The 72,089-nt window shown below is 38.1% G+C and overlaps 2 long non-coding RNA genes across 2 annotated transcripts in view; both read right to left on the bottom strand.

Annotated features, from left to right (window-relative positions):
- LOC113950904 overlaps window positions 1–669 on the bottom strand; it is a 7,442-nt gene extending 6,773 nt beyond the window's left edge. The window contains exon 1 of the long non-coding RNA XR_003528926.1: window positions 325–669. This is a non-coding gene — a long non-coding RNA (uncharacterized LOC113950904). The remainder of the gene's footprint in view (window positions 1–324) is intronic.
- Window positions 670–47,218: 46,549 nt separating this feature from the next.
- LOC113950913 lies at window positions 47,219–53,552 on the bottom strand. Its single transcript, XR_003528932.1, has 4 exons — window positions 53,494–53,552; window positions 52,419–52,502; window positions 50,421–50,504; window positions 47,219–47,349 (listed from the first exon to the last, which is right to left on the bottom strand). It is a non-coding gene; the product is annotated as an uncharacterized LOC113950913 (long non-coding RNA).
- Window positions 53,553–72,089: the final 18,537 nt, after the last annotated feature.

The raw sequence follows: 72,089 nt of genomic DNA on the forward strand, positions 1-72,089 counted from the left end.
CACCATTGCCATTATTGCTAATAGGAAGGTGTCCATACAAAGGAGACCACACACCCCAAGGACTTCAGCGTTTAAAAGCTTTCACCAAGGCCCTGAACTCTGAATTCTTTATGTGCACATACAGTGTTCCCTTGATTAAATGGTCAGTACAGCACAAATGAAAAGAACATGAATTTAAGATCAGGAAAACTATCAAAGCACATGGGACAAAGTTAGAATAAAGATGCCCTGAATATGCTCACAAAAACAAAACTGAGATTTGAAATAGGATGGCTACAATCAAACTAACCAGCTCCCACAAAGCCTGATGACTTTTTCTGTTACCTGCATCTGGAATACATGTGTTTCATATCAACACAACTGATTTTGTGCCATTTCTCCAAAGATTCTTTGCAGAATGAACAATCTTGTCAATCATGCATGTAGCTCATGGATGAAAAAAGGATAGGAAGAGTCTTCCACCAAAGGATACAAACTATCCATGTTGATACCTTAAATTACATTCCCATATATTCTAGGATGAAAGACACACAAAATAAAACTTTGTATCACATGAGTAAAGGTTTTACTCACCTTCCCACCCAGCAGATAGGAACATATTTAATTTACTTATATCTTCTGTATTCTGATATGCATTTATATTTTACACTGTTTTTTACTGTTACCTATAAATATCTACTGACTTAGCTATAAAACGCTCTTATAAGCTTTGAAATCTATTTAAAAATATGGATGAAATAATAGAGGAGATGGCTGTACCAAAGAATAAAATTGAAAAGGCTAACAAAGTTTTGATGTTTAGGGGACTTATGGACAGCATTCATGGGAAGAAACAGGATTTATCAGCTCAGTAATTTACTGTGCATAATTTTTCCATTGGAGGTACTACAGCAAAACAAAAGGGCCCCAAGGAAGCCCAAGAAAATGTTGTTTGAGATTCTGGAGTCATTGTTTAGGAAGATACTTAACAGTGTTGTTGGCTCCCGGCATGATTAATCTTATTACTTTCAATGGAAATATTCACATCCTTCAATTAGGCTTCCTGGAGTATGTTTACCCAAAATAAAAGGGGAAAGAAAAAATCACTGCCTTCCAAAGCATAAATTGTTCACAAAAGTCTTTAAACTAGTATTTTGTTGTTACAGTTTCCACAACTGGCTGCCTCAAAGAGCACTACAATGCAGCAATCTGACTCCCCTCAGCTTAAAGCAACCTATCATCACTCCTTTTATTTTTTGCAAAAGTTTTTTTGTCCATTCTGACTGGATTCCCTCCATACATCCTGTTTCTCACTTTGGTTTTTTTCCCTTGGGGGGTGGATCTCCACTGAGCATTAGCCTTCTCATGATTCACATGCAACAGGAGACATTTTACAGTGACATAGGACAGAAAAGACAATATTTATTAACTGCTCAGCATACAGCACCTTAAGGTCCCTAGGTCAGAAGAGACAAGCAAAGACTTACGTTAACTTTTCTTCTCCCAAAGAACAGTTTGTGATTTAGTCTCTCCATGTGCTTGTCCATCAACTCAGCACTGCACTTCAGGCTGCTCTTGGAGAGATTTCTTATGTTCCTCACTGCGTACCAGCAAATATCCCATCATGGTGTGGCTGTTGTACCTTCATGGGGACATTGCTCATTTTAAAATGGTTCTTGGAAGTTCACTTAGATTTTTCCTTTCTGACCAACAGCTCAAGAGAGACATTACTCCTTGTGGTCCTGTTGAGATACAACGCAAAAGTAAATGAGTAAGAGCATCAGGCACATTTTTAACAAAACAAAACACAAGCATTGGCTGTTTCGTCACAGCTGCCACTTCCCCTTGCAGTAATTCCCATCTCTTTGAAAATATTATGGTGAAATTCTGTCCTTCTGAAATTCTGGGCACTTTGAAGGAGTCAAGACTTTACACAGGTTTGTTCCCTTCACCCCCACGTATCGATGTCTGGTCATGAGCATGTTACTAAGTGAAAAGCCTGGTGCATACTTGGTTTTTGCCCTGGTTTGCTGGATCCACCAGCGGAACTGTGATACCACCTCTGAAAACATTTCCATGCTTCTACCCTCTGCTTCAAAATTAGGAAAGTAGGTTTTGTTCTTTTGTGGGTTAGAACACGTGCTCGTCCACAGGCGACAAAAATGCTGTTTCCAAATTGCTCATCTCAGAAAGGAATATTAGAAATCCACCGGGCCAAATTCTTCCTTGAGTTCAGATTAAACTCTGCAAGATAGAAACGTTGTCATTCTGCTCCAGGTGTAAAGACAGCCTTCCAAGAAACTAGAGGCCTCACCTAGAGCATAATAAAGTGGAAAAAACACTATGAAAGTGTCCTGGAAATTTGTAGCCACTGCTTTACACAGAAGTTGTGATGTTAATAATCCAGTCTCGCACATACAGCCGAGCGACGTTCCACAGCGCTTTGCAACATTTCTGCTTCAACAACCTTGTCTGCGTCAGCTAATGTTGACACAGGAGCTAACAAAAAAACCTCTTTTAAAAGCAGAGGTCTGTGATTAGTTTTTTGCATCCAGTTGCACACACAAACACAATAACAGATGGGAGATTACTAAAGAGCAGCAGAGAATGAATTTTCCATGTCATTATCTTTCAGAGATGAGAAGTACAAAACAACACCTATTCTATTACACGTCTGGCACAATGGGCTTCTGTCTTTGGGCCAGATGTGATCTGTTTTTAAAGGAAAGTGGAAATCTAATCAGAACGGACTGTGGAGAGGTTGACCTTACACTCATCTGAGTTTTCATTAAAGCAGCTACCTAAAGCACTTGATATGTTGTAGGCTGCAGCTGTCAGCTTCCAGAGCTACTTCTGAGATCCCTAAAGAAGAATTAATTGCAAGGTAATGATTGCAGCAGTGCAGATACCACAGCTTGCTGTTCCATTACAAGAATAACCTTTTAATTATCAACAGTTAAAAGAGGCCATTCCTATGGACGCTTGGTCAAATTCTAGGAATTGTTAAGTTCCCACAATTCCCATTAATTTCAAAGGACCTTTCCAGGATTTATCACCACTCAGGATTTCACCCAGTCATGGTAATTGGATTTTTTAAACCGATACTTTCTTCTGAAGTTTCAGACATCCAGCCAGACCTGCTGCCAGACACCTGATAAGGTCATTTGCTTTTTTTTTTTTTTTTTAAGTTGAATTTGCTCTTTAAAATTGTTTACTTTAAACAGTTTGCAGGCCTCTATTTACAAATACCTTATATTTAAGGACATCAACATATTTCATCTTCTAGTTTTGCCCTTCAGTATGCAAAATTACTTGAGAGGGTGTCACAAAAAGAACTGAGTACAGAGTATTCGCCAGCTCATCTCCTCTCCCAGTTAAATTCATAGCTTTGAGAATCCAGACCTTTCCCTTGATCTGACAGGTAGCAGAACAAAGCACTTGTATTTTAAGTGTTGTCTGTCATGTTTTATCTCAGAAAGACATTTACATACTTCAACAATGCCAAGAACACAGGCTTCCAAATTCATATACAAAATGGAAGCATTCATTAATCACCGATTAACTAGGCAGCAATCCAGAAGAGCAGCTTGCTCTAAGAGCTTGATACCAACTGAACATCCATCAATAGATTTCTAATATATCTGAGAACATTTTGTAGTCCTAAAAATTCCAGCAGCAGAAATGTCAAGAAGACATTGCAATAATGAAGAATTATTTGTTATTACCGCCAAGGAGTTAATATACTAATGGATATCTACTTTATTCTTCACTTGTAAGATAACTGATTGTTAATGCATGTTTTTATGTGGGAACATTACTCAAACTCCTAAACATGACATTACCCTTAACAAGGATATTCTGACACTTTGCTGAGTAGAAACACTGTAGTGTAGAATAAATGCTACCCGTTGTTTTATTGCAGCATTGCAGTTCTGCAGGGAGTTGTGTTAAAAGTCAATGTCTCTTCAATACTGAGTTTCTAAATTAAGATGTATACTGTAACTGATGCAGAAACATAAGAACATGCAACAAGAATTTAGTTTTTCTATGACACAAAAAGGCTCAAAGTAGATGGAATGATCACCACTGTCACTGTAGATCCTTTAGCATCAAGTACATTAGTCCACAGTGGAGGCAGCTGGGCCTAACCAAGAAACACAAGATTGTCCATATAGGTACAACTGGCATAACACTTTTGCCAGATGCATCGTGATATCTACCTCTTGAACAGGTCTGTGGCTTCATTTTTCACCAAACCCTCTCTCTCGGACAAACCAAGCCACTGACATTAAAAAAGGTTTCTCATGCTGTCTCTAACACCAGCACTTCACTGCTGCCTAGTGGTAGCTAGGAGCATAAAGTGTTCACCAGAAATTTGCCCTCAGTCTTCCCATCACAGAGACTGGTACAGAAATGTCCTAAGTTACTGATGCTACAAGGCCAGGAATGAATGGGTCATACCTGGAATAGTTCTTAAGAAAACACACTTTTTCTGGCAGACCCACCATGTAGCCCAGTTTGTGCATCACAAACCACCTGCATCACACACCAGCCTCACAGGACAATCCAGTCCATCCAATAGTGAGGAAAAACAACTTTTTTCTCCAGTGAGAAACAACAATAACTGCCAGCAAAACAAACCAGTAGGTTTTTCAGCCCTGCTGAAATGACAGACAGCTCTGCAGGGGCATCTTTGTTAATCTTCAAAGCTTTTCAGAAACACTGAATAATCTTCATATTCCTCCTGTGGGCAGGAAAGTATTAGTACCTGCCAATTAAAACCATGACAGAAATAGAGGCACAGAGAAGCTGTAAGAGCACAGCTCACATGTTCTGAGCGACTAAGACTGCCCACTCATTCTTCAGCTAGAGAACATTTTGCTTCATTTGAAGTTCTGTGGTTTTTTCCTTTGCTTTGCTAAGAGCCAGCATAATTGGTATCAAGATGGGGTTCTTGCTCTTCCTGGCTCCCCAGTACAGTTGATGATAATAAAAAGGTAAGGAGATGAAACAAAAGGCCCTGAGCAGCTTTTGGAGCATCAGCTCTGTTTTGCCAGTATTTTAAAAACTCACAGATAAAGGTTGTCTGGCTGAACGTCAAAGAGGAACTCAGCTGGGCCTTCTCTAGAAACGTGGTGAATCCATCGCAGTTCAAGAACAAAGAATAAAAGAAGAAATGGAGCATCCTCACTTCTGAAAATTATATCCATAAAGATGCTCCAGCAAACTGCCTTCTGCAGTAAAGGGCTTTATCTGCCTCCTTCTCACCTTCCACAGAGATGACTCAAGATGCGTTGTGACAATTCAAATTGCATCAGTACTGAGGAAGTACATGAGAATCCTTAAAGTTTCCTCCTGGCTGTGATATTTTGAAAGATAAAAAAAGATGATAACTGTGTGCAATCCACAGTTCAGATAATCTCTGGTCTCTCGTGCCAACCTGCGGTTCGGAAAGAGACAGTGGTTAATAGACACATGTGAAATCTTGCCTGCCATTTATAAGGGAAGGAGGGGAACAGGGAGAAGGGAATAATTTTTCACTGTTCTATCCAGAATCACAGTCTTTGCACATATGGAAAAAAAAAAATTTGAAAGTGGAAGTCAATTTTGGCTGCATGAACTGTAAATTCTGCCTCACAGCAGGAAAAAAAGAGTAAGAACTGAGACTCACCTTCATCTGGTTTACAGATGTTCTGTCAGATCTCCCATCACAGGCATAAACCCCTCCAAAGGAGGTTGTGAAAAGGCACCTGAGAGTGTTGGAGGGCATATCAGACCAACTGTGCTTTATCATATTGTCCCAAACAGACAGCAGGATGATCATTTTTTCATTGCATTCACTTCTCTTCAACTAGAAATAGTTGTTCTAGTTGTCTAAACTAGAATTACCATTTTTCCACTCATGAAGGTGAGATCCTTCATGATCATGAAGCTTAGGTCCAGGCTTGCTTTCACCTAGTACATCAAAGATAATAGTCTTATCATTTCATGCCAAAATAAACTTTTAACTTGCTTGCTTTGTCACTACAATTTTCTCTGCTGTATTTTAACATCCAAATGAATTCAGAATGCATAGCAGATCCAGGTATCACAAGCAATTTCATAGATCACTGAAAAATTAAAAGTATGGTACTATAATGGAATCAGAAAACAGATGGAAGCTCCAACACTTACTTGAACATATAGCTGAGTTGTATCCTGGAAAGGATCCAGAAAGTTTCCTAAGTTGAAAATGGTGGGAGGTTGTACCTTCCTAAAGAGCTTCATATCACACACCAACCAGCACTGACTGCACAGGACCATGTAGTATCAATAGTTAAAACTCAGGCACTGAGTAGATCTCTGGTACCTAACATTTGCTTTGTTATTAAATGTCCTTATTTCCAGCCTCCACCATTCTATAAAGGGAAAAAAATTGGTACATTCTATCCAGTTTTACTGCCAGTGTGCTCTCTATGCCTTCCATAGTTTGGGATATGTGTACCTTGAACTCCACGTCAGTGATATAAATCTCTTCATGGAGCTAGTCCTCGATGGATTCACTTCTACCAATCAGCTCTCCTGGCAAGCTGCTGTGCATGTTCCAAGGACACCCCTAGATCCTAAGGTATCCTTGTAGAGTCTACCTAATACAGAAATCACACACTGATAAATACATTAGAACTCTGACCTAAGTCCGTAAGAAAGTATTTCTCACTTCCTTTTGCACAGTTTGATACCCAGTCACCGGCCAGGTAGGACACAGCCCTAAGTTTGCTTTCTGCTAAGCTTGGCTCAGCTCTTTGTGGTCTGGTCTTACAATCAGCTAGAAAATAAATGTATTTGAACTGCACAGGCAGAACTGGAACAATTCCATCAAGAATTCTTGAAGCAGGAAGTTTCATAGGGTTTTGTGTGTCTATCAGATTCTGACAAATGGAAAACAATAAAGTGCAAAACCAGAAGGATTTAGCATAAACTGTAATCTATATTTTAAAATGGAGTTCACAGTAGCTCATCTTCAGCCTTAATGGAATTGCTTGCATTCACTGTGCAAAGAATGCTACCTCAGATGAAATTTGTGGTATTGCCTAGTTCTTCCAGACAGTGAAGTTTACTACACAGTGGCAACACTGCATTTATTTTTATCATTACTGTAATAATGATGATATTTTTACAGAGGTGCAGCATGAAAAGACACAATATAAGACTATTTTCTCAACATTTTTACTCAATTACTACACTAGGTAGGGTCTGTGAGCTTTCTGTCTCAAGTCACAAATTGTAAAATGATGTTCTCCTGTCTGATTTCCCCATTTTCCTTCCCTGCATGTTTTTTTTTAAGGTGGAGATACATTCAAATATTTACCTTATATATGTCATAGGTCACTAGAATGATAAACTTTTAAACAACAGAAGCCAGGGTGGTCCAAGAATCTGCAAGTCAAAATTACAACTTAGACTTCAGTCTTATAAGCCTTACCTTAAGCATCTAACTAATCAGAACAATGGTCTGCCAAGTTTTACAGTACGATAATGACTAGAAAAAACAGCATTAGCTGGTGATCCTCTACTTTACTGAACTAGTAAATTAACTGTTTAATTGAGTAGTGGGGTTTTTTACTGCACTAAGGTCACAACCAAGATGAGTAGTACATAAACACCTCACAGAAGACAGCCTCACTCTCCTTAATTAGCAAAACCAGGCACAGTGCAGAAAACAGAAGAGACTTACTGAGGCCAAACAGCAGATGCATGATTAAAAAGATACCAAGACTCCTAGATTCTCATTCATCACTGTGGCCTCTGGACTATGAGGTGCCTAAGGTATTTTTCTGTGACAATAAACTACTAATTCCAATTCCAGTAATAACAAATGAAATAACAAAACAACAAAAGTCTACCTTTTAGATATAAACTCTGAAAATGCATTGGGAAAAACTAGCAACATTTATCCACAAGCAGCCAAAGTAAATGATTTATTTGGTTCAGTCTGCAGCAAGATTCTGTTGTCTTTTTCTGCATAATAGTTTGCACAGCTATAATAACACAAAGTGCAATGTGAATAGCCTATGTACGTTTAGGCTAATTTATTGTTGAGAAATGTGTGCTCTGTTTACTATGAATTCCATGTTTTCCTTTGGATTGCCAAATGCATTTCTTCTCAGAGAACTGTTTTGTTTGATAGTGTTCTTTTGTTTGGTTAACAGGTATGCTCTCATCCTGTTCCTTTTGGTAAGAGTGACAGATTGCAACATAATTAACAGATAAATACACAGTGAGGTTCGCAGACCTGTCCCAGGATGCCACAATGCAGAGATGCCAAAAGTTTTGCCACATAATTACTTTGAATGCTACTGAAATCCTAAGAACACATTTCATGGAAAATAAAAAGCCAAAAACAGAAAAAAGAAAGAAGGGGGTTATAATAGATCGCTGGAGAAGGACGCAGAGGTTTAAGTGCTGCTGTGAATATCGAGTGGTACAGGAAAGTGTTTCTGCAGCCATACACAGACAGTTATTATCAACAGGTATGGAGTGGCAAACTCCCTAATGTTTGCCTAGATCCACTGACTTTTATTTTCTTCTTTTTTTCTTTTTTTTTTTTTTAAAGGGCTTGTTCTCTTCCCTGAGTGGAAGTAACACCACTGGGAAAAAGAGCCTTTATAGCAACTGCGGTGAGCGTGATGGGAGTAAAGCTTTTGAGGGTGTACAAGACTCTGCATGTCATTTATCTCAAACTATTAGAGCTAAGGAATCTTACTTCCCTCAGAGGGATAGTGAAAAGGAATCAGTAGAAGCATTTTGCAATAAATGTGAGCTTTTATTGTGCATTTTCAGTTACCGTCATCAGAATTTCTTCTTTTAAACAAGTAAATGGTACTAAAAATAACCCTGATACAGTTTTCTAGGAACAAGAAGACTAATTACTAGCATATTTTAGCAGAGCATACAGTCACAACAGCCATGTTGTACAGTTACCAGGTTTTTATGTGTTTCCTAGTGGTATTGGTACAGATTGGTTCTCCTGTTCCTTTCCTCTTTGCCTCGTCCTGTAATTACCATTTCATCTTTGACAAATCCATTATGCAAAGCATCACTCAAAATAACAGAGGAGAGACCTCTTCTATCTCCTGCTAAATACCTAAACAACTGGGTCTGACCATACTTGAAACTTTGAAAAGAATTGAAACTTTCTTCAGCATTTCATTTTAGGTATGTTGAATGCAGTCACTTTCCTAAAAAATATATTAACTCTACAGTAGGTTATTGTGTTTACTGAAGGCTTTTCATTGATTCAATTTGATTTTTAATATTGCTTAATTCTGAAGTGCTGCAAGCTACTGTCTTCATTAGCAGGCTTCTTGGACTAAATTCAAAAGCTTATTGGGATAATATTTAGAAAACAACTACTTGTTTATGCTGCTTATCCTCCCCTAATCTTGGACTCTGCTGCATTAATGCCTCTTTTATCAGCCATGGAGTGTTTTAGAGTAACCAGTAATGGCCATCAAGTGACTCAAATATCACACAAGGTGCATCCACGTGAGTGAGGCATCCAAGAAGGATCAGAGTTCATTCTGCTGCAATCTATCACAACTTCAGGACAAAGTCCACATGCTGCATCTTAACTATCAAAGATGTAGGCTGGCTGCTGCACCCCTGAGTGCACACCATGTCTGAGCACTGGTTGCTGGACAGGTGTACACTTCGTGTAAACTCTGCTTCCAAAAAAAACTGTGGAATACATAAAGTCATTACAGTATCTGTTAGCTCCACATTGAAAACAGAGGTACTAAGTGGGATCACTCACAAATGCTCTCAAAAATTCTGCAGGATGTCTGGTTTCTTCAAAAGTGAACACAAAAATGCCTCAGTTATGTGAATAACATATAAATAAATTAATTACCACAGGTTCACTGAGGAGGGGAGGTGGGACACTGTTTGTCCTTCCTTCTAACTAGTTTCTGGGCCAACACATATAAATTTGGGATTCTGTAAGGAATTCTGTAAGAGTTTAGTGCATTAGGAACATCATCTTATCTACAGGGTACATATTGCCAAGATATATTAATCATATTCTTTCAGTCCGTGCTGACTCAGTTGACATTCTAAATCACTTGCAAAAATAGAGAGGGTGTATTTTGCATATATATACGTATATATTTGTATGAACACACAAGTACCTATCAGATATTCTTTACTTTCTACTAGAAAATTTAAAAAAAGAAAAAAATTAGGGTTTGTGTTATTAACATTTTTGCTACAAATGTTAGTCTACCACTAGTTATTTCTTTAAGTAACCTTTATCTTTACATTTGGATACACATATTAATTCACTATTGTCTCCAGTTATTTCCTCTGCCTGTTCACTTTAAGTTTTTTAAACCCCAGAATAATAAGAGATATTCTTGGTATTAAACTTAGAGCTTAAATGAGGACCTTTGGAAAGATGTTTATATTCAGGACCTGGAATTTCAGTAAAGCTAAGGTCCTCTTGAACTAATGAAGTGAAAGCAGGCAGATCACCACAGCAATTCACTGTCAAGGCTCTGAGCACATTGTAAGAACAACAGGTTGTGAAAGATGGACTGGCTAACACAGCCTTCAAAAATCTGACACTGGTTGCTGTAGAGGAGAGCTTTCCAAAGTGTTCCATAGATAACACTAACTGCACATGAGCCACACCAAAAGTTATACCCTGCCTCAGTATCCAAAGCCTGCCTCAACAACCTGCTGCTTTCCCCTGAAACTGCCCAGGAGCTCTGGCAAAGCTGAAAATCAAGATCTCAAAAGAGAGTGGTTCAAAAGCTCATGTACCTCTTCTTCCTCATCACTCTCCCCAGCCACAACAGTGAGGAGCTTATATTAGAGCACATCACGTGCAGAAATCCTGATGAAATAGTCTTACAAGGTTCACTAGTCAACAACTGAGAACACACTGGATTTTAAATTGTACCATGCCCAACAGAACTCTCACATACACTAGTCTTCTGCCTAATGCAAATGAAAAATTTCAGACTTATCACAGTCAACCCATGTATCATCACCCTCAGCCACAGGACACATCAGTGCAACAACTGCTTTGGTGTTCATCAAAACACTAACTCACTTTTTCCTCACCGTAGCTCTAAATCAGTTTTTAAAAATAGCATGCATTTTAAAACACATCAATTTACCTGTGACACAAAATTATTCAGTAATTTTCTGGGTGTCCAGCCCATGGTACCTTAAAATACCAGATTTGGAATCCAGTGATGGGAAGCATATATTACTTGAGGCCATCCCACATCTGTAGCAAAGATGGAATAGTCAGGGACATTATTACTTCTTTTCATTGTACAGAACACCAGATCAGAACTTCTTGAAAAACACCTGTATTCCTATTAAGAAGTAGCAGCAAATATACATTTCTGCCATTGCAGGGAGGACAAGGCAGTGGAATATGAATAAATGGTCTGGAACTGATGTCAAGAAGACATCTAGACCATCTCTCTGCCTGAAGGCAAGGGCAGCCATGCAGAAGCCATTTCTGGCATACTGTAATACCAATATCGAATGCTACTGGTTTAAACACTTGAGCTGACAACAGATCACACTTATAATTTTAACCATCAACAGTTGTCAAGGATATAGCCCTTAAATTTTACATATGTACCAAAACTGCCTCTTGGGTTCAAAATAAACAATTACTGAAAGTGAAATCAAATACCCCCACTCAACTGTCATGCCAGGTTTATGGGCCAAATAGTGATTTTAGTCAAAATTAACTCCAGTAGACTTGTTCTGGATACGTCTTGGTTACTGAATATCAGATATATATAACCCCAGATTGGGTTATATATCCACTTAAAAAGGCAATAGCAATGGCATACGGTACACTACACTAGTACATGTAGTGTACAGTATGGGTTTCCCAACATGTTCTCGCTCTGCACACCAGCCTGTGAAACAAAAAACATGGAAAACCATTTGCAACAACTCTGTTCTATTTTGCAAGCTATTACAGCTGCATAAGAAAAGTATAAAAGTATTACAGCAGATAACTGTTCTAATAAGATACATGACATTGTTTAAGTTTGTTGTAACTGGAGTTTAATTTTGTCTGAGGCTTATTTTTTATGGGTCAGGGAAAAAAAACATCATTTGATCTCTGCGAAAATCAGAATAACTCAAAGCACATGGATTTGTTTGGTTCTCAGCTTATAAACTTCTGCTATAATTTTGTCATTGTCACTGAACCCTAAATGTAACAGCAAATGTGAGATTGGATAATTATAACATTAATTCTGTGAGCACGTTTCAAAGTAATATCCACCTTTTTTTTAAGGGATCATTCGGTGACCGCAAGTTATGAGTGTGACCGTTCTGAATACTCAAGGTTTTAGCTTAAACACAGTGCAAGAAATAACATTTCTGTTTTTTCTATTTAATATGCCTGAATGACAGGTTCTCAAGCAAAGGGCCAGATGCTGCCTGCCAGCCTTGGTAGCAGTCTCTGCTCTGCACAGCTGTCTTTCACCGCTAGACTGACAACGTGAATTTACATGAGCAGCCAGTGATTACCAAACCCCTTCCGTGGAACAGCTTTCTGTGCCAGAAGCAAATCTGTTACACTTACAGACTAGTGGCCTTTCAATGCTGTTTCAAGACACTGCCATATAGAGATACACGTGTGATACAAGACAAATCTTAGCACAAAAAACAACTTTTCTATATTTAAAGGGACACAAGTAAAAACATACCTCACATGTTACGCTGCTCTGCTGTATTTTTATTACTTCCATATATGCATATAGATTTTTAGTAAGACCATTTTTCTTGTAGGAGTAATAAATACATTTGCCTCACTAGAGAAGTCTTTTATTCCTAGGAACAATGCTAATTGACAAACAAGAATAATAGAAAGTGGTGCACAATTAGTTACAGATTATGTGAGGATCCTATGTGCTCACAGGTGGGAATGAACAGTAAAGCTCACAAAGCAAGAAACAGCAAATCTTTCAACAGACATTCTCCATGTTTGTGATAATGGAGATAAGTAGAGGTGCAGATTGCATATCCAGAGAATGGAATAACTAACACATATGCAAAATGAAGGAATGAAAAGTACTTGACCAAATTTAGATTAAATTCTTGCTGTCTGTATCAAGGGGAACAGTAAGTTCTCTGTTGGAATATTCTTTTTCAACAACAGTGATGATTCAGAAGTGACTCGGGGTGTCCAGCTCCTCAGAATTGACAGTAACAAGCACACAGTGCCAGTGTCATCGACTGTGTTTCAAAGCATATGGCATATTGTTATGCTGCCATTCTGAAAGTTTTATACTTTTGGGCAGGTTTATCTGTTGAGGAACAGCTGGTGCCTTTTAAAAGTCCATATCCTTTCAAATTAAACATTCTGGGTAAAGCAACGAGATATAAAATCAAAATCTGGCTTCAAAATTGTAACACCATGAAATACGATCACCTGAATAGGAACTATATCACAAAAAAGTGTCATCTATGTCACAAAAAAGCTCCTACATTGTTAAAGTGATGCTTCAGATTCGGTTCAAGAAATGTACCTGAGAATACTTTTTCTGTCATTATCCAAGTGGCTAAACACCAACCTTATGAGACTTTGACCTACAGAGGAATACAATGAAAGAAGCTGAAAAGCCAGGACCTTTCCACAGACCTCCATGCACAATATGAGACGTGGAAACAGCAGTGCTGAATCAGCCAGCATGTTGAATGAGATGTGCTGGCACATCCATGCATCCAGGCAGGATGCTTTGCCATTCTGCCACTGCTCTCTGCTGGCACAAGTATGGCAGAGCAGCTCCTCGATACATCTTCCTCATGCTGTTGGAGTGTTTTCCACTTACCGAGCCTCTTTGCTTTAATTTACCATATCTCTTTGCTTTAAGAGATGCTCTGGTGGTTCTTCTTCATTTGCAATTGAGACCTTTATATTAAAACAGTCTGATTGAGATCCCCGATAATTACTTTGTGACCTCATGAGGCTTGTTTGCTTTGTAAAAATGTGTTCCCGGGTGTACTGGGTGCCCCTCCATGTGAAATCAAACTCTGGCCTGCACTCTGCCACCACAGGGATTGCTGATCATGCCCAGGGCACAGGACTCCCACATTCTGTGCTCTGGAGAAGTCCTGTGTTCAGGGGAATGAGGTGCTGGGGGGGCACTCTACCACCTTGACCCACCACTTCTGTGGTATCCCTGCAGCGACATTCCGTGCCTGTTTAGGCACAGGCAGCAGCAAGCTGTGCTTTTCACCCCACCTTTCATGCTCAGTACCCCAAGCAGCAGCGTTGTCCTCATCTCCTAAACCTACATCCTCTCTGCCACCCTGAGGATCAGCTCTGCTCTTGGCTGGCTGAAAGCCTTCAGCACATGCACCTCCCACGTGACTGTGGTCACCTTGCTCTTCAGGACACTCTCTATTTATGTGCATCCCAGCTCCCATTTCCCAGTGGGCAAAGACAAGTCTGCTGATCTTCATGCTGACCCCTCTGATCCAAGGCTGAGAAAGAAGGTGAAGGTTGCACTCAGGAGGCTGAAATGCAGAAAGGTAACACCAGGGTAGAGCAAAACCTCAACACAAGACAGAGTTTGACTGAAGGCCATCTCCTCACAGCTATATATGCTGTAATTTTACTCTGCCTTTATGTTCTGTTTGCAGAAGTGGTAATGTCTTAATATCCAGCCTCTCTAATGGAATACCAGAAGATAGAGCACTATCTGTATTCCTTCTCTGAGGATTGCAAGCTCATTTCTCTGGCTTTGAGACTCCCAGGGAGGATCACCCCATTTCACTATTCATTTCTCAGCTAGTACTCTGCTTCAGGATAAGGTGGGTTCTGGGGACGCTAAATTTCAACATGCAGGTGAGAAAAATCCCTCTTGTTTTGCTCAAGAGCAGAGTTATGGCTGGATTATTTTTTCCCCAATAGTAGTTGCACTCAGTCTGGGTCATTTTATATGACAGTACACTGGGGTGTAATTAACTTTCCTCTGAAATTAAAAAAAAAAGGAAAACAAAGGAAGCAAAACAAAATAGCAGAGTAGAAACAGCAGAGTAGTTGGCAATTGTTTCTTCTCGGTATATCTCTGGAGACACATGGAACACCAGGGACAGATTTCAAAAGTAGAAATTGTCCAATTGCTTCTGTCAAGTTGATAGAAGCTACTGGGCAAACTGGAGTGTCCCTTGCTTTCATAAGACCTGAAAAATCCTAGTGCTTTCTTATGTCTGCAGGATGGCTGTTGTGTTGGAATAATACCTCATACTAACGAACTGTGAACTAAATTTCCAGAGTCTGGGTTTAGCCAACATTCACATCTATAAACCCAGTATAACATGCCTCCTGCATGCTTTCTCCACAACAGGTTTGTACCAACCTCTCAAGTCCTCATGAACCCAACATCCCAACCCACCAAAACTCACACCAGAATTTGAATCATTGCAACTTGGGCCCCTTTCTAATACTTATTTCTCTTATTAACTTAATTGGATGTACCAGAGGGACTGAGCACACTGGAAGAGGTTAATCAACCTTTCCAAGCTCAGCTGGAGATTGCACATAAGGGCAGCCAAACACATAAGAGCACATGCTGGAAGAGCCAACCATATGAAATTTAACAAGAGCAAGTGCTGGATTCTGCACCTGGGAGGTTGTAATCCTGGTTATACATAAAAACCAGGAGGTGAGAGGCTGGAGAGCAGCCCTGCAAAAAGAGACCTGGGGAGCTGAGTTGACAGCAAGTTGAAAATGAGTCAGCAGTGCCTTGGTAGCCAGAGGGCCAATCATGTCCTGGGGGGCATCAGGCAAAGCATCGGCAGCCGGTCAAGGGAGGGGATTGTCCTGCTCTGCACTGGGGCAGCCTCATCTCAAGTCTTGTGTGCAGTTTTGGGTGCCTCAATGTAAGCTATTAGAGAATGTCCAAAGGAGGGTGACCAAGATGGTGAAAGATCGCAAGGGCAAAACTTAAAAAATTACAAGGAACAGCTGAGGTCAGTTGGTTTGTTCAGCTCAGAGAAGAGAAGGCTGAGGGGGACCTCATGCAGTCTGCCCCTTCCTCAAGGTGGACAGTGGAGGATGTGCTGATCTCCTCTCCCTGGTGACCTGTGACAGGAGGAAATGGAATGAAGCTGCAAAGGGGGAGAGGTTTGAAGTTCATATAACCCAGCAACCAGGCATTATTTTGTGACCACCTGTGCAAGTGAAGGGCATTCATCTTACCTGACCCTCAAGGAAGAATGTGGGCCCTTCTCCGAGAGCAAAGGCTGCAGCTCTGGCTGGGGGCCTGCACCATCTACCCCAGCGGTGGCTGATGCCTCCACCCAGGCAGAGCTGCTGAGGGAAGAGGCTGCAGTGCAGATGTCAGAGTGTAGGAAGTTCCTGGACCTTTCTCCTGGAGCAGGGACAGGCAGCAGATCTGCCTACAAAAGGTATGTCCAGATGAAGGACCTCCAGCAGCTGGTGGCTGAGTAGCAGGGACTGTGACAAGGCTGCCTTCAGGGAGGACAAGAAGGGTTTAGAGAGCTGGTTCCAACTGCAGCCTGTGATGGACCCACAGCCTGCAGCCAAACAGTCAACACCCCCCCCCCCCCCCCCCCCCCCCCCCCCCCCCCGCCAGAACACACAGAAGGGAATCTGCAATAAGGAACAAAAGCTTGCAATGACAGGAGGAAGACGCTTCCCCCAAAGCCTGAGATGCCCTTGCAGAACCAATTCACCGCTCTTCAGATTGAGAGGAAAGACCCATTACATCAGGAGTGATGCTGGAGTTGAGTAAGGCAGCCTAATCTGCTCCCAGGAAAACAACCAGGGCAAATAAGAGAAGGCAGTGGGTGACAGCAGTAACCAGCTCTCTCCTGAGAAAGGAGCACTGCTTACTCGGGGCTCATATCAGATGTCACTGAGAGGCTGCCCAGCCTCGTCCAGTTCACTGCTATTTGCTGCTGTTTTCATGTGGCAACCAGTGATCCATCCAGGAGTAGCCTGACCAGCATCCAGAAGGATTACAGAGCCCTGGAAGCTGTGTCAAGGGACTCTGGAGCCCAGGCAGTTTTTTCATCAATACTCCACTCAAAGGGAAGGGGTTTGAAAGGGCCAGTCAAACCTGGAGAACTGACAGATGGTGCCACAGGACTGGTGCCACAGTCAGGGACTGGGCTACTTAGACCATCAGACTCACTTTGAGAAGCCTGGGAAGAGCATTTTTGGCCATAGACTTGCCAAGTTGGTGAACTAGGCTTTAAACTAAAGCTTCTGGGGAGAAGGGAACTTCAATTCATCCCACTCCTACCAGCTGGATAAGCTGTCCATGAACCAGAACTGTGCCCTGAGGTCTTTCCAACCTGAGCCTGTGAGTAGCCTCATTTTATGATCAATTCTGATAATGCTGAAGAGCCAGGTTTTTCTTTCCCATCACTGAAGAGAAACAAGGTCATAGGTGTTTTTTATTTCTGATCCACCTTGTGACCTCATAATGTGCTCCAATAACTGATGAGTCTATTGTTACAATACTGCCAATGCATCAGCATGAAATCACCACCATGGAAAGAGATAATACGCTGACTTATCATTCTTTTTTCAACATGATTCATGTTTCTGGCATTGCAAACTATCCTTGGGCAAGCAATATTTCTTTTTTTATAACAAGTTCACCAATAAAGGTGGTGTTCAATTTTTTTGCTGTTTAGGATACTTATGTAGTTAGGCAAGAGACAGTAGGAGAGGCAGCATCTTTTCTTATATTAATTGATAACTGCTGGCAATAAGAAATCAGATTTTCAGACACATCCTTTCTCAGATTTGCCTTTTCACCATCTGTCCTTTCATCAGGCCACTTAGAAAAGCGTTGTTGACTCCTGGTTATCATCAGAAACAGTTTAACCTCAAACATCTTGAGTCCTAATCTTGTACTTTACTCACCATACCATTCTTCTGCTCGGGATCCAGTGCCAAAGTGCATCAGACTGGTATTTATTTTTGGCATATTTTGACTCTTGCCTTTTTTGCAGTAGAATTCTGAGGGCTTGGTAACACAGTTGATATTCTTTGTTTAGAATATATATATGACTCCTGAGGTTAAATTCTTTCATTGCTACACAAACAGTATTGTAACTGCATTTACCACAACATAAAAGCAAGTGTTCAGTGCCCTCATGGTAAATAGTTCATTCACTTTAAGCAACCCACTCCCCTTATCTAGTGTACATACTTTTTAAAGTGTCCATCTATTATATTTTTCTTACCATTTTGCATGCCAAGCATTTCAATAATCTACATATTTTTTTATTTTCTTGTCTAGAAAAATAACTGAAATGTTGATGAAAAATATGACCACTTATTACTTGCATCTTCGAAAAAAAAAAAAAAGCTACCAAAAGGAAATCTTGAGACATGTCCCTACATCCTTGTAGAAGACATTTAATGTGTTTCTAGGTCAATTCAGTCAAATGGTTCTTACACTTCACTGATTAAAATAATCACTGTCTCTAACAACTGCAGAAAATTGAAATTATTCACAACTTCATGATTTTATTATTTAGCATAATCATCTTTGAGCTGTTCAAGAAAATCAGAAGCCTACTGCATAGTTATGTATAATTTGACTCAAACCAAGTGTCCTGCTGTAGAAATCCATATGAGAAGTTGCCATAGAAAATATATTACAACAAAGTAACAACAACAATAAAAAGAGACAACATTTTGGGGGAAACACATGCAGGGAGTGGGCCCATCAGTCTCAATACTCCTGCAGCAAGAAAGCCTACAGATAAACAAGACAGGTTTTTTATGTAGCAAATTGGGACTAAAGCAAATCATAGAACCACCAAATGGTTTGGGTTGGAAGGGACCTTAGAGATCATCTCGTTCCAACCCCCTTTCCACAGGCAAAGGTAAAAAAGGTGAGCGTCAAATAATTTACTGATGGTAAAAAGTCACCGGTAAGGTTTAAGAGGAACAATGTATCTCAGATATACATATATATATTTGTCTTACCTAGAAAAGAGCAACCTAGGGCTGTGCATGTTTAGCTGTTAAATCAGTCTTATCTTCCTGTGGTACAGCACTTTTGTGTCCCATTTGAGGCATGCAGACTGTGCCATTGAAGTCAACAATCATCACTCAGCAGCACGTGTGTGTAACCAGTTCTAACCAGTCAGAAAGTGGCACTTCCAGTCAGTCACTGTGTTTTCTACATACAAGTAATGTTACAAGCCTGCACCTCTCAAAGATGCCCGAGCTGGATGTTATTCTCTGGCTTAGCACCAATGACTTGAATAAAGCTTAGAACCTCCTGGTGAGGTTTACCTCCCTTTCAGAAGAGCAAAGAGTTTGGAAATCATAGTTGTTCACTCACATACATCTCAGTTACAAATACATTTGAGGAAATTATTCCCATTAAATTTAACAGAAATATTATTTGACATTGATGCATTTTAATTAACGTTACCATTTGCCATCTCGCATAAAACAGAACTAATACAGCATGATTTCTGGAAAATTAGGTTATCTCTATTCATTTTGAAACCACATAACTACTCCTGGGTATTAAGTAGACACATCTTAGTATTAAGTATAACAAAAAGTTGTGTTACACTATAGTCTCATAGATAAAGCTAATTATATGGAAAATTCATCCAACTGAGTTTGCATTGCTTGATTTGAATCTGAATTAGCAAGAATTGGCTTTGTGTTTAGTTTTCTAACAAATGAACATGAAATGCACACATACATAATTTTACTGTGAACATCTGAATCAAAGAAGTCTCTAGAGCTTGAGACTGTTGCTGTTCAATACACATTGAATCTCAATGATTTCCATGAGTCTCAGCACAGGCACAAGGATCTCTGCATGAAGAAACAACTGCAGAAACTGAGGCTTTACAACCCCATCCTGAATTTAACTTCTCTGGCAATAGTTCTACTTGAATCACCACATTTTTGTCTGGGTCCTAATTAAAAATATATGAGCTTCCAGAAGCCCTAAAATTACATATCATCTCAATTCTTCAGTATAATCCTGATATTGTAAGCATGAAAACTGGCATACACTCAGTGTTTTACAAAAGAACTCTCAAGAAACTGCATGAACTTGACAGATGGGACATGCTGAGTTTTTTCTCTCCTACCTCAAAAGAGGTATATATATTTTCCTCTTTCACAGACAAAACAACACAGGAAAGAGTACAGAGAAATCTACTCTCTCCACCACTCTAGGAATTGAGACTGGTTATGATTAGAGGGCTGGAGCAACTGTCTTATGAGGAAAGGCTGTGAGAATTGGGATTGTTCAGCCTGGAGAAGAGAAGGCTTTGGGATGACCTAATTGTGGCCTTCCAGTAGTTGAAGGGAACCTACAAGAAAGATGGAAGAGGGACTTTTTGCAAGGACATGTAGTGACAGGACAAGGGGAAATGGCTTCAAACTGAAAGAGAGTAAGTTTAGACCAGACATTAGGAAAAAATTACTGTGAGGGTGGTGAGGCACTGGAACAGGTTGCCCAGAGAAGTTGTGGATGTCCCAGTCCTGGGCAACCCTGAGGAACCTGCTCTAGTGGAAGGTGTCCCTGCCCATGGCAATGGGGTTAGAACTAGATGGTGTTTAAGGTCCCCTCCAACCCAGACCATTCTGCGATTCTACGTTATGAAAAGCAAACCTTAGAAAATGTTCCAGCAGGCCTCAGAAAAGAGAAGATGTGGCAATTGGGATATTTGTATCAGGGAGGAATGACTAGAGAGATAAGCTCTATAGCGAAGAACATCATGCTATTGTGTAGGATGACATCAGTATGTTTACAGGGAAGAAACAAGAGATGACATATTCTCCATACAGTATAACCTGTTCTAGAAAACTTGAATCAATGTAGTGAACGTGCCCAGGGTACATCATTAGAATTACTCCAAGTGACTACACTGAAAATAATAAATGTTCATCTGTGGAAATGAGCTTTAGGTTATAAGGTCCTTCATGATGTACTTAAAGAAAACACAGTCTATTAGTTTTACTATAGTTTAAGTCACGCTTGTGTAGAATATAATCTCTGCTCAAAAAATTCACAAGCATACACAGGTATCTAAAAAATCCCATAGTAATCCAGAATTTTCAGGATTTGTTGGAAAAAATTAAGTGTAACAGAAGGAAAATACTATAAATAATTACATAAGGTACAAATATGTGAAGGAAATAACACTGACTGAATGGAAGACTGATAGAGAATGGGGGGCAGGGGGAGAATTTAGTTTCAAAAAACACACCCCTACATGCTCAATCTAGTATTTTAATGAGTTCTTCAGTGCTGAAATTTCTACAGGGCAAGAACAAATAGTTGTTTTTCAATTAATTATCTACAGGAAATGCAGCTCCAATGAGATGCTAGAATGATTAGAAATAATAAAAGCATCCACTGTTGACAGTGTTTCCACTGAGTTATTAAAAGCAATAATAAGGAGAAATAATATGTAGTAATAATGAGTAGAAAAACTACAAATTATTTCTGGCACCCTACACTTCAGAAATCAGGCCCAATTAATATAAATCTACAGGGGCATCCTCTTCTTACAGCAGCTTTTAAAATTCTAACTGAATAAATAGGGAATGCAGTAAAAACAGAGAGAAATATTAGTCCAGTGTTGAAAAAAAAATGTTTCAAATTCATGATGATCAAAGAAGGAAAGGAAAATGTCAGAATGTACAGTTTTTCCAGAGAGGAAGAAAAACAAAACCAAACCAAACCAAACAAAAAACCCAAACCAACCAACCAACCAACCAACAAAACTAATAACTTCTGAAATAGTCCCTATATCATGGCAGAATATTAAAGAATCAGTATTATATATTAAGACAGCACAACTGCTTGTTTATAAAAATTGGTGTGTGAGAAAGTAAAAATTCGTCTCATTTAATACCAATATGAAAATAATGAGGAGAAATTCTCTATCCTTGATACTCTTTAACATGACTGTGGAAAAAGTAATGCCTTCATTATTTTATTTCCAGAACAGGGTGAATCAAGCAGATTGAGCAATTCTTGCTGATGAGTTGTCTGCTTTAGCAGTCTGAGAATACTCTGCAGGCTCCAGGAAAGTAAGGAGCAATGTATGACTTCAGACCATGAGTGCAGCTCTTGGCAGGATGAAGAGATATTAAACAGGTTACTAATCAATCAACAACCAAAAATATCAGCAGGTTAGTTTAAACACCAAGAAAGAACAATTATTCATAACAACTTGGAAAGGAAACTAAGGCAAAGGTTCCGACCAAAAAGGTCAAGTATTTTCCTTTATATATGTGAGATGGACACTTATGAAAACTTATAGGAAGAAATGTAAGGATTTTTATAAACAGGGTACAAGGGTGATAGGTTATAGACAAGTTCCAAAGGGACATGACTTAAAAATATATGAAGAACTAAGCCTAGAAAATGTATACAATCCTATTGACTCTATAGGCAAGACTTGTAACCAGGATAACAGAAGACCAATATCCTTGGAATCCTATCTGCCTGTTCAAAAGCTACAAACCCAACCAACCCAGCAAAAACTGCCCTTGAAAGTAAGAACCTATAAACAGGAATATCTGCTTCCTAGGTAGGTTTATATTCTTCACAGTTTCAAATACAAGCCTAATAGACCAGAACTCCTTGGATTACTTAACTCAGATTTTGCTTTAGGTCAAGTATATAAGATAAAGCAGTCACAGTATACCTAAAGATTTGGCACCTTCTGCTTCACTAAACTTAAACTCAATTTATGAGTTCAGTTGAAGATAATTCCTGATATCCTTACATTTTATCTATAAAGTTTAAGTGAGTAGTTCTTTCTACCAATCTTCTGGCACCTACAATGTAGACATCTAGCCTAAGGTGGATGTTCCTGCTTAGGGGAAGAGATCTCCCTCTTCAGTCAAGAGTAAAAAAAGAAAGACACTTCCAGAGAAAGTCTAATGACAGTTTTCTTTGCTATTATTGTGCCTAATTAAATATTCATAAGACTGTATATACATAAAACTTAACTTCTATATATATGCATGGCTTGTTTATAAAACAGACTTTCTTTCATTAGAACAGCAATCTATATTCCAGAAGAATTTCTTGGATGCAATCACCTCCTAAGTTGGTTTATCGCATGTTGTTACAATACATTGGCTCCACACTGAAATAGTTACCATTCCATTGGGTTTCTACTTGTCAGAAAAAATGTACAGATCTTTGGTCATCTTAAATAATAATGTATTCAATAACAAATTATAGTCTGTGGTTCAGGTCTTCTTTTATTTTTCTGATTTTTATTTCAGAAACCTTTAACTTTGGCATCAATCCAGTATCCTGTGAGAGTATCAGACTACCCTGAAAGCAGAACTGCAAATTCAGCTAAAAACAGACAGTCAGTCTCCCTTCCTTGAACACAAGCTGACATTCTTCAGGTAAATCAAAAGCTAGTGATAAAAAATTCTACAATCATTACTTTTTCAAAAGTCAGCAATTTGTGTCAGCACGAAGGACAAAGCAACATTTTAAAATATAAAACTGAAGGATATTACCCAGCAAAAGATGCCATGTGAGCTTTGTTTTAGTGGCTGAAGAGATGTGAACTACCTACACTGAACATCTAGTACTGTTGTAGTCATAGATAGTGATATGTCAAGAACAGTGAATGTAATCTGATTATGTCAAAATATGCAGCTATTTCTGCTACTTGTTCTCTTCCTACACTTCCTTCCATCTGTTGGTTCTATTTATCTGCTCTGTCTTGTTCTTTAGACTCTCATCTATGGAAGACCAAAAACTCTGCCTTACACTTGTCTAGTGTGTACCCATGCAGACACCTGACCTACCTGAGTTCTGAAATATCCAGATAAAATTAAAATACCAGAAAGCATTTGTCAGGAAAACTCAGTATGATATTTAGAATCAGAGAATAGAATCATAGAATCATTTAGGTTGGAAAAGACCTCCAGGGTCATCAGGTCCAAGCTTTGACCAAACACCACCATGTCAACTAACCACAGCATGAAGTGCCACATCCAATTGTTTCTTGAACACCTTCAGGGACAGTGACTCACCACTTCCCTGGGTGGCCAGTTCCAACACTTAACCACTGTTTCAGTGAAGAAATTCTTCTTGATGTCCAACCTGAACCTCCTTTGGCACAGCTTGAGGCCAATTCCTCTTGCCCTATTGTTTGTTACTTGGGAGAAGAGGTCGACCCCCATCTGGCTACAACCTCCTTTCAGGTAATTGTAGAGAGCCTCCTTTTCTCCAGGCTGAGGCCCCCAAGTTCCCTCAGTTGCTCCTCACTGGACTTACCCTCTAGATCCTTCCCCAGCTCTGTTGGTCTTCTCTGGACTCACTCCAGAACCTCAATGTCTTTCTTGTACAAGGGGCCCAGAACTGAACACAGGACTCGAGGCGTGGCCTCACCAGTGCCGAGTACAAGGGGACAATCACTGCCCAGGTCCTGCTGGCCACACTATTTTTTATACAAGACAGGATACTACCAGCCTTCCTGGCCACCTGGGCACATTGCTGGCTCATATTCTGCTACCATCAAACAGCAACCCCAGGTCCTTTTCCACAGGGCAGCTTTCCAGCCACTCTGCCCCCCACCTGCAGCACCGCATGGGGCATTTACCACAGTGGCCATTGAAATTTAAAAGGTTATCAAACCAAGTCAACACAGACAAACAAAACAAAATGTATAGGCATCTGGTTTTTTCTTAAGCACTCATGAAGGTTTTATATTTAGAAATTACTGCTTCTATCAGTGCTACCAAATCCAACAGATAAATTTCACTCAATTAGATTCAATAGGCTCTGCTTCTACAGCATCCCACATCTGAGAGATCTCAGCAGGAGTTGCCTCATATTATCCATTTCTAAAGTAGGCCAGAAACTACATGTTACCTCTGTAAAACTGGGCTGTTGCTTTTCACTCTGAACATATATATGCTTCTAAATGGAAGGTGCTTTTAGCTACCTAGAGATGTGGATTAACAAAAAAATTAAGTCTCTGCTGGAAAAAAATTACCATTCTTTTAAGTCTATTCTTTCTGTGGATCAGTAAAGTCTTGACTCTTGAAAATTAACGGAAGGGATAAAAAAAATGTATAAGCAGAAAGATCCATAAGTAACTCTATTTTATGGGATTAGATATTTTTAAAAAAACAAACCCACAAATCCAAAACCAAATAGATCAAACATCAGTCATAACAGTTTATGTGTCTAATTATAAAGTGATTAATTACTGCTCTAACTGAATTTATTTTTTGCTTTAAATCACAAGTTAAAGTTGATGATATAAAATGTAGTTTAGTAATATTAAATACCTCCTTAGAATAGTTTTTCTTTGACACTAGAGCACAATGTGTAATCAATCAAGATAAATAAGACCATTTATCTGCAAAGAGGAATTTCTTAAATATTATCTAGTGGATACCCCTTGTGTTAGTTCTGTGATCCACATAAATTTTAGAACCATTTGACACCCCCGTCAGTATCTGCTGAAGAATCAAAGGAAACTGAAGAATAAAATAACACAGGTAAAGAGTGAAACATATACTGCTCTCATCCAGCTTGTTCCAGCATGTTAATATTTCCAATTTTCCATTAATTCTGGGGTGACTGAAACAAAGATTAAAAATCAAAGAGAGAAGAAAATGTAATTTCTGCCATCCAAAAACTTGCCATTTTGGCAATGTTGTGCATCACAAAAACAACTGTCCCCTTCACCTGAAGGTTGTTTTTCATAGTCTGACTTGAAAAGAAGTTTCCTTTGGAAGTAGCAAAGTGTTCAGAGGTGAAAGCATTAGACCAACTGCCTGGCTTATTTTGAAACAGTTGAAAACAACAACAAAACAAAACACACTGACCTTCCGGGTTCTGAACATGGAGGGTATTTTATTTCTTTCCCACTGTTTTGTTGTAAGAGTAAAGAACTGGACTGTAGTTAGCTCCTGGGAAAACCTCTCTGAACATCCTATAGAGTGCAATGCCAACAGACACACGGACACAACAGGTTGAGCTCATTCCTGACACAGTGCTCTTGGCTCCTGTTATGGTTGAGTGTGGTTTATAGATTATATTATTAATTTTGTCCACGTAAAAAATAATAAAAATGTCTCTATTACAGCAGTGCCATCATGACAGAATGTACAGTTATACTCTGAATTATGACACCACAGAAAATCATTTCACATTCTGTGACAATCTCCTGAAGTTCCCAGACACCTGAACACTCAGTTTCATTGTTTATGCATGTTGTGAGAACTATACAGAAGTGCTCACTTTATAATTGTCCTAATTTTTTCAGAGATATTAATCTGCAAGCTTTCATAAAGATTTAGAGGGGAAGGAGGGGCTTTACCTGCTTTGATGTATGGTTATTTGTTAAAAACTTCAGCACATTTGCATTTTGTTTCCCTAGGTAATCTCACATACTTGCTTGCTAAGCTTAAAGCTGGGGAAAAGCAAATACATTCCGACAAGAATTAATGAAACGAGTGTGCAAGCTAAATGGAGGCACACTGGCTCTGACACATTGGGAAGACCTATCAAATCAATCTTTAATATCAAATACTGTGGCTAGGGAGACATCACACGGTAAAAATGCTTCCATCTATTTGGGAAGAAAGATGTGAGATTATGAGAGATTAAAACGGACCAAAAAGGGATTTGCTTTTTAAGACAAAGAACAAGGAGTTTATAATGTTCAGAGTATCACATCAATAGGCACTCTTACACAGAAATAAAAGCAAAATGCTGAGTTAAAAACTCAGAGCATTTGAACAAAGTATCTGAAATAAAATATTCACATTTTATTTATTTTTAAATGGAAAATTCAAAACAGTAGAAGCAATAATAGTAGAATCCACTAAAGGATACAGCCACTTCAGTCAAATTTCCTTAACTAATCATTGCCCCAGTTATGGAATATACACCTGACTACAGGTAATTTTAAGCTGGTCTTTATTATAACACTAAAAAAAGCCAGCTAAATCCACCCAGTTGTTCACAGCAAAGTTTCTCATTTGGAAAGCCAGACTTCAAAAAATACAAATGGATGTGAGCACTGAAATCCTAAGAGGAGACAGTGCATAACACATGGAAAGCCTATAATGCACTGAGCTTTCTACAGCCAGAGGTTTCTGCAGAGCAGGCAAGATAGATTTCTGTCAAAAAATCTGTAAGAATAGCTCATCTTGTCCTAGAGAGAAGGAATAAGTTATGTGTTTTCTTGATGTCTTTTCCAGACATTTTTCACCTAAGACCACACAGGGAATCCTACCATCTTTCACTACCCTTCTGCAGAATTTTCATAAGCCAGGGTCTGACAGATTCTGCCAACGTAGGGTCTGGGATGTGACTGGCATTTATGTTATAATAAACTATCCAAAATATTGAATAAATTACTTAACTCTCCGCTTTGAGTCCCCCTTTAATGGACATGATCACTCCCTTTAACCTCTGAGACAGAAGCTACAGCATTCTTAACACGGGAAATACAGCATGTGCTGTCAAGGCAATGCCCCCATGCAGTAAACATTATTCTCTTTTGATTTAAGCAACTGTAAAACAAGAAAACCACCCAGACCAAAATCTAGTCTCTCCTTAGATCCTTAAAAAATTAGAAACACTTCTAGCTATTCTTCATGTTCATTTTGAAAAGGGGTTTCTTTACAGAGTGAGTTTAGGAGTTCAGTATTTAAGTATTAAAGACAGCATCAAGTGCACTAAATCCATGCAATGTTCAATCTCCTGCCTCCACCAATACTACTCTTGATTGGGGCAAAAAAAAAATTGTCTGAATTACGAGTAACGTTTTCCTCACATATGGCAAACATCCCACTGAGAGTCTGTCCTTAGAATAGTAGCTTCCCCGTAAGGATGACATCTGACTTATCACCCAGTCAAAAGATATTTTTTTTTGATCCTACTTACTCTGTTCTTCCTCTCTCATCCTCTGTCAACCTTCCTTCAGTCCCACAACGTACAGTAGCACAATTCAAGTTTGTTGCCCTAATCTTGGTAATCATTTTGGAATTTATTTAATCCACGTAGAAATGCATGAACATTTATTCATAATAAAAATCACAAATGGAGAGCAGTATTGTTTCTTCATTGAGAATATAAAAAGTTAAGCTAGTTTAATGACATCTAGATATGATTATGACATGACTATTGAAAAAATTTGATGCAGTGAGATTCAGAATCATTTCATTGAGGTGAAGTAGAATGTATCTCCAATGAGGGGGAAATGTGAGTCACTGTACTGCAGTACTAGGCAACACAAGCTATTAAGGTTGCAGGCAAAGAGCTGAGAATATTTAAGACAGTTAAGACTGGCTCAATGGATGTTCATGACTGGAACCAGTACTACCCAATAGAGGACTTCTACTGCCCTTCCCCTTTACCTCCTTCAATACTCTAGATGCAATTTAGGTTTTTGCAGTCTCCTCATTGTTCAGAACTCTATGTCAGAGTAAATAAAATACCATTCCTGCTCCAATGCAGATTCCAGGGCAAGACTTTAAAATGCAGACCATTATTGTTTTTTGGGATACCAAGGTATTTCATCCCAACATTTTTTAATCTATGCTGAAAGTAAAGTGCCCACTAATTTCAATAAGAACAACATTATAAAGACTTCATTGAGGTCTGATCAAAATCCTGGACAGAAGTCCTTTTACAGAAGCCAAGTAGTCTGACTCATGTAACAGTCCTACTGCAGCAAATACAATTACTTAAATGTATAAAGTTGTATATGTGTCTAATGACTTGCAGGATTACATATCCTTCAACTAGTATGCACAGAATGTAGTAGCTTTTATGGTAAGATTGAAAGCCTGGGTATGTATTAGTATTTTTTATCTTGAGCCTTTGTCACATATTGCTTAAAAATTATTCAGCATATTTCTTAAAAATTATTCAGCATATTTCTTAGAAGCACTGAATTAAGAAATGTATACTTTGATCAATGAATTTATTTAGTAAATTTGAGCATTTAGGACTAAAAAGGGTATTTTTTTAACAAATCAATAATGGCTATGACTTCAGATTACTGTGAATGTAAAATGACAGAGAACTGGAAAGCAGAAATTTGGTCTGAAGACTACTGTTTCAGAAGAAGAGTGCCTTCAAACATTCAGAAAAAATGGGTTTGACTTCAAAGACTAAAAATTGTTTTCCCACTAAATACCTAAAGTACTTAGCTAAGAGTGCCAAATGGCATGGGTAGCTAAGGGAAACAGCAAGTTAAAAAAACAGTCACATTTGCAAACTAGAGTTAAATAAAGCCCTGATCTTAGCCAAGGAGTATTACCATTACTTTTGTACTGTTTCTGTGCTATGTTAGTGTCATCGCTCTCCTTTGGACAGAATATTTCAAGATCTTATTTCACACCATTTACATCAAGAAATCCTATGGGAAGTTTTAATTTACACTTCCTTATAATAGCATTTTCTCCCCCAAACCAGGCTTTAAGTTCAAAGGTCTTCATCCTTCTAAAGTAGAATGCACACAGTTTTTGAAGCAAAAACCAGAACAGTAAAGAAATGTTTTCATATCCATGCATGCCATTCCTCCATTTGTTTGGCATATGTCTTGTGAACATCTCAGAACAGTGTACAGTTTTTTTCTTACCTGCAGTCTCGGAGGTATGAAGTTAATATGAAGTTATCATTTTATGTCCCATCTCCTTCAACCAGAACGACAGCCAAGAACCACAGAATTCTGGTGCAAAGCACAACAAAGTAGATGTGAGATGCAGCTGTGCTCACCCAAAAGCAGTAATGATAAGACAGACATTTTCCAGAGCTTTGTCATCCTCAGCAGCAAAATGTGACTCCAACAGTCAATCATAAGTTATCATTATCCAACTATAAGGGTGTCATTAGCACAGAAGTCTACACAGATGCCACAGAGGATATTCATCCAGGATCTCACTAGCAACATATCAAGGGTTTGATTTACAGGAAAATCAGGATCCAGTCACACTTCACATCGAGGAGTTAAGCAAATATAACATGAATATAAATGTACAGGCCTCTAGATGCAGTAAAAGCATTATAAAGACTTGAAGTTAAGATCAGAGAGACTCTCTCCTGTAGCCAAGTGCTACCCAGCACCAGTTGAGACCAGAAAATCTTTGACAGCAATTCACTGATGGTACATAGTCCAGCCTCAGTCCAAGTTAAAGTAGCTCTCAAGGGCTTTTAACCCAGTGCCAGCAGAGACACAGGTTCCAAACAGGCATTGCCCTTGAGCCCCTAGGAAAAGCTAGGATGTCAACTGACAGCACATCAATCACCTGACAGGAGCAGTCTGTATTCCAGCTCCACAGAAAATAGGAAGCAGATCAATCACAGTGCCATTGCATTCACCCAGAGGTCAGAGTATATACAGCTACCCAGAGTTACCATGGGCTAATTGGCACAGCACACATGTAGCTATTGTCCTGAAAGGTCAGGTCCACTCGTGTACATAAGGCTTTAATCCAGATGGACAAACCCAAAGAAAGCTCATATCAACCCATTTCCTACCAGTCTCAAAGCCAGAATATCTACTCTTTATTCAGCACTGTCCATATGTAGAGATGGTAGCTGTGCAGAAAAGGAGTGGCTCACAAGGAAGGGGAAGCTGATTTATCTTCAAAGGTAACACAGGATAAGCAAAATACTCTCAAGAATCCACAGCAAAACTGAATGAAACAAACTTCAACCCCTCCTGGTTTTCTTTGCCCAACTTGCAGACTGCAGATTGCTAAAGGGTTGCTGTTGTTTAAAACTTCTTAGAGTTGCAAGGCACAAGAACAAAGAGTTACAGCAGAGTCTGGGCCCTCATTTGAAAAGTTTTGCTTTCATAAGTACTTACTGATGGATCTACTGGCTGCTTAAGTGAGTCTACTGCTGGACAGCATAAAATTGATTCAGATTTACAATGAGTCAGTAAAGAATGTAAAATAGTATAAAATAAGGAAATTGGAATACTGAAAGAATTCTTTATTAAGAACAGCACAGGATCATATTGTGATCATCAGATACTTAAATGTCATAACAGTCCACAGTAAATTTCTAGGAGTTAGAATAGGCAGATGGCTATAAAATGGTTAAAAGCTATAAAGACCAGCAGACTAAATTATCTGATATATTTATCTTAAAACAATACGTTTTGCATAGATTTCATTGCAGAAACTCTTATATAACTTTTCTAGAACAAATCATCTCTAACACTGTGTTGTGCCAGTATGCCAAGCAGCTTGAGGAAAACAAACAGAAGCTTGTTTCTCGAAGATACATTTTGCTTTATCTTGGTTGCATTTATATAATTGTCAAGACATATTCTTTCAAACTGAACATGTTCTGTTTTCATTAGCCCCGTAGAAGAAAAGGGAAGTAAATACAGAACAATTCTAACAGCTTTCTCTTCCTACATCATCCTTTTACAGTACACAAAACAAAATCCAGTTCTTGGAATAAATTTGCAAAGATATTATACTGCCTCTTCCAATATCTTTTGGGAAACTACACTTTTTATTAGACATTTCACACTTTAATGAATTTATAATCATTTATCCTGTGTGCATTCAGAATGTAAACTAATAAAATGTCTATTTTGGTCCATCAGATATCAAAGGGTGCTTGCTCTGCTGAAGAAATTAAATGCAGTTGAGCTGAATGCCTGATGGTTGATTAAGCTCACATTTTTCAATTTATCAAAACAAATAGATTTGGACAGAAAATATAAACAAATTAATTTTTCTTCTAAGACCAGCAAGTCTATACAGATAAAGCAATAAAGCTATGGTAATATAAATAGCATAATTAAACTATAGGTGGGAATTCAGAGATCATTTTCAATTATTCGAAGGTATACCAAGCCTGGAATGGAGGCTGTAATTTTGACAAGCTTTGATACCAGTAATTTTCATTAATTATTCAATAGCAAGCTTCATTAGGCTTTCTGGAAGGCTGACCACTGTGTCTTTCTTTTTTCTAATTTTAAGGATGTCCTGGAATTAAAAAAAAAAAATCATGGAAAAATAATAATGGAATTTACACGAAATACATTTTGCTTCTTGGAGTGGTATAGCTATGCTGTATCACTCTCTTTCTGTCTGTTGAGATGGATTGATCCTATGTTTAAAGTCATTAAACTTTGTCACTAATTTTCAATGAGCTTAGGACTGAACCTTAATTCCCAAAGCAACAAACCCTGAAGCTCTTCACAGTCAATAATGACATTTTCAGGGATGGAACTATTTTCTCTCAGTAGGAAGTTTTTAAATTCTTTATCAGAGGAGAGCCACAAGGCTGACTTAATTCAGAACAAGACAGCAAATACATTTCAATAAAAACCAAAAAAAAGAAAAAGTGGGAAAGAAAAAAATAAAAGAGAAAATTGTAAAGAAAGGAAATGAAAATGATGGGCACCTAGGAAAAATGGAGACAAAAAGAGATAAATGGAAGAAGGGGAAAAAACAAAACCTCTAAGAGGCCTGTGAAAAGCAGAGAGAAGAACTGTACTATGCTCTCAGCACGTACTTAGGCATTGGTGCTCTGAGTGCTCTGAAATAATGCTAACCTATTAATTGTCTTTTCACACAATCACAGACTGGTTGAGGTAGAGAAGTGACCTCTGGAAGTCATGTTGTCACCTGCTTGATCAAGAAGGGCGACCTAGAAGAGGTTGTCCAGCACCACGTCCACACAGTTTTTTAGTATCTCCAAAGATAGAGACTCTACAACCTCTCTGATAAACCTGTGCCAGTTCTCAGTCACACCCTGTCTTTTCAAATTAAAATGGAAGAGAGTCTTCCTTAATGCAGTGGAATCTTTCTTAATGGCAGCATTGTTGACATTGCTTCGTGAATGAGCAAGAAAGGTTTCTTTTCAAAAGAAACAATTTTCAGAAAAACATATGTTCCAAATCACTGCCACTTGTAATCAAATTATTTTGTGTTTATAGAAAAATAGATATCATCATTTTGTCCTCCATTATTAATTTAAAGTCAGAAATCACATTAAAAAAAGATCTGTCATTGAATCATAGCATGTCCCTGACTGTTAGGGTAATATGAATATGAACTCTCAATTAATATTACATTAGAAAAAGAAAGTGGTTTAAATGTTAAATATTAACATTTTTCATTAAAAGGCCACAGGCAAAACAAGCAAAAAGGTCACAGGAAACATTCTGATCACTTCTAGAGCAAGCCAAGGAATCACTTTCTTTACAACTCAGGTCCAAGTTCATTTTCAGCCTGAGAGGCATCTCTTCTCCAGGCAGTACACTAATGTTCTACAGCAAGAACCTTTCAAGGGGTGAGAGTTGCCATTGATACAATCAGATTTTGCTTCCTTATTTTTTCATGGTTATGGAGTCATTTCCATCACTTGAGTCCTCTTTAATCTCTCATTTCCTTTACCATATTGGAAATAGTCTCATCTGATAGGTTTAGTCTCTTAACAGTCAGTCTCCATGAAGAGACGCCTCGTCCATGGAAGTTTGGCTTTATCTTACAGCCTCTAGAAATTCTGCAAACTAACAGAAGACTATGAGGGGGTCTCTTATCCCCACAGAATATTTCAGTTATGTTGTCATTTAGGTCAGCACACTGACTGACAAACTTGTAATCAACTCTATTTATGGAAAGCCACGGGATTATAAGCAAATGCTGAAAATTAAGCATACTGGTCACATTGCTATTTCACTCTGCTTTCATTTGCCTGTGGTCCTGCATTATTTCATCCCTTGTTTAATTTAACACAGCAAAACTCCTCTTGCAGGTTGGAATACACTAATCATTTCAAACAAACTTCCAATTATATAAGCTAAGGATTGTATTTTCACAAGTTTTCTGTTTAAGATAAGGCATTTGCATGTTTATTTATTCAAAATTCATGTTCAATTTCAAATGCACAAGGTTGTGGAGGAAAAAAATTTTTTATAACTTTGGCAAAGAATGGTTAGTTTCTCCACTGACAATAAAGTAAACAGAAAAATCTTAATATTTTTCCCCTCTTTCTCTGATCTGCACCTCAAGTTCAGAGTAACTGCCAAAAATTATTTCACCACATCCAAAATACCACTTAAGTTGCAATAATCTTACTTTACTGTACTGCTTATCTGCTTACCTGGTGTCAAAAGAAAGGGTTGTTTAACCCAATCCTCTCATCTTTGAATCATGACAGAATATCAAGCCAAAAACCAGTCTGTTGAAAACCTGAAATAATTTATAATTGGAAATGCTTCTCTGCATACATCATTTTCTCCTCAAAGATCAAGGAAAGACAGGCAGAAAGGCAGCCTTGTTTCTAACAAATTATGCCCAAACTAACAGAACTCAAATGATCTCTCTATGGAGCACATAGGTAGGTAGCTGTGTTGATTTTCTTATATACATTTCTGGAGCGAATATTTTGTAATGAGGAACTTAATATTTCCTAAAACACCTGTGTATGTTTTTGCAAAAACAAAAAAGGCATAAATACGTCAACAAAACCAGTATTTTTTGAAACAAGCTTATATTTAATCGTGTTATTTTCAAAGAATAGGTGTGACCATAACAGAAGTTGAAAATGGCATTCAAAATCAGCTGGGAAGTGTGATCAGGCAGTTATGAGAGATTTTCCTACAAAACTGAAGTTTAGAGAAAGGTTTCCTTCATGTGGGAAAAAAAAAAAAAGAAAAAGAAACAGACCAGCATTGTGAAGCTACCACATCATATTCATATAAGCAGGTTCATTAAAATTATGCTTAAAGTTTTCCAAATATTTATCATCTTAGATAAATATTCTCATACAGGGTCCAGGGAAGACTGAGTTCCCCATTTGTTCTAAGCACACAGTGCAAGCAAGCCCTTCTCTAAGGAGATCACTGTCTGCAGGAGAGCAGGCAGGATATGGGTCATGATCCCTACCCCACCTCACCACCTCCTCACCACCTCCCTTAACACCTCATGTGTTAAGCAATTACAGATTTAGTGCCACATCAAGAGACTTACAAACCATGGCAGCTGTGGTGTCCTGAGACACTGAGGCCGATGTCTAGAGCTCAGGTTAAGAAGCTCCTGATATCCCTGCACCAGTGCTCTCATTTCTCCCACTGTACTTCAACTCCCTTCTCTTTGCTGCAGCGAGGCCACTGTTCTGAAGTCACGCTGTGAATCAGATGATTGAAACGGCCCAGATTAAACATGACCTGGTTTGTGTTTGGAAAAGGTCTGGAAGGGCTTGGTAGCTTTAATGGCAGTGGATGGAAGGGGAAGAAAAAGTAGGAGAGGGAACTTCAAGCTTTGTCTGGAAGTGTTACCTGTGTAAATTTGAACTGGACAATTCACAGCCAGAATATTTCTGCATCTCCCATTTCTGTTACGGTTCCCCTCCAGCACTGTGCCTTCCTGCAAAACAGAGGGAGAAGAACTAATTCAGCTGATCACCACTTCTCTGTTCTGAAAGGCCTGATCTGGCCTGACACAGTTACAACACATCTCCACAGCAAGCACTGATCTGCTCCAGCCCTCCCCACTTCTAGTATTCTTTTGATATTAATACCATTTTCATACCTCTGGCTTTAGGTAATGTCACACATTTCAAGCATAAAACATAGAGAGATACCTATACTTTAGGACAAAAAAATTAGTTCTGCAAATCTCTTACAGCAGAACTGATATTACCCAGATGTTCTGGGTGTTGATCAGCAAGAGCAGCAGGTCTCAGTGGAATTCTAAAAACAAAAAATGAGAACACAGGAAAAAAACCTGAATCTACAATATCAGCATTTATGTCACTGGGAAGGAAGAATTTTTATATTCTTCACCCAAAATGCATAAACTCAGAAAAATTATTCAACTGCTAACTTACAGAAAACTCGTTTAACTAAAATTCCAATTTTAGAAAGCTTTCTTTCTAACCTAGGGATGGTTTCATAGCCTCCTGCTTCACTGGGTTTAAGATTCCCTTGGTTGTAAAGATTTCTCTAAGCTGCTTCCCTTTATGAGCAGTAGACTGCAGTGGAATAATTTCTCTGCAGTATTTCTTTAGTGAAAAGGTCCACAAATTGATTTTTCAGCCTTTGCCCTCCCAAGACACAAATCCAAATAGACACAAGCCAGACCATCACTGATAGTATGTATATATTGTTCCTCAAGCGGCTTTACAAAAAGGCAACATAAACAAAAACATTAAAAAAACCCACATAAATGTGTATTAATGATAAAATTTACATTAAGAACTCACAGAAGCATTGGGGAGTTCCATAAAATTTAAAATAAAAACTCTCCAAATCTTGAAAAAGATCCCACTCTGCTATACTGGAAAACCCGAGAAGACTGAAAGTATTTCCTCCCTCATAAAATAATAGGAGTTAGATCTGTTGTTCTCTGGGAATCCCAAACAACCAAACATTTTGCTGCTATATTGTTAACACTGTAATATTTTTACAAATCCTGCTCAATGAATGCTCCATACTCTAAACACTTCATCCTGCCCCTATGTTATAGGAAAGAGTGCAATCTCAGAGAAAACCAGGATTCAAACAACTGAAAGAAATTTCTGGAATGGCACCTTGAAATGAAGCCCACAGGTCAAATACATTCCCTCAAGAAAAAAATACCTGTAACTGTCAGTTGCATTCTACTGAACCTCCTGACTGTAGCCTGGAGAGTTGATAAAATCTGTTAAGGAAATGCCTATTTTTAAGCTAAACAGCTATGACAACAAAATGCTTGGAGATATTTTCAATATACATGACATTTTCTTCACAAATAGAACTATTTGTACTCAAAAGCGAAAGAAAAAAAACATTTAGTTCTGGATGACTTGCATCAGATACTTTATTTTGAAGTAAATGTAAAATGCAAATTAAATTCCTATGTTATTACGCATAAGATTTTCACAGTGTAAAAGACATCCCAATTTTACATAGCTCTGAGCATCATCCTAGAGAGAGTGTGTTGAAAAGTGGCTCTCTGTGCTACTGCCCACTAATCTAGCCCTCACTGCAATTTTGGCCAAGTCATTCTCCCTTTTTCTCTCTGGAAAGTGACTGAACCTTCCTACCTGCAAAAAAATGAGATCATAATGAACAAATATTTAACATCACAAAGAACTGGTGTGACTTAGTGTAGCATATGGAAAGCCATTTGCAGTTCTAGAGCACTAGCAAATGCTAAGTCTCATTTTTTTCCTTGTACAGAACATGAAGTAGTGGCCTGCAGTATTTGAGAAGAGAAATATGGGAGGCCACAGCTGCGGGCACCCTCTGTTTCAAAAATTTTGTATGTCATAAATAATTATAACTGGCACTTTTCATCTTTATAATCTACTTTTTTTCACCTGATAGTCAGCATGGTCGGCTGTCTCAAAAAGAGCATGTGTTTGTAACTTGGGGTTTGCTGAAATATCTTCCAGTTACAACAGCCTGTATTTGCCTGAATTTGACAACTTTTACAATGTGACAACTTACTGAGTTGAAATACATCAGTCACTTCAAACAAGCATTCAATTACATAAGATAAAGACTGGATTCTTACAAGTTTTCTTTTTAAGACTATTTGCATGTTTATTAATCTTAGATCAGAACTTAAAGCTCTGTTTGAACACCAAGTTGTCAATCCTTTGATACACAGTAAAAAGCTCTTTGGTGTCTTCACTCTTAGAACTGCAAGAGCAAAACTGAAGATTTCAATGGGATAATTTCTTTCCCTCTTCTCTGAGATCAGAAAGTTATTTCAAAACTTGCTAATATTTTTTTCTCGTTTTTTTAAGAATTTTTGCTTATTCCTCTATAAAGCATTTTACTAAGAGAATGTTGATTTTGTTTGAATGTTGATTTCCCTTGAAATATCTCTCCAACTGGAGACAGCAGCCCTCTCTTGCCAGAGAAATTCTATGCTAATAACATTTAATGTTTTTCATTGTGAATTAGGAAAATTATTTCCACTATATCAGCTCTCCTTAAAAATCCTATAGCTTGTGGAGATAGATATCCTTTCTGGTGTATCCCAACCTATTCTGGACTCAAAGTACTACATAGTCATCCCATTTGAACCCTCTTAAGGACACCGAGCTCTGTGCATCCCTTTTTGCCAGGCAGGAATGCAGATACCTCAGTACTAGAGATGGCTTTTGTCAAAAAAAGTTTGGCATTTTTCATCCTTCCAGCTACACAGACTGAACTCTACCCCCAGACCAGCATAAACAGGAGTCAACCCCCAATTTAACCATGTTAACAAATTGCAGGCCATGAGAAGTAGTTGACTCCTGGCTGCATTTACACTGGGAAATTAAAGTATGTTTGACACAGTACCTTGTTGGTACAGAATTAGCCTGGTTTGTGGCAGTAAGAGATTTAAACCATGAGGAGAGTTGAGTCCATTAAAAAAATTACTGTTTAGAAACACTGTCAGGAACACATTTCATGGACTGCCAAAGTAAGGGAGAAACTAAAGTCATGCTACTCACTTGCCTACCATCAAATTCTCTTTTGGACATTTTCTGGTTATTAAATGTTGCCAGTGTTCCAGACAGTAATCCAAATTCCTGCACTGCTTTCAAAAGTTTAAGGACTCCATACTGCACAGAGGCTCTCAAAAGTCTGAGTTTTACATTTCAAGCCTTGAGGAACAGAAATATAATCCTTTACAATATTTAGCATTCTTTTAGTTCTGCCCCAAGATTCTGAAGGGAATAGCAAATAAACACCGAAGGATCTTTCACAAACTTTCCTTCACTTTGCAAGTGAACTGTCTCATTCAGGTTTTTCTTTTATTGGTAAGCCCCAGTAGTCAAACCTGTACCCTATTAATAAATTCACTGTGGTTTCTGCAATATGATTAGATGCCAGTAATTGCCCAATCTACAGCCATAGGTGCTCTAAAATACTGTGAACCCCACTGGTATCTAATTATTTACCTGAAGCCAAATTCTACTGTTAAACCCATGAAAACCTTTTTCCAGTACTAATTTTCACTGTAGGTATTCGTTATGGCAAATAACCAAGCTGCTGATCTTTAGTTCCCCTCCCCACTAACAATTATTTTGACTCCAGGACACCAAAGGCTGTGATTTAGAGACAAGGGGAGCATATTAAATATATGCATAAAACCTGGTTTTAAAGCACCAGTACTCTCCAATCTAGCATTAGTTTAACCAGGTGAAAAAAACAGGAAAAGAAGGAGGTTTGTTTGACCAATTAGAATTAACCAATGCTTTTCAGATATTGAATGAGTAATAGTTACTGTACACCAAAAAGTTTGCAAACCAGAATTTAATCCTAGATATTGGTAATTATTATTGAAAGACTGCTGATTTCAGGAGAATACTGCACTCCTCCCAAGTGCAGACAAAGAAAAATGATGTTAAATTAGTGAGCTATAGGGTAAGGTATGAATTATTTACCAAGCTTGATTCACATGCATAATTCTTCTCAGTCAAGCATGCAAATCAGATCAGATAATTCCACACAATCATCTGATTACTAATTTCATATCCAATTACTTCATCAGTGTTGGTAGCTGCATTATTGAGAAGTACAGATCTGATAATATTCCTGTTTACATATTTTACAGACAGCTAGTACATTTTTGGAGTCTGTGCAGATGCTTAATGTAGTGCCTTTTATACTTCAGATATTAAGATAAGGCCATATGTTCATAACAAAAGTTTTCTTCTAACTGTAGAATACCTGCAACTTATCTTCCTGTGGTGTGTAAGGCATAAATGGTAGTGTTACACATCAGAGGGATTTTTGTTAAGGTCAGACAGACTATTTCAGCCTTTGTTTGAGAGAGGGTGGACAGCAAATGCAGAGTAGCCTTTTACTTAAGTCCTAACAATTGCTACCATTAAGCCTTAAGTAGCAATCAAACTGCTGCTGCTGTATTTGATAGATTGCTAACTAAGTTTCCTTCTGAAAGGTTTTTTAGCTTCCTGTGTAGGCAGAAAGTCAAGAAAACTGTATTCAATATTCAGAATTTCTACCGATGGTTATATTCAACACACAGTTCTTATTTGCAGTTTCTATGACTACTGGAGCAGCACTAATTCCTTCAAATTAAAAGGAAAGAGAATTCAATTTGTATATTTAAATAAGAACAGGCACAATTTTCTTTGCAAGCTATTCCAGCAGACAAAGCACATATACATCTACATATATATATATATATATATCTATCTCCACTTGAAGATGGAGACATGCATATATATTCAATTTCAAAGATTTAACAAAGCAGAGAAAAGCAGAATCAATTTTAACACATATTTTTTTATGCAACATTAGGAAATTTTAGCCAGTATTGAAAGAATTCCACTTTTATCTTTTAAAAATGTTCACTACAAACCATGTGAATTTCTTTAGTTAGATGAAATGAAACAATTAAAAGAGCAGCATAAATATTGTGTTTCTTTGTCAAAGAATTCCCTATGTATCCTATGTGATTACAAGGCTTAGCATCTTTTTTTTTCCTGTGTCACTTACACCTGTTATATAATTTGAACTCCCTGAATCTAACACAAGGAAGCATTAGTGTATATATGTGTGTGTATATATATATACACACATATATCCACAGCTGTTGTAGGATTATGACTCAGTGTATTGGTTTCAGTGGTACTAGTCATATAATTTTTGTAATGTCTTTTTTAGTAACTCTAGTTCCTTTAAATATATTGTGCTCTTAGCCACAAAAAGTCTAATGACACCAGAAAAGCACACTGCCAGAATAAGCAAAATTCACCAAACCCACAAGAAGGTATTTCTAATTGAAGAAACTAGTTATTTTTTAATGCTATTCGTACACCTTTACTTGTCTTTAACCTATCAGCTTTTAAAAAAACATTTAATTTTACTGCATTTTAAGCATGTACCTGTGCTGGTTTCACAATCAAAACAATCCCTCAGACAAAGAAAATCTGAGGTACGAAAAATTACCCCTTGGTAAGTCTCATTGCTGTGCACCTGGGCAGCCACAGAGCCCCTGCCAGCCAGGCAACCATCAAGACAACAAGACAACTTGCAGCCCCGGACAGCCTGCACAGCTGCTAGCTAGGGAATGACTTCTGGATAACCATGGAGCCTCCCAGCAAACCAGCTTGATGTCCTTGTTTCTTGCCAGCTGGCTCACCTGTCTAGTCTCCATTCAAATATTGATGGAGTGACATAAGATACATGCCTGTAAAATCAACATTTTTTTCCAAGGAACCATATGCCAGAAAAATCGGAACTGGGTTTAAAATTAAGTACTGGAAAATATATTACAAATTAATTTTATGATTTTAATCAAAACATTACTGAATCCATCCTTTTTCCTCTACTAATTACCTCATCACAGCTTTCCTTTGTGTCAAATTACTTCTTTTCCTTGAAAAGCCCTTCAGAGGGAGCAGGAAATACAAAAGCCATCTTGTAAGGCACATTGGAGGAATGTTCTCTGGGTTCAGTGAACACCCTATATTAAACATTATTTTACAACCCTGAGTCTCACCAGGTACTTCCATATATATCTTAAGAGGCACAGAAAGCTTTCCTGGCACACAGTGAAAGATATCTTCCTCTTTATCAACCCCTAAACTCTCAGTTTCATGTGTCAGTTGGGCAGCTGGGTAGAGACAGCTTTTCTTACCTTCTGGTTGTCCCGAGGAAGAGAAACATGAAGGCCAGTCATCTCAAGAAAATGCAGTCATACCACATTTGACATCACTGCTCCACAGAATGGAACACTTCAGGGCCAATCAGTTGTTCTGAAATCACTCACCAATGTGGGCAAGCCAAAAGCAAACAAAAAAACGTATTTGAAAATTTTAAGAACATATCACAATCATCACATTAGTTGGAAAACAGAAAAAGGGAAAACTCACGTATTTCCCAAACACTTACATGTGTACTTAAGTTAGATCACCAGGCTTCTCTTACCCTACAAGATTTAGTTAATATGCAAACAGATACTTCACATCATTCCTGGCTGAAGGCTGTGAAACACATCCAGCCCCGTGCCTTCCATCTACATTGATGGAAAATGGTTCAGACCAAGAAGCCTACATTTTATCTATTTTTGGTAAAATCAAACCAAAATTCCTCTGTCTTCCATTCTTCTCCCTCTCCCATCTCCCCACCATTTAACATCCAAAAACAAGAGCAGGCTTTATGATTGCAGTCCATCTTTTTCCCTCACATGCCACCTTACACTCGGTGATGGTGAGACAACATTCATCTGAACCTTTTTGCTCTGTCTGATCTGATGGACAGAAACCTTGGTGAGTGCACAGGAGAAAAGAGCATTCTCTTCACTTTACTATGCCCATCCATCAGTCTTATTCCAGCCTAGATGGAAAAGCAGCATTTGGTAAGAACTGTCCATATACAGTCTCGCCCTTGCTGTAGGTGCTCGAGAAGAAACTCTCTGCAAGTGACATTTGTACCCACAGTGTAATTCACTATAACCTCCATAGACACTGAAGTATTTTTTCCCCAACAAAAACAAAGTGAAAGCTTAAGCAATGAAATTTCCCTTTTTTTACAAATTATGTACTAATACATTGCTATGCTGCCATCAAGAACAATCAAAATATGCAAGTATATCTGCACATGATGATCAAGGTAATATGGCTGTTAAAATTTAGATATTAATCTTTTTTCCCATGTAATTCATACAAGTCAGGGGAAAATCCACACCTTTCGAAATACTTACATTAAGTTTTTGAGCCTCAGTCCAGCAAACACCTGTTTGCAATGATGGAATTGTCCCATTGATTTTAGTTATACACATTAAACATCTTTTGTTGAATTGGAAACTTGGACTTGTAAATTAAAAATCCCTTTCAGTGGTTATCAAATAGCTCTTGGATGTGGCCATTCTTTGGAGAATGGATCAGATAAAGATAATCACTTGCTCTGGGGAAGAAAGTTGCTGGGTTTGCCTGCATCACATGTAATACATGAACCAAGTTAACACCATTCTGATAATGTTTCCAAGATACACTTTGCTAGCACAGGCTTATCTCTGGCTCAAGGCCTAAATATAATTAAGGCTCCAGGGTAGAAATGGAAGAGTTTTCTTTAAGTATTGCAATGGTAACACAGACTGCTAAGCGAATATGAAGGTAGGAATCTTGACAAATATGAAATACAAGAAGTTATCGGGCAATAATGGCGTGTTGTAACCATGTCATGTAGCTTGTTTGGATAACAGCTCATAGAAGTTTTTACACAGCAAATTCCCTTCCTCAGGAGTCAAACAGAATAAAACTGACTACTGATTAGAATTTGCCATCTTACTTAGAAATCTAAATAAGTTATTGTGAAAAGCACATATGTCAGTTAAAAATAGCCAGGTATGTAATTTTGGGTATCTACCTATTAAAAGTGATGTTATGCTTTATGTTCATTTCATTAAAATTAATATTGGAATTTCATAGGCAGGGAAACCTATGACTGTTCAGGAGAGGCAAAGAAACAAAATTAAATGTAAAGAAACAGTAAAAGGATTTGCGAAATCAATCAGTCAAATGGTTTATGTTAGGATAAACAATTTTGCCCAGTGTGAACTCAAAATGGCAGCTGACTTTAGTTGGCACAAACGTTGTTCTAAACATGTTTCAGGAGCATCAGGTGTTTCCTGTGAAGATTTATTTCCACATGGCAGAATTTCATCTAAATCCCAGCATCATGGGCAAGTATCCTCTGCTCCCTACTCCAACTGCTGAACCATATGTATGATAGGATTTTTCCCTGCAGTGCACTGTAAGATGAATACCAGAAACAACTGCACACCAAGACTTTTACATCCTGAATATATGCAGAATACTTCCTTCTGTCACCCCTTGACCCACTTCACTGACAGAGACACCAAGAAGGGGATTTAACAGAGCTCTACACCACAGTGCTGACTCTTCTGGACTTTATGAAAGTGAGACATGCTATCACAGATGGCTTTGTAAGGTCATTGCCAAGGACACTTCAGAAAATGAGATTTAAATTAAGTTACTTCCATGTTTCCACATAACTTCTGAAAGTCACAGGGTTCATAATGTGTTTGCATACACTCCTAAAAAAATCTTAAAATTAACACAGAATTTTGCCGTAGACAGCTAAGAAAATTTGACATCAATATCTTGAAAGTAGTAGAAAAGAAAATACAAAGCAACCTCAGAATTCCAACTCCTTAATTTTATTTAGCTTTTCTTATGAAGAAGTCCAGAAAATCTGTTTTATTCTATTTACTTAAATGTCCTAGCAGAGAAAAAAATTGATGAAAACTGTGTTATCTAGAGTTTTGTCATCAAATCTGGCTCCAGACAAATCCCTCCAGCTTATCTAGTCCTACTGAAACATTTATTATTGCTCTGAACATGAAAAATGGAATTCCTGATGAAGGGAACTCCCAGGAGAAAGCACTACAAACAGAAAAATCCTAAAAATCCAAAATACAGATTATAACACTGCATAGTAAATTTATAAATTGATAGGGACATTCTCATACTCCAGTGTATTTCATCAGTCCAGGGGAGTTATCTTCTACTACATTTGAATAATTCAGCTTGCAAAACTAACTCAGGGATGATGGCGGAGAGATTATGCCATTTTGAATTATTGGACTGGAGAAGACAGGAATTTACCCAACTGCAGTAGAAAATAATTACTGCTAGTCCATTTAGGATAAAATCCAATTCAAAATCTAAAATTCACAAGAATTTGCAGCTACTACAACTGACCTAACTTCTACAATAAATAAGGTTCTGAATACTGAGTAAACCCGGGTACTAAAAGGTTTCTTGCAAGTAACTATTGCTATTTCATCAGCTACGTTACAATCTGTTAGAACCTGTTTATTATGGGGTTTTCTATGCTATGATTATGCACTCTGCTTGTACTATCACCTGTATTCTGAACTCTGTGTCCTTTATACGTTTTCAGAGATAAATGATTCAGTACTGTTGACCTTCATAGGGTACAGAATAAAAGGGTCATCAAATCACACATAGTACTTACAGTTTGAGGCCAACAGGTCCACTCTTTAATGAATTATTCCAGCTCCAGCAATGTATCAAAAACAATGTTTGCTATTTTTTGTTAAAAACACACCCTTCCTTGGCTACCACAGTTACAGAGTGACTGAAGTGGAGCATGTTTGATGTTTTGATGACAAAGATGAAAACAGTAGGCAGGAAAACAGAAAACAAAAATAGAACTTCAGTTAAAATTCCAGCTTTCATTTCCATTTCACACACTGATCATATTATTGGCCCTCAATGTGTCTTTGCTACTTTTTCCCTCCTTTCTCCTTTCCTTTAATTTTGTGGTCTGATTGCCCAAAGAGCTATTTTTTAACAAGACTTAGTTGTTTCTAGCTTCTCTTTCCAGGAGTCTGTTCTCTAATATTAACAATAACAAGGAAAAGGCAGTGGAGTGTTGTGCTCATAACACACACAGGGTGAGACAGAGGCTGAATGATAAATCCTTGAACTGAAGGAACCCACAAATGTCCGCCCAGGCTTCCTTCTTGGTAACATTATACACTAAATAATACTACTGTTGAGAAATTCCAAATTGTCCCCACTATTATTTAGTTCAAGAGAGACAAATACTTTCAGAGCAGCACCTTGTCTCTGGCACTATTACAGATGTCAGAATGGCAAACTGCCTCACCCAGAAAGGAAACCAGGATCACCGTTAGTGATAGATGAACTGAGGACTTCCAGGGAGTTACTTAAAACATACTGGCATTCTCAATAAAAGCAGTACTTAAAAGTAGAGTACAACTCCATGGGTTTAAAAAAAAAAAAAAAAAAAAGTTTGCAACAATTCCATGACTTTTTTTAATTTCTCTTCGAGGAATTTATGAAGTTTATTTGGTTTTACATTCTCTACTGTTAATCACGAAAGCAAATTCATCAGACTTTTCAACATACAAGGTCTGTATTGTGTGATTTATGGAGAGATCGTATAATTTTCATGACAGAAGTGATCTCCTCATCTCAAAATAAGTATTTTGAGTGATCCTTGTTTCTACTGAATCTTTTTAAGAACACCAAGGAAGGTTCTCTGTTGAAGTAAGTGGGCACAGTACCAAATGTCAGTGTAATCTTTTTCACTTACACCACCAGCCTCAGACAATGGCCTGAGCCATTAACAAGTTGCTACTTAACAGGCTGTTAATTTTAGCAATCATGTTGCATATTAAAGGTCCAGAACAAGGTTTACATGAGATTGAACACAATCATTAAATGGAAAGCCACTGAAAATTACTGAAATTATATAAATCATGCAAATCACTGAAGGCTGGGAGAGGAATCAGAGGTTTTACTACAGCTTCTGCTTATTCTTACAGCCTTCAATTTTGGTCACAGATGCACAGGTCCATGAACTTGCAGCCTGGCACAACAGAGTCATTCATATTTTCTTAAATGACACAGAATGAAAACGTTTTTCCCTTTTATCACCTCAGGAACCATCACTGAATCTCTGATTCAGTAATCTTCAGCATCTTACTCCCTGATCTCCCAAAATACCAGCTTCAGTTCAATTTTTAAAAACGCTGACACTCTCAGTCAGGGTATAAGAGACTCTAAAGAATTTTACCTCTTAAGTTTAAAGCATTTAAAGCTTGCCTTATTGCTTATTTCCATGGTTTGTTTTCAGCCAGTGACCATTTGTAATTAACATACTCATGCCTGTTGTCATTAGGTTAAATAGTTTTACTCTCAGACTACTCGCAGGTTCAAAGTATGTAGAAGGTTTTCTTCTTTCTCAGTTTCTTAGTATGAGACATATTTGTAGAACCAGAAAAGGAAACCCTTGTAAATCTGCATTTGTCAGGCTCCCTCTCCCCTAAGCAGCCATGTATCTAGGGATGTATCTAGGGATGAAGCTACATGCTGAAAAAGGACCTGGGGGTGCTGGTTGACAGCAGCTGAACATGAGCCAGTGTGTGCCCAGGTGGCCAACAAGGCCAATGACATCCTGGCTTGGATCAGTAACAGTGTGGTCATAGGACCAGGGCAGTGACTGTCCCTCTGTCCTAGGCACTGGTGAGGCCACACCTCAAATCCTGTGTCCAGTTTTGGGTCCCTTGCTGAGAAAGACACCGAGGTGCTGGAGCGAGTCCAGAGAAGGGCAATGGAGTTGGTGAAGGGTCTGATGAGGAGCAGCTGAGGGAGTGGGAGTGTTTAGCCTAGAGAAAAGGAGGCTGAGGGAGGACCTTATCTGCAATAGTCCATAGAAGTTTATAAGAGCATTCACATTATTTTATTAATTTCTTGATAATTGCTGTACTTCAGTTTTGTACAGAATTGCTTGACGTAGTGATGCTTGTCCAGAGGAAGGATTTAGTTTCCAGAGAAAGATGTATTTACTGAAGAAGAAGCACATTACCAAAACCTAGATAAAATACAGATTTCATTGATGAGATCTATTTTTATAAAATCTAAAATATTATTGTCTGCAATTCTTAAATTATTTCAGGAAGAGTGCCAACATCATAAAATGCAAGAAACAATAATGAGAATCCCTCTTGCCTCTGTGGTGGCACCGTACATTATTTTTGATGAACGAGGCAGGCTTCCAAAACTTCTTTTCAGAAACCCAAGCCAATACTCGGATTGAATAAAATCACACTTGGCTCAGTGGCAGGCACTTGCAGTCCAGGGAAAAGAGGCTTAAGTTTCCTTTTCCTTTCCCAGGACACTTTTGCTTAATAGCATACACCCAGAGGAACCAGGCTGTTAGCTCACAAAGCCATCTGCTTTTTAATCATCTGTGGGAACCATATGAGCAGCTAAGTGCTATCCTCCTTTAGTCAGCTTCCTAGTCCTGGATTTCTTCAGCTTTTCCTTCAGGAATATATTTAAATCTAAGCAGTTTCCCATATCTGACTTGCCTTTACTTAGCAGTTTAGTAGTTTGAAGGACAGATAGATGAATTTTTTTCTTTTAAAGAAAAGAGCTGCCAATAGTACATGTTAAGATGGTGAGCACAAAATAAACTTGTGATGCTCATGTCAAACAAATGAGAGCAAGAAAAGGCACACCCTACATTTGTTTCTCTCTCTGCCACAAGAAAGGGGAGCCAGAATCTCTTAGAGATGGCAGTAAATGTTATTACTGTGACTTTTTGTCAATTCTTAACTTCAGCTGCTGGTCATTCCCTATTGTTCTCATTTACAGTCTCATTAAGTAGCATAAGGGCATGTGAGCCAAAGAACCACAAAACAGCCACTCAAAATATAGAATACTAATTTTTTTAAATTTGTGGTTAGAGTTCTTTAAAACCACATAGTTCTCCAAAACCACATGGCTTTGATAGACAGTTAATTTACTTAAAAAGTTATGTAGAAGAAAGCATCAGCAGGAACAGCATCTAAGCTATTTTGCTGCACCTCTGCCCTGCAACCTCTGCATGAGCTCACTTTCTGCTCAACAGGAGCACAAGTTTCCAGTGCAGAACTGCCACATCAATTGGAGAGGAGGTATATTTTGCAACACGTGCCAAGAATATAAATAAATAAATTATATGATTTACCTAAATCTTTATTGTTCCTCTACCATTCTGACCTTGCTGAAATCATTAGAAAATGAAATACAAGTCCTTGCTTTCACTTTGTTTTTTATCTTGCTATCTGGTGACATTCAAATAAATTATCTTTTCCATTGTTACAGTTCATTTCACAAAATTTTTGTACTGCCTTTGTCCTTCATTTTTCCTCACATTGGTAAACTTTTAATGTACGTGAAAACAGAGCCTATTTGCTCAGCCCTACATACCTTTAACATATTAACCGAAAAAATCTGAAAACATAACTAAACCTATGGTTTTGTCTACAGATAAGCACAGACTGATTTACAGTGATATATGCATGAAATAAGAAGCTCATGTTAAGTTTCTCAGAAGTGTACCAGGAGCAATGATTCACAAGCCAACAAAAGATAGTAAATATCTATATTTTTTGAAAAGGTGTAAACTAGTTCAGTTCTGAACACCCAGCTACGGTTTCAGTTACACACCATTCTATGGATCTGACCATAAAGTAGGAATGGATGAATTTTAAAGAGCTTAGGGAAAAGCAGAAAAAATACTTTAGAATTATTAAGAATTTCAGTTTGTGAAGAAGAAAAGCTTCAGAACAGTTATGGATAAACTGCATTCTTTTCTTGGGCAAAATTTACATTATTAGCAAGGTTTAAACATAAATAACGTCTCTTTGAATGGTATTACAGTGATGAGTTACAGAAAGCAGTGGCAAATAGCATTACTTACTACTCCAGAATTCCCCAGATGTGCACTCCACACACCTACATTTTCTTTCCTATATTATCCTCAGTGTTCAGACAGGCCTATGGGATATATCCTGATATCCAAACAACACGCAGGTAACTAAGATGCCACATGAATTCTGAGTATTTTCATTTCTCAGCAGTGCCAGGAGCAAGATGAAAAATTCCAGATTAGAGTAATACAGTGAAAGTACACTAAAGGAAGACTGAGGGGACATTAACAGGGGTACACAAAGAAGGCATAATCTGTCTCAGAAAGGGCATTTTCCTTCAGTATCAACAAAATAGCACAAAACCAAATGACTCTTTTACATTTCCAAAATAATACTGCACACCCTAGCAGGAACAGCCATTAAATGGCTCCCTGCTGCTGTGACTGTGAGGGAAATGCATTCTTTCCGTGTTATGTATAGACAATTGGACAGAAGTATTTCTTAAAATAACAGAAAGGTGAAGATATATACTGTTTTTAAGTGTATCCCAGAAACTTGGAATGTCTGCGAACACAAACTAAATTCAGGGCTTACATAAAAGCTTTACCATAGCTCTATATTTCCCTTGAACAAATTTAATGCACATAGGACAGTATTCCAGACCTATTGCTTTGTTACAGTCTTCATCCCTTAGAAAATAAGGAATAGATCCCAGTTCCTGAAAATGGTGAGAGACAATGCTCATTCTGACCATCTAGCTGTGGTCAGCTAAATTAGCACTGAAAAAAGGTCAAGTTTGTGTCATCAATTGTGTATTATAAAATATCATCTGCTCCCACAGACTGATTCAACAATAATTGTATTTGTTTCTCACCCAAATCTATAAGATTTGTCCAGAGGCATTGAAAAAAGGATACAATTTAGGATACACTATAAATTGGAAGGAGAGGAAGCAAGGAGAATTCATCTTACCATGAAATAAAATGGAAAATAAATGAGTCTGAAATAATTCAGATGTAAAAGGTATATGTGATTTTGCTTTTTTTTTTCTTGTGAATGTTTGGGAACTTTCTTCATTTCATTTCAATTATTCTTAAATTTCTGCTGCCATTACTGGCAGTGAGCAAGAAGCTGGTGCATCCAGACTGTCAACAGCTCAGAGCAGCAAGTTCCCAAAAAATCATTTCCAATTCTTAAGTTAAGTCTGGCTGTTACTTAGCTTGATAAAGAGTTTTTTTTCATTTACCTTCTTCTTATTTCATTGTCTCTGAGGAACTAGTCATACGTGAATATTTACAGAGTTGTATCATCTTTAATGAGGAATGAGTCTCTGCGAGGCAAAGAAACAACATGAATTAGACAGGGACAAGCACGGGAAGAAATCTAAAGCTACTAGAAGTTTTAAATTGAGAATATAAATCTCTCAGTCTGTACAACTATGTATCAAAAGTATATGTCGTACAATATGAAAGTCAGCTCATCATTAGATCTGTATTATACAAAGAAGCACAAATTTATTTTTGCACAAACCATGGAGTATTGGATCTTATGTTTACAGATCACCAGAACTGAAAAATGTCTGCTTCAATTATTTCTCTGATATTTTCTGCAGATATTTCATAACCCCTAAATGTCACTTATTAAAATGCAATTACATCACCTCTTTGCCAACATCAACATTAGTGCTTATCAGCATTCCATTTTCTGTCCTGCTCCAATCCTTTTTTCTTTCACTTTACTTTCTCTCTCTTATTCCTTATTGACCAAGACCACAATAGTTCCCTGCACATTCATACCAACTTAACTTCAGCTGCAATGTTACTCTGTGAATGAGAGTGGCAGAAGTGCTGGCACACAGCTCCTCTCTGGGGCTGGAACTTCTGGCAAGGACTGGAATACATAAGGGTGAGAGCAGAACTCCTAATTGCTCCTACTAAATCACTCAAACCCAGCTGTCAAAGTCCCCAAATTCTCTGGTATGTCTCCAAAATACTAGTCCAGATTTTGGAAGCAGAAGAGCCAAATGACCATGACAGCCAAAGGAAGCTTCTCTTCATAGTTGTTTGTTCAAACACTGAGACCATGACTGCTACAAGCATAAAGGACAGCTCTGAGCTAACCCTGGTACCTTTACAGGACAGGGCACTAAAAAGCCTGAATGCCACCATCCACTGAGACTGTTCTCGCTGCCTGCCTGAAAAGCAGAGCAAGTTCCTAAAAACGTGTGGTTTTGGAAAAAGAAAACAGCCCTGGTGTACCAGGAAACATGGCTGTGAACAGCCAACATTTCTTAGTGGTGAAGTGTTCCAGTGTGCATTGGGGAGGCAGGGGAAGGGAAAATGGAGGGGAACGGATCTATAGGAATTGTTACAGTGTTTTTCCTGACTCTGCACAAGTTTTAGATTGCCCTCACTGCCCTCTCCTCACACACCCTTTGGGACAGACAACATTGACTACACTGCTTGAGAAACAAGTCACGTAGAGACCTGCAGGCTGGTAGATGTCATGTGAAAGGGAAGAAAACTTCCATGTCTGTAGGAAAGGGAAAGATATCAAAAATTTCAGGAGATAGGCTCATCCCAAATAACTGCTTTGTCAGTACAAACACCTTTGAACTTCTGCACAGTAGAAAAAAGATATTTCAAACAATAGGAATTGGCTTAGCTTTCAGTATAGGCAGTTCCTTTACATCTCAGAAGAATATTCTCATTTAAACAACTTCTAAAGATTTGTAAATTTTGTCACAGACACAGTAGGTATAGACAAACTACATCATTAAGACATTTTTATTCTGCAATAAAATCTGAGTATTTGATAAGAATTAGAACATATTCTACAGCTGATGGACTATGTAGAAACTTGTCAGTGTTACTCCAATGCATCTCTAATGCAGAAATACTTCTTAAAATATTCAAAAACAACATTAAACCATGTCACATCAGTAACAAAAGCTTTTATAATAGACTAATTTCCCAAGAGTTTATGAATAGATGTTTGTATAGAAGTTCCAACTCCCAGGTCTGCCTCCTAGCAGTCAGAAAAAAATGTGAAGTTAAGCTACTCATACTTAATGTACTCAAATGTTCAGAAAAAGAAGCAGAAAATATGGAGAGCATGAACTGGATACTGGAGATGCTGATGCACTGTGAGAATGGGAAAAGCTATTTTCAGGGCAGGTGAAGTGCAAGAGGACACTTGGACCAGCTGCTCTACACTTACAACCTGTAAGCAATCTTACTCATACCTGCCTAAATACTTGTGGATGTTTATTTTTCCTCCACAGTAGTAGCCAGTTTTATTGAATGGAGACAGATCATCTTCCAAGTACCTAAAAAAAAATACGTCAATAAAAAATTTAATGTCTGCTCTTGTGCTGCAGTTATAACATGGTGATACTGACTTCATACCTTAAGAAAAGAAAAGCCTTAACAGTTTATGTTCTTAAGAAGCTGTTAATCAAAGATCTAGCTTCCATCAGCACAAAGCTAGCATTTGCTAACATTTTAGAAAGTATAAACTACTTCAAAAGATTTGATTCAGTCAAGCACTCATATGTGAAATCCCAATTCCTTGGTACCACCAAACTGTACAAACACATTTCTTTCCACCAATTCCTAAATATGACTAAAAGCAGAAGATACACATCTAGATGCCTAAAAGCCCCTTTGAAAAACTGAAAACAATAATAGGAACCTTTCTGCAGGGACTGTTACATGTACTAGAGTATAAATATTTGACAGATTTTTAATTTTTTTTTAGAATGTTATTCAATTTTAGAGTAACTTGTTTTTCAAGTACTGCAGTTGTTTTGATTTAACAGGGTACCACTTTATGCGTTTAACCTTATTCTCTGTAGCCTCAATGTCCATTTCTAAAAGGAGAGATTTGCAGGAGAATTATTAAAAAGTTTTGGTTTCTGTCTTGTGGATAAAAAATTTATTTGGTCATACAGTATTACTAGATCATTTTCCCCATACATACACCTGTGTGCCTGCACACAGACCCAAACATTTAAGTTTTTTTAAAGGTCCATTTATCCATCAAGCTTGCTGTAGCTGCAGATGCCTCTCAGAGAACCATAAATAACCTGATAACCAAACCAGTATCATCAGGAGCTTCCTCTCACAACAGCATGATCAACATAAAAGATTAGAAGTAGACTTAATCTTTCCTTCTTCTGATATTTTTTCATATAATTCTAAGATACCTGTTTCTCTTTCCTGGATGTAGCTCAGGAGATGAGCAAAGCTACAGGAGCTCTAAAATACTAGAAGAGGGTAACTACTAAAACACAAGTTCTCCCCCTTGTGCACAAATACCTTGTTTTTAATTATTTTAAGAGCTTAAGCCCACAGCTTATGAAATTGTTGCTCTGAGAAGATCCCAGATCTCTGACACATAGAAGTATGTGCTGTTATTCAAGGATGCTATAAAAATTCAAGGCAGAGTTTAAATCCTGAAAATATAAAATAAACCATACATCCACACAGCAATTCCCATGCATATTCATAAAGAGAGGCTTAAAGATCAACCATCATTAGGTTCTCCTATGTTTACTTTTGCTAATCAGCTCTGATTGGTGGTAAGATATAAAGTGAATTCACCAGAAGTGAAGCCACAGAATAGGATGCCATGAAAAGGCAGCAATCCAGAATTGTCTAAGAATTAGGCCTCTAAAGAATATCTCAGAAATTATGCTACTCCTTGAAGTATAATTCTCCTTCTCCCAGAATTTGTTCATGGGCAAACTGAGGAAACAAGCCTTGTGTCAAGGAGCACCAAGGTAATAAGGAACAGATTCTCTGACTTGATGTTCCTGTTCTGTGAATAAGCAAAGCATGAATACTTTGAGCTTTTCTGATCTGGTATACTTCTATGGCTTTGTACTCATTGCAAGGGTTTTAATTAAAAGAGAAACCAATTATATCTAGCCCTTTGCCTACATTATCATTAACCTGCTTTCATTACAAATTAAAGGCACTGAAGCAGAATTTTATTTTTTTAATGATGCTATTAATTTAATTCTCTTGGATCTTTTACCTTTCTTGCACAGATTAGTTGCCTGCATTACTTTTAGCATCATCTCTCCTGAGAGGTGATCCATTAGGTGAGTTATTTTAATAATGCTCGAGTGTGAACTTTCTGTTAAAGCTTCTGCAGCACTGACAATCCCTACTGCAAGAGAAAAAGCTGGCACATCTAGATCTGGAATGGTGTTCAAAAGGATGCTATCAACTTAAAATTCATACTGAGCCACAACCAGGAAGTATGAATTTCTCTCTACTTAAACCAGAAGTAGAGACAGAAAAAGAAAAAGCAGAGAAGAAATGAGAAGAGTACAGGGGAGGAAGGAGCACGCAAGAATAAATGATGACTTGAATGGAGATGAGCTGAGAACAGGTGGTGAGAACAACAAAATGGAACATAAGGCAGCAGGATTGTGGAAAATACTGAAGAAAATTGGGGGGAAAAAAAACCCAAACCACAAAACAAAACAGGGAGAAACTGAAATATGGAAACACAAGACAAAGCTAAAAAATATTTCCTTGTATTGGCTATTTGTTGTAAGGGTATTTTAATCAAAATTAGTGGAGGAAAGATGCATATCTGTGTCCTGTGGTCTGAGACTTGATGTACATGCACTGACCTACCTAAGGAATAAAGCTCTATACACATTAATATAGAAAAGCAAAGCTTGTCCTATGGGGTGTCTCAATACCCTTTCCTATTGATTAGTACTGTCACCACAGTGTTGAAAAGCTAAGGGGTTTTTTTTGTTCTAATTTGTCCCACAGAATATTGCCATGGCTGTTGGATCAAAGCTATTTCAAAACTCAGTCCCAGTTTCTTTCACTTCGGGCTCTTGGAAGAAAATATGTACACTTGCAGCACTCCAAGTCCTAAAGTAATTCAGCTGCAATATGAAAAACAGAATGAAGTATTCATATAATTTAAATGCAGCAAAGTTTCCATTACAATTCATTTTTGTTCACATAGGTTGAACCTGGACTTGATTTTGGAGGTCTTTTCCAACCTTACTCTGATTCTATATTCTGAAATCACCACCCTTTAGAAATTCCAGGACACTGGGTGTATTTACACTATCAAGCAGTGAGATGCAAATGAGGGCTGGGGGGGTTGATATCCTGCACTCCATTATGGTTCCAGGACCCCATGTCCACCCTGTACCTTTGCACACAATGAAGTTCATGCCACTTGCCCATCCCAGGCTCACACTTCCAGGAGGAAAAAAAACACACTACACTTTAGTGCATACAGCAATGCAAATTGATACCCAAAAGAACTCTGAGCCCACATCACTCCCCCAGTGACCTGTAGTTGTTCTCCCAGCTCTCAGTATCATGGACAGTGCCATCAAAAAGGCAGAGGCTGTGCCATTTTGACAGCATGCCCAGCACAACTCTCAGCCTGATTTCTGTGAAGAGAGGTGGCACATGTCAGTCTGAGTGACAAGTCATGTAAAATTTTGAATATTGCTCTGACACCAATCCCTTCTATGAGGTTTAACAAATGACTGCTTTGGCTTTCTCCTGGTAAAAGGTGAGAAATTATTCCACAAGAAGGAATACAAGCCAGTAGAAAGTACATGCTAGAGTAATGACATTAATTCTGAAGATACATCTTCAGAAAATGGCAACTTTCTTCTTAGTTCTATATTATGTCACACACTCAGAAGTCTTTCTGTATGCAGAAGGACCCATGGACATCACTGGAGTATTTTCTTGTAGCAGCAAAAACTGTACAACAACCACGTAGAGCATAAAGCAGGATAAACGTCCAGTAGGATTACACTAGCAGTTGTAACAAATCAGGACACATAAGCCAGTAAGAAGTAAAAGCTTCTGAGGGTCATGCAAGTCTCAAAGTTGAGAAAAGTCCTGTCAAGTCTAAGCACTGCTGTCACGCATTCTGAAGATTCCCTAGGAACTGGGCTGGTTTCCTGAGTCTCTACTTTTCAGTGCATATTACAAGATACTGACTCAGGTCAGCTACCTTCTTCATTTTCCCTCTGAAACTACTAAGGATGTGCCAGTGGCTACAAAATGTTTCTTAAAAGACTTAAATTCCTGGTCAAATATTAAGCTTCATTCATTTTCTTCCTGTGGTCCTTCTCAAAAGAGGATTCTGGAAAAAATCTTTTGGGAAACATGATAAAGAATATGCAAGCATGAACAGAGTTGATAAATCATTTATGAAAAAAGTGAAGCAATAATGTTCCCAAGTGTGAATGCAAGAAGCATTTCGATTAACATATGAAGCATAATAAATACAATCCATTTTAAAACAGACAATTAGACAACTGCCATACCCAAGCAAGTGGGAAGATGTGAATTATGACTGGTAGAAAGCAAGCAACCCAGTGGTTATTCAGCTAGTTTTCTTAGGAGGGAAATTTCTCAGTGAGAAAATAGAAGTCTGCCTACCTAATATGATACAAGTCAATATGAATTCAAGATTCTTGAGAAACAGCCTCAAAGTTACTGACAAAAACCACATGCTTTATTAAATAATGAACCATGGACTTGTCTCCTTTCATCAGATGAGCAGACTGATGTTCATATACTAATACTGTCCACCCAGAGCAATCCAGAGACATGGATTACTATTTTTATTTTCAGAATTCCCTTTACTAATAAAGCATTTTTTCCACAGGGAGTAAACAGAGTAATGACAGTGCCACAGGAAGCTCATTCTGAAGAAGCTCAGGCCTTGCAGTCCCAGAGGGCAAGTTTCAGCACACTTGTACAAATTTTAACAATCCTGCCAGTTCACTCACTCCAGCCCGTGATGTCAGGAGGTCAGGTCAACTCCAGCTAAAAGAACTGGCCTTTAAAAAGTTTTGGCTGCTTTCAAAGGCAAAATGAAGCTTTTAGAGTTAAAAATTTATCACAGAAATTGATGTGTGGTTACCATCTTTGAAACTTCTTATGCTTAGAGGACATTCAGGAGTTAATTGATTGCACACTCACCATCAGTTCTGGTCACAACTAATGAAAGGCTTCATATTATAACACTGGCAGTACACAGTAACAGCTGCCTGATTTCTATGGATGGTGTCACAGGAATGGAACCCTTCCTGTCTTTAAATATCTACTAAATGGTGATTTTTACGGAACATAAATTCTTTGTTGGGTATTTTAGTTTTGCATGTTTAAGAATCATTAATATTCACTGAACTTTACACAATTAGTCATGACATTGTATAATCAGTTGCCCTTTGCCTTACCCCCTGACAGCCATTCTGATCTTGCACACATTAAAACATTCAAATAAACCACAAGTGTATGCACAAACTTTAAGCAATGAAAGGGATTTTGTTCAACTTTCAGTCCTTTGTGAGTAAAACTAGTTAACTCAACTAGCAAAAGAACAGGAACCCAATGACAACTTAGAACTGGGATAAGTACTTTGCTAATGTATTCAAATTCTGAGGTTTGAGAGCAAAAAGCCTGATCAAGGTCTGTTTAAACCAATAAGAGATTGCCTTCTTTCTTTAGAAGCATTTTAGGTCTGGCTCTGTGTTCTCTGTGTAGAATGAAAAAGTCCTTTTCTTAGTTTAAAAAAGAAAACGCTGTCTCTAAGCAGAAAAAAATGGAGCAGTCCTCTACATTTACCAATGAGAATTAACTTGATAGAAAAACATTTATGATTTTACTAACAAAGCAATAAAACAAGACAACTTTAAATTAGCAATATTCAAGCAGTAGTAGGCCTAAAAATGCTTCTACATTTTTTTCCTGTAAGGTGCATATCTGTACTGTACAAGCACAAGGTCTGTAGTCTGTTTGAGTTATTCAAAATTGACTGAGCCTCCTTTCAGAAGGAACCTCTCAGGAACCTGACAGAAAATCAGGGAGAAGATCACACAAACAGAATTGACCTCTTTACTGCTTACAATTCATAACTTAGCTACAGTGTCAAATAGCAAATCAGACTTAAATAATGTTCTTCTTATGAGGATTAAGCAAATGAGTAAGTATAATTAGTAAAACTATAATTATCAGCTCAATGTTCCCATTACAGCAATAAAGAGAGAGTGCCTGTAGAATAAATTCCAGTTTCCTTCCTTCCAGGTTAACCAACCACTGGAAAAAAAGAAAAAAAAAAAGAGAAAACCATGAATAATTCAAGATTTTACTTGCTTTATGTAAAAAAGGGCCCTGCATGTAAATTCAGATGAATCCCTCATTCACTGAAAAACCAACTCATTTCCTTTCAGAATAGCAAATGGAGAAAATAATTTCCTTTTAGATGACTGCACTGTATGCCTATTTCACATCCTGTTGAACACACAGTGAAGAATTAACCGGCATAAACATCTCAGCCCCTTACCCTGAAGGTGTGAACAGTGCTGTTAACAGCCTTCTCCATCTCTGATTTTGCTTTTTTATTAAGTAAGCATTCTTGCAGAGACAAGATAGTCAAAAATTAGACAGCAGAACTTATCAAACAATAGATGAGGATAATTAGATCACATTTGAATACCGCTTTTTGTAACTCCAGTGAAAGGAAAGGAATAGAGTGACAAGATCTCTGATGCTTTTGTCCCTGAATCTAATTCTATTAAGTCATTTACTCCTTTTCAAACAGTTACCAAAGGTAAAATGGAACAACATCGCACATGATGCATCATCTTAGTTTTATATTTGTCCTGAAGAAGTTTTACAACATACAGGAAGGAAAGCAGCAGAGAACTTGCCACTGCATCCTGGTGTCCTTTTGCAGCAACCACCAAATTGAAACATGATCTGCTCTACATCCTGTCTCTGACAGCAGATCTGGCCAGCTCCATCAGTGGCAAGTGCAGAAGCCTGCCCAGTCAGGATACAGCATTTTTGCTGATGAATTCTTCAGTTCACATCTCTGCAGGATTTTACATTAAGAACAGATGTCTTATGATGCCTTAACTGCTAAACCTCCATGCAAAGGGTGGATGCATCTGTCAGTGTGAGAGGCTGCAGCACACCAAGTGCCATCAGGGGAGTTCACCCTGATCTGACCACAGAAACCCTTTCACGTTTGCTTCAGGATTAAGGCCACGTCATTCTCTCAGTCCCAATGGAGATTTATCTTCTCCATGTCTACAATTCAAGCTGATTCTAGTCATGCCCAATAACCCTTACTTCCACCCCACAAAACCAGTCTTGCTTCCAAATGGATGAGTCTTGTCACTTGTGTTAGTTCTAAGTGTATTCAGGAGTATGGTCTTGTTTGCAAACAGTCTGAATCAGGGTCAGAAACTCTGAAACCTCAACTTTTCTGAGCATCCTACTGGTGACACAATCTCATACATGTTGCTGTAGCATTGGGATGCATGCAGGATCCAAGATCACATACATTTTAGCAGCACAGGAATAGAGAGACATTAATTCATTCATATTCTTACTTCCTTTCCTTGCTGTCACTACAGTTTAATTTTTTCTCTACAACATTTAAAAATAACTGGATTTTGGACAAAATTTGAGTTTTCACAGTCATGATTTTAATCTGGTTTGCAAATATCTGTACTCACGTGAACATAAAAAGTCAAACACATGAAATAGTTTCTTAACTAGAGAATTCCTTGACATAAAGGTTGTCATCTGCATTTTAGGACAAATATAACATATGATAGAGCATACCACCAACGTGTCTTAGCAAGTTTCCAGTTCAGAATGAGTAAAACCTAAAATGGGCTTCCTTATTCAGAACTAAGCCATTCTATCCTGGAATGCAAATCCACAGGTAGTATCTCAGAGTATTTTGCTTGTTGCTAATTGACTGCAACGATCATTAGGACAAAGGGCTAAGTCAGGTAAACAGCAAGTTCCAACAACAATCAACAGCACTTATAAGGTTTCTATTTTTTGTTTAAAACCAAACAGGAAAACATCTGTCTTTTGGCTGAGGATAATGGCACCTGAAAGAAGGTCAAACAATACTTTAACAAATGAAGATTAAGAGCTCTCATCCCCTCAATCTCCCCCCACAAAGAAGTACTGCAGGCAGGAATGACAGAGGACTCCAGCACACTTGGATCAAGCGGCAGCTTCTCCCGGCAGGAAAAGCCAGGCAGTACATAACCCATTTCACAGTCAGTATTTTATCTGCATCACAGACTGCCTAGAAATATCACCACTGTAGATAATGAAGAAGTGGTGGCTGCCCAGGAAAGCTTCCAAAAACTTCCTGTGGTAAACTGCCTGCAGCTGCCCCCTTGTGTATCCTCTGCTGCTCGCTGTCAAACGCTAATAGCCTCCATCACTTGAGCTATAGATAAAGTAGGGCAACCAAAAATTATTGGCACATTAACAGAAAGAAAGAGTTCTAGATATCCTAAAATACAAAGTGGGGGTGGAGGGAGATAAAAAATATAAATTCCATTCACTTATTTCTATTGCTTTTCCTTCTACATTGCTTAAAAGAAGAAGTCCTACAGAGGCACACATGCCAGATATTTTTTCCTATCAACACACCAGGCAGTCTCCAGAGCATAAATGGACTGTTCCTCCATTTCACCCGTAGAGCTAAACAAAAAGGCCATCTGCTCCTGGATTTGACTCACTGAACTCAAAGAGCTGCAGTGAGTCACATGTTCCCTACACTCTCTGTGGGGCTGTCAAAGTAGTGCTTTCTGCCTGTCATTTTTCACTTTACCCCATGACTCCACGGGATGGGCTGTGCTCAGCTCAGCACGGGCAAGTATCTATACAGTAGGAAAGGGAATGGCATTGCAATTTTTGCTTTTCCCCTCAGTCCATTAGAAAGCAACCCTCCATTTGAATGGTAGCCTGCTAGAACAGCACTAGAATTCCTAAGAGAGTCAGTTGCTATAGGCACATCAGCTGGGCTAAAGCAAAAGAGAAAATCCAACTTACAAGGCCACAATCAATTTATACACCCCCAAGAAAGGTAAAATACCTAATGTATACTCAGGTATGTTCTCACATACTCCAAAGTATAAGTGACTTGATACTTGCCTTTAGGCACAGATTCACAATCCTCTTGTGCCTTTTGTATCAGCTCATAACTGCTGAGGATGGTGATGGCTGGTGATGCACCTTCACTGAAAAGAAAACAGTGATATGGGGTCAGAGTATTTTCCAGCACTATGTTTTTATTTCCCCTGTACAGAAAGACTTAGAAGCAGCACGGGGGCAATCCCTTGCAAAAGCCTCAGCTTTGGTGTTTGTCCTCGCTTTGTCAGATTTCTGTTTTAGACCCTAAATTTCTCATCTTGGAATTGCCCAGACCAAAGTTACTAATCTTGACATATGTACCCTGAGCATAACTGTTCTTCAGAAAAAAGTAGGTCAGCCTGGAGCAAGTTTTTGCCTGAAGGAAAGCATTTAACCAACGTAAATTCTCTTAGTGATCAGCAGTATATAATTATTCTTTAGGTTCCTGCATGTGAAGCTGTCTGGGTTTAACTCTAAAGTAAGCTCCAGAGTGAGGTCTCATTGTTCACAACTTTTTTGGTTTTTAGACTGAGCATTTACTGTGGAACTCATACAAAAAGTCTCATCTGACCACTTAAAAATAAATAAATAAAGCGTTAATTTTTCCTCGCACTAACTCCAATTCCTTTTAACCAAAACAGTTGTGAAACTCCTGTGCCAGAAAAGAAAACACAAGAGCAAAGTTAGAGAAACATAAGAGAAATGAGTTTATTTACTGAAGGACAGAATCATACATTTCAGGAAAAGAAAGGGCCTTCTGGGTCATATACCTCATATCCCTGGACAGCAGGATGGTTGCTCATGGTCTCTAATGTGCTTTCATTGATTTTTTTCTCCTTTTCAATACTCCAGAGAGACAGTATCTCATCATATCCACTCATGATAAATTCCCCTTTGTCCACTTAATTTACTGGAGACCTGGAAACCATTTCTTAGTGTCTGCAAACTTTCCCTTCATTTACTATGTTATCTTTAAAATAATGTAAATAAAGCTCCTTTCTTTTCTGGTTGTAAAGTACATTCTGACTTCAATACTCTGTCACATGAGAGTATTTGTGATCTGGAGTGCATAAACTGTGCTGCAGTTTGATACAACAAATGAAACTTTGGCACATTCTGTTCAGAAGGATGAGCAATCACAGACTTACTCAAGCATATCACTGAACAAATTCACATAACCATTTCCAAAATATTAGTTTGGAGTTTTCCTGTCATCTTCATTAAAAAATGTTTCCCTAAACACCAAACGTTCCAGACATGCAAGATTTAAAACTCTAAAGGCAGTACCCAAAGCCAGGCACTTTCAAATTTGGCTTCTTTGAAAGATTTAGAAGCTGCACACTGATAATTTACTTCATAAGTGATCACTGGTTCATAAACTGAAAATTACACTTTCTTATTCACCTGCAGTCAGCAATTAATCCAGTATAGTGAAGACAACTATTACTAATAATAGTACAAGAAATGGTAAAAATAGAAAAAGTGTTATTAGCAGGTAAATGTTGCCTATTCAGGCAGTAGAACACAAAGTTTCCACCCTTATGCAACCCTGTTTGATTCAGTGTAACTTTTGAATGTCCATATATTAAATGGTTGTTGCATAAAGACATAAATCAAGTTTTACAATCCATCAGAATTTGAAACCAACTCTTATTAATAAATAAAAAACACATAAATTGGTAACGTGCAGAAGCTCTACAGTAAAAAGGAAAGGAAAAGCATAAGAAAAACAAATGGCACTGAATTATTCAAACTTTCAGTTAGACTGTGAGTTCATCATATAACACTAAGCTTTCCTAGCTTACAAGATAAAAATCTTTGCTTTAAATCCAGAGATACTGCCCCTGGGTTTTTGAGAAGTTTTCTGCCATTCTAGTAGCATAGTTCTTAGACATACAAGAATCTTACAATCTCTTAAGAGTTTGTGGACCCAGATCTCAAATATTATATATTATGTAGACAGCAAATACAGACAGCCTTTATTCAAAAAATCTTCTAGAAGAAAAAAAAAAAACACACCAAGCCAACACACACACACATAGTTTACCACTTTGGTACTTGAAAATACACATCTTAGAGTTGCCTCTAAGAAAATTTGCTTAGAAACAATTAAAGTACCGAGATGCTTCTGAAGCCAGACTTGAGGAAGGAGATGGAGCATCTGCCACTCTTTGCACAGCAGATGAGGGCTGCAGTCATTTTGCAGCACACCTGAACAACAGTTGGAGTTCCCAATTAAAAGAATGAAGAGTGCTAAGCCACTCCACCTGACGTTATCACCCTCAGAGTGGATACACTATCACCAAACAAGGGGAATTGAACACCAGATAAAAGCACAAACAGGGAGAAAACACCAGCTCTGCTTCTAAAACTGGGAAACTTAAGTGTGAGAGGGAAAATTACTGAACACCAGCATAGTTTCTGTTTTGGTCTGTCATGTGCTTAGCAGCAGATTGAAGGTGTCTGAAGCAAGTAGTTTAAATTATAGCTTCATATTTTTGCTTATGAAAGACTTCATCTTTTCAGCCACATTTTCAAGCATTATTGTAAACTTAGTACCTGAAAAGCACACATGTTGCATATGTAAAAAGCTCTTAGAAACATTCTGACAAAATTAGAGGGGGAAAAAACCCCAACTTGTTGGTGTGCACTTATTGTATTTCAGCATGCAAGTCATATTGGTTTCTTTAATTGCCTGTTTGCATGGGCAACTTTTGCCCAGTTTTGAAAACAAAACCTATTTTTGTGTGCAGGCTTCAGGGAATATTGCAGTTAGAATGTTTGTAGCCCCCAGTGCAAAGTGTTCCTCCTCTGTTGACTGAAATTAATACCATAAACAGGGAACCATTATTTTTTCTTTCTTTCCTACATTATTCAAGCATCATAATTGAAACCTTAGAAAACCTGGCATGCTATTAGACTCAGACACGATAAATGATGACCCAAAATGTTTTTGAGACTTAATCCCCTGAAGGTAAGTACTCCACATAAAGCCCCATAATCCAAATTTCAGAATTAATTACTTTTGTCATTTGTGACAGGCATTATGAATCTGAATTAATTATATTAGGAATGTCTGTAAACAGAGTAATGGCTCAAAGGAAGTAAATCTTTCTGATAGAATTTGCCATGCATTTTTGGGGATGAAACACATGATGTGGTTGGGGAACTAAGCTAAATTTACCCAGAAAATTAATTATATCCTATTCTGTCCACTGGTGAATATGTTTAAAAGGCTGGCTTAAAACAGACTGTCATGAGAAAAGTGACCAGTCTGACTGACAGCAGCACTGCTATCTCAATAAACATACAACCACCAGCTCAGGAACCACACTGACAGTATTGATCAGCATCAAGGCTGGCAAAACAACAGTTTATCTTTGCCAGAGAATGCAAGTCTCCAAAACTCCTTCCACTAGAACACCAGCACAGCAATCACTCTGAGGCACAGAAAATTACGACCTATTCATACCACTATATTTACAAGTCTTTCCATAATAAAAGCACACAATGGGCTAAGACTGTTCAAATTAACATTTACAAGAATTTCAGGAATTTGTCATTGTCTCAAACTGTGTCATCAGCACAATATATTGGCACATAATATTTCATCTTTGACAAACATTTCTCTCCTCAGAGCAGAGAATTTTTTTTTAAACCCAACGAATAATTTCAATTAGCTGCACCTAAGTTATCAATTCTCACAGTAAATGTTTATTTTAGTCTGTATCTTGATTTCACCCCATTGTAATTTATTTAATAACTAACTCAACTAACTGATTTGAGAGTTGGCCTAACTGCTTCCAACCATTGTGCTGGAACTTTGTGGTAAGTTATAAACATTTAAGTGCTTTTACATTAAAGCAAATAGCACTGGCCATGTAGCTATCCTAAAGTTTCTCCTACTGTTGTGGTTTCACACCAGCTGGCAACCAGCACCACACAGCCACTCGCTCACTCCCCCACCAGCAGGAGTGGGGAGAGAATGGGAAAGGTAAAAGCTACAGAACTTGTGGGTTGAGATAAAGACAGTTTAATAGGGGAAGCAAAAGCTGTGCTCACAAGCAAAGCAAAACAAGGAATGAATTCACCACTTCCCATGGGCAGAGTGTTCAGGCTTCCCCAGGAGAGCAGGGACCCATCACGTCTAACGGTGACCTGGGAAGACCAACAGTGTCACTCCAAACATCCCCCTCTTCCTCCTTCTGCCCTCCACTTTATATGCTGAGCATGATGTCATATGCTCTGGGATATCCTTTGGTCAGTTTGGGTCACCTGTCCTGGATGTGTCTCCTCCCAGCCTCCCCTGCACCCCTACAGCCTCCTCACCAGCAGGGCAGCACAAAAAGCAGAAGAGGCCTTGGCTCTGCGCAAGCACAGCTCAGCAACAACAGAAACATCTCATAAAGCATTTTAAAATCCTTTCTATATGAAAATAAACAAAAACCCCCACCCTGTGTGGAGGATCTTTTTGAAGGGAAGATGTAACAACGCAGTTACAGCATACACACAGAAATAAGTCAATTTAGAATCCACCCTGGAATTCCCACAGAGTGCTTGCATGTCGCATGATTTGGTGTGTAAAGACCAAACATGTTTGCACAGGATTTAGTCTTTTTGCACTCAAAATATTAAATTGTACACCAGTACAAATAGATACATACATGTATCTAGGCCCTTCAACACAGCTATGAAGAATATTGAAAAAAAAAAAAAAGAAAAGGAAAGAAAGAAAAAATGTGAGTGAGCATGCAAATGAAGCTGGGAGTGACACTCAGGCTGCCTTCTTTCTCAGTCACTGAGGACGAAAATCAATGCTCATTCACCTGGTTTCTTTCTAGGTGCAGAAAGTGTAAAACTATTCCTCTCATGAACACACTTTTTATGAAGTAGCAAGAATAGCAGTCTGGGAAACTGCAGAGAAATACACTGATTCTGTAAATTACAACAAGTCTTGCTTTGTCAACCTGAAAATACCACAATGAATTGTGTATCTTTCAAATCAGAAACCCTTTTCCAGTGTTTTCTTCTCCAAAGATGAGCTAGTAATCCCTGGCTGCTGATAGGAAAGATTCCCTCTGATTTGTTACTGTTTGCTTTTGCAACAAATGTTTTACAATCAGCCATCTGAGGCAGCCCACTGAACAGGCTTACTCAGCAAGAATTTCAAGTACCAAAGATCAACTTCTGCTCTCTCAACAGCAGGAGTTAATTATCTTGGCTGTGCCTCACTGACAAAAAATAAATATGTAAAACAGGACAGAAAATATTTATAAGATGCATAGAAATATACTTCAGTGTGGGCTGTTTGCCAAAGTAGCTTCTTCCATAATTATTAATTTTCTCTTCAGAACATGAAACAATGACCCAATCATGCAAATTATAATTAATCTGATTTTTGCATCCATTTGTATCCATTCCTGGCACATAAAAAGGGATTATCCATGGGATAAAACGTCCAGTTGAAGCCCAGACTTGTCTTCCAAGGTATTGCTGCTATTTCATTAGTTCAATGTAGTTCTTGTTTTGCAATACTTTCCTATCAACATTAAATCAAGACCACTTCATACACTTGTCTTCAAAATACGAAAGAAACACCATTTTCATTACGTAGTCTTTTCAAGGCTTAACATGGATTTATGACATATGAAGCTGCCTTTAGTAAACGCAGCAATCGGATTTTAGAAAGGTTCTGAATAAGGTGAATCTATGTTGTCATTTATACTTGTTAAATCTAAACAGTCATACTTTGAGTACAGGTCAAGAAAGCCTACCCACTGAATAACTAAGTTTTCCTACAGATCAAAATATTTACTTACCTCTAGGACCTATTGAGGCCATTGTCTGAAAAGATTTAAAATTCGACATTCTTATAGTCCTACCACAGATACTAACAATTTTGAATTAATTGATCATTACAGATATTGTTACTCAAGACTCTGTAGTCTCCCCATACAAACCATAAAGTGATTTAGGAGAAGAGGGACAGGAGTGAGGGGATGGGGCACACATGATATTTGGGGGTTTGAGGGAGATTTTTTGCATTTAGTGTGATACCCAGATTAGCCAGTGCCAATTTCTATGTCTCTAGTACATCACAGGGTACTGTCTTGCCAGCTTGCCACCATTCTGATTGTTTTTAGCTTTCAGACAAAAAAACAACAAAAAAAATTAAAAATAAATAAATAGAACTTAAAATATACTTTTCGTCAGTGTGCCAATAGGTTTTAATTGACAATTGACTTTTGTTGCTTACTACATCCCTTAAAAATCCATTAAATTTCTATCAGTCTTCATACCAGTTTAAAAACTTTGATGATTTCTAACTAATTAATTATTATTATTGCATCTCTAGACCACTATCAGTCCACTCCATTTCCAATCGGGCAAATGTTATTGATCAAAGGGGAAACCATCTATACCACATTTCTATAATGAGAGTGGAAGGGCTTTAAAAAATTTACTTTCTTCTAATGTATTTCTTTAAATTAGTTCCTTAGCCTTTCCTATTCCCCTAATACTTGCATCTTCATACATCAGATTTCATACTGATGAACTTGCCTTGTAAGATCACTGCTGTCCTTATGCTGTTGTTTTCCCAGCCTCTAATGGTGTACTCACAATATGGTCAATTCAGCTACTAGAAACAAGCATTATTCGTTAGAGAAAATGGGTTTCCCAACAAAACTTATGTTTTTTGAAGAGTATTGAGGACTTTAAAAACAATCTGTAATTTGAAGTCATAAAAACACACAAAGCTTTTTAGTGAATGACAAATAGATTATTTTTGTGCTGCTGTCAATGATGGATTTCCGATTTCTTTTACTAGGTAACAAAGTGCAGAGGTACAAAAGATCATAGACCATAAATAAAATTCAAGCTTTGTCTTTGGAGAAAAAAGGCTATTAACAGATCACTGAAAAATGCTTTCATCACTGACTAAAAGCTTTTTGTTCACCTGTCAGGCAACACACAAAAGGCTAACCTGATCTCAAATCTCACCACAGAGGAACAGCTGCCTTCCTTTACCACTCAAACAAGCAAAATCACAGAACAGCTGAAGTATTGCAAAAGGACTGGTTGCAGTTCAAAGCCTGTGAGTACTAAAGCAACATTCCAAAGTGGTACTAAGCTGCAGTTCCATGAGTTCTCCTTTAACTGATACAGGGAAAACGCTCCAACTTTCAAAATCCACTCTTATTTCAACTAGCAGTAACACATTTTTAATATTTTTCAGTGCTCTATCCCACAAAGGTGAGGATTATAGAAATACAGTATGTGTTAAGTGCTGTAGGGCACTGACATTGGTTAATAATGATTTTTGGTGCACTGTATAAAAAGAATCCACATACTTTAGATCACAAATCAAACCCCATCTCTACCTCTGGTATTTAATCGAACTTTATTGAAGCTGGACAGCTTACTCATCCTTCATTTAAGTACCTGTCAAAAGCAACCTGTCACCACCCCAAAATGTAAAGGTACTCAGGTATTTGGATGTTATCCAAGCGACTTTCCTGCTGTTCCTGAGTGTGAGAGGGACATTTTGATTCTGGCAAATAATGTGTCAGAGGCAAGAATACATCTGTTTAAATTCCTGGATAAAATGGCAGATGTTCCTCCACTAAAAACTGACATTCCTCAACTGAGAAGTATTTGCATGTTACATTTACCCCCATAGCTCTCCCCTCTCTCTTTAGTCTTCTCAGAAAGGAAAAAAAAAAAAAGACTGACCCTGTTTTGAGCCTCAACTTGAACTAATAGTGTATTTCAATAGTTTCCTTCATGCTCAAGCTGCTTTTCTTTGTTTTAATGATTCCATTGCTCCAGTTTAATCAGACTTATCCTTGCACTTCTTTCAAGATGACACGTTGTCATCACTTCTATTTGATGCTTTTAGTTAACACAAGTGTTTATATACTTTAAGAATTTAAAATCCTGTGGCAGATCAGTGTGGCAGATCTCTTCAGATGCTTTTCCCTTAGCCACTACCTCACCATCTTATATTGCATTCAAGTTTGGAAAGGTTTTAAATAACCAAAAAAGCTTTACCTACATAAGTCCCTACCCTTTGCCTTTATTATCTCAAGATATGTCATGCTCCAGGGAGAGGTTTCATTATTGAATAACAGTAAGAAAGTCTTTAAAAAAATTTATGTGTACATGGCTAAACTTTGATATTCTGAGTTGTTACACCAGACAGCATAAAATACTATTTTGTTCCTGCAATTCTGTAGAGGTATATAAAAAAAAAAAAGTGTCTCTCTCAGAAGACATATTTCACTGAAGTTGGTTTCAACCCAACACAGAAATAGTGAAAGTGTAATTACATTGGAATGAATTAGAAAGCATAATACAGCTGATCACAGAATGACTGAGGTTGGAAGGGACCTCTGGAAGTCACCTGCACCCTTCACAGTAAGGAATTTTTTCCTCATGTTCTGACAGAGCCTCCTGTGTTTCAGTTTGTGCCCATCACCCCTTGTAGTGTCACTGGGCACAAATGGAACAAGTCTATCCACACACCAACTATGCACACTGAAAAATGTGTGACAAATGTTAAGTTTTTACAGAAACTGAGCAGTAATGGTGTCAGTGCTTCAGCCTACAGATTATTTATGACATCTTCAACATATTTGAAAACATGCTCCTCCGTGCCATTTTCAACTGAGGCTAGGCTATGATATTTTAAACTTGAAATCAAAGGTAAAGAAGATGAAAAAAATCCTACATTTCCAGGATCATCTACATCTTCTTTCCAAAGGACCCTTAATATTTCTACAGACATTGCAATGTTCTTCAAATGTAGTCTGTGGTCCTGAAAGTCAGAAATCTAAAGATACTCACCACAGCAGTCAGTAGACAAAATAGCCCATCAGTACTTAGGTATTTTAACCATAAACACTCAGTCTCATCTCTTTGATCCAGCTTCAAATTCAGATTTGAACACGTTTTATCCCAGAAAAAAGGTTGAGACCTCACCAACTACACCCAGAAGTCTACTGAACACTGGATTAGTACATATATACCCATTTACCTAATGGTTTACAATTATTTGTACCCTATTAACTTGTCAGAGTTTAAGTAAATCAGTGCTAAAGGACCCATCTTACACCTTTATAGCAGAGAGTTTTATTTCTCATGGCCTATTCAGAGGAACACAAACCACGGCCAGAGAGGTGGGCAGCACACCTGGGAGCAATGTTCAGTCAGCAAATCATCACTGCAATATGAACTTTAGAAACAACAAACAAAAAATGGCACTAGAACAGCTTATTTGCAAGCTCTCTAATGCTCACCTGGTGTGAGTTTGCCACAGTTTCAAGCCATTTCTGAAAAACTATTTGGATCAATACTGGTGTTGGCTGCTCTTGTTTGTGTTTCCATTTTAAGTATTATAGAAAGATCAGCATTGTCCCAACTCATATTTTCACTGATTTCTTTCCATGTGTGACCTTTATCCTTCCACTAGGAGCCCACAGACTGTGGCAGAAATGTTCAAATTCAGGTACTTGAACCATTTCCTTTTCCTGCTGCCACAAGCTCTGTGCTCAACAAATTAACCTTGCCAACGTCAACGTCAGACACACACATCAAGAGGATGGCACCAAGCTCTTCAAAGGGATGTATTGCAGGAGTACAAGTCAACAGGCATCACCTGAAGCAAGAGAGACTCTGACAGGATATCTGAAAATTAAAGACTCTCCCCAAGCAAACAGACAAGCACTGGAACAGATTGCCCAAGGTACAGCTTCCATACCTGGAGGTTTCAAACCCAACTGGATAAAATCTCAAACAATTTGGTCTGCCCATGTCTGAACAGCAACATGCCAGACTAGAGACCTCCTGATGTCCCTTCAAACCTGAGTTAGTCCATGATCTCACGATCTACTGCACAGCATTTCACTCACTTGCAAGTCCCATTGAGTTTGCAGAGTGAAATGGTATATTCAAATGGGCGGGTATTGTTGGAAATGGGGTGATTTTTTTTCCTTGTTGTGGGGTGGTGTTTGGTGTAGAGGGGTTTGTTTTTTGGTGGATTTTTTGTTTAGGTTTTTTTAGTTGGCAGGTTGTGGGGTTTTGTGGGGTTTTGTGAGTGTTTTTTGGTTGGTTTTGTTTGTTTGTTTAGTCATAATATCCAAGTGCCTTACAAGCCTGAAATTAATATACCCTCACTAGCTTTGTGACACGCAGAAACAGCAAATGGGAAAGCAGTAGCACAAAGGATGGTATTTTTAAACTATTCTGATACCTAAAATGAAAATAAGAGTCTTGTGAGAGTCTCCTAAACACTGAGATCCTTAGCTCAACAAAATTAAATCTAGGCATCAGTGACTTATCAGGTTCACACATGCTGTTTGTGCTAGAAAAATGAAGGAGAAGTTGAAACTCAGAGTAACAACTTGCTGAACAAATGCAGAGCAGCCTCAGCTAGCACTGTTCACCACAGTGGCATAGCACAGCAAAAGTGGGGGACACGGCTGTGTCACTGCACCCATATTATAGCTTCCTGGTATTCTCCATAGACATTAGTAACCACTATTCCAATTGCCAGATAAAATTACCTGTCCAGAAAGCAATAGGTGACTTGATACAATATATTCCTTTTATTTGTTCTTGTTCCTATAGTATCTGGTGTATAGTCCCAGCAGCTGCAAAGTCCTTATCCCAGAGTATTTTACTTGACAGATGAACCCTTCACATGGAAATAGTGAAATCAGAGTGTTCTCTGTGTATTCCTTTATCCTTTCTTCTCCCATATGTAAAGAGGGACCAATTCACTCTTCATTATCAAGAGTCTTGAAGTGAAAACTTAAAATTGCTCATATAAAAAATATTTCAGAGTAGGAAAAATTTACCTTAGAACTTCCGAATGTATTACAAATTATCTACTATCCACCAATAAACAAAGAGGAAACATTTTTATATATATTGAAAGACAGATCCATATAGTT

The sequence above is a fragment of the Corapipo altera genome, unplaced genomic scaffold, assembly GCF_003945725.1.
Source record: "Corapipo altera isolate COAL_440 unplaced genomic scaffold, ASM394572v1 78, whole genome shotgun sequence".
NCBI lineage: Eukaryota > Metazoa > Chordata > Aves > Passeriformes > Pipridae > Corapipo > Corapipo altera.